At 48.4% G+C, this 71,877-nt stretch overlaps 1 protein-coding gene and 1 non-coding gene across 2 annotated transcripts; one reads left to right on the top strand and one right to left on the bottom strand.

The window, feature by feature from the left end:
• The first annotated feature begins 12,918 nt into the window (after positions 1-12,918).
• Positions 12,919-36,408, top strand: LOC144161209 (uncharacterized). Its single transcript, XM_077692096.1, has 7 exons — positions 12,919-13,009; positions 14,853-14,967; positions 18,385-18,527; positions 28,517-28,646; positions 28,784-28,932; positions 29,407-29,542; positions 36,267-36,408. Exons 1-7 carry the CDS (start codon positions 12,919-12,921, stop codon positions 36,406-36,408), a joined length of 906 nt encoding a protein of 301 aa, XP_077548222.1.
• Positions 36,409-67,312: 30,904 nt separating this feature from the next.
• Positions 67,313-67,385, bottom strand: Trnat-ggu (transfer RNA threonine (anticodon GGU)). The gene has a single exon. It is a non-coding gene; the product is annotated as a tRNA-Thr (tRNA).
• Positions 67,386-71,877: the final 4,492 nt, after the last annotated feature.

The following is a 71,877-nucleotide window of genomic DNA, read 5'->3' as shown; positions in this document are numbered from 1 at the left end:
TCATGACGGGGGAAACCAATCAAGGGCGTCAAAAGACGAAAAGCGCGCGTATTTCAAACGGGACCACGCGTTTTGCAAAATAAATGCTGGTTGGACTCATGTGCGATAAAATTCAATGTGATATTCGGATTCAGCGCGCAAGAAACTATATAAACGTGCCTCTAACTCAAGTTTTTTGGAAAGCGCTTCAGCTTCCCTTTAAGGACTCTGCAACCCTTCCGATAAACGCTTTCGCTCTTTCCTTCGCGTCTGGGAGCACTGCGAAAGCCTGTGTTATCGCCAGCACTGAGCGGCACTGCGGGATTTTTTCGCTGCAGCAGATACGCCTTCCGTTCCTGCTTTGCTTTTGCTCTGTGGATTTCTTTTTAAAGTGGCTGTTGAATGCGTTCATTGCTGCAACTGAAGGAAAGTCGTAAATAGCCGCTACACTGCTGTCATGACGTAATTTCAGCGGTCGAAGAGCGCCAAGACCAGGAAAGAGAGAGACATCGTTCGAGCAAGTTTCTGGTCTATCTAATGGGCATAGAGCAGTAGTTTTTGGCTGAGGTACCTTGCGACCCCCCGATTCAAGTAGTGGATGTGATGGTTGACTACGTTCTGCAAGCATTTAAGATTTCGAGAAAAACTGAACAAAGCGTTGCAAAGTCCAATTAAAACACCTTTCAGTTTGCATTATGTACACTATGTACACTTTCTCACAGCCCAAGGGAACTTCGTACACAGCCCCCATGCAGCGATCAGTGTAGCGAAGAACGCGCTTTTTGGCACAAGGTTCCGGTTTTTAACAGCGCAGCTGCCTGAGCTTGAGTTCCAGCCGTGCTGGGTGTCGCTCAAAAATAGGCGCAGCAAACTCGAGAGAAGAAAAATGCTGGTCAAGAAGTGGAGGGGAAGTGGGAAGGAGGCAAGGAGCCGACGAGCAGGTGCGGGCAGTGCGCGTCGCGGCGCAGATGTCGTGCTGGGCGCCGCTCAAAAATCGGCGCAGTAGAGTGGAGAGGAGGAAAAAATCCTGGGTCATTTCCACTAACGTGAAACCTGGGGAGGGGTGAAGCATGCAGTATACAAGTGTATTCTTGGCGCCTTGCGTTTTTGCCCACGGAGATGAAACCATTGGGAGGTAGAGGTATATAGCTTTGCTGAAAAAGCCTCGTGTCTTCGAAAACGAAGCGTTCCAGCGCGAGGCGTAAACGAGTGTCCCGGTGTTTTATTACCGTGACTACATGAGACGGCGGTTACGATGACGACAGCCTGAGCCCCTAAGCGGTTTGGCGCCTAATATTAGGCGAAGAAGTAGGAGGGTAAGTGGCGAGGAGGCAAGGATGCGAGCAGGTGTGGGGAGTGCGCGTCGCGGTGCAGGTGCTTGGGTGAGGAGAAGCGCGCCAGGGATTGGCTGCGTCTAGTGATGATGTAAGCTCTGCCTCACAGGTGTTCTCCTATTAAACAGCTATAGAAAAAGCCACGTTAAAACTAAAGAAGCGCCAAGTTAGTACTATAGAAAATCCAAGTTAAATCTATAAAAATCAAGTCAAGGCAATTGAAAAGCCAACCTAAAGCCACAGAAAACGCAAAGTTAAAGCTATAGAAAATCCAAGTTAAAGCTAGTGGAAACCACCAGCACTGCTGTTCCCTCAGTCTTGGCATTTCAATTGCGAAAGTGGCCGAATTTTTTTTTTGTCATCACAGGGCATAGTTTTGACAGCTTGGTTTGGGCAATAAAATCACGCTACATTTGCGCTACTTTCTTAAGGTTATTTTCCGTAGTTACCTTCAAGCATAATGCAACCAACTCGCCCATATCTATCTACTGTTGTTTTATTTCCTTCCTGATCATTTCCTCTCTTCAGTAGTTTAACCCCCCCCCCCCCCCCCCCAACCCCGCGCATCTCTGTATAAGTACATCGCCGTGAGGAGAGCACTTGCAACAACAACAAAAAGACTAGACAGGCACCAAAGTTTTCCCTTATGTTGTGGAAAAGCGTGAGCATCATTTTTCATTTACGTATTTTTTCAAGCCATTAGCCAATGCCTTGAGCGGGTATGGGAGATTTTTTGGTGGATATGTTGACGTTCCAGCCACATCGTAATTGGAGAGGAGGAACTCTTGTCTTAAGACAGAAGGCTCAGTGCCATCTCTGAGAGAAGGGCGACGAAGTAAAAGAACTCAGTTCTGTTGAATCTGTTCCAGAGGAAGTAGGCACCCGGATGAACGCCACACGTTTTCCTTCCTGCTTCAACCTAAGCCGGTGGCCGGAGTGGTTACCGGCGCGGAACATGGGCCGGACTGGCGGGCTGGATTCGCGTGGAGAGCATACTCGTAGCTCTAGGCTGCTCGGAAAGGCCGATACTGACGGGGAATAGTGCAACGAGTTTGAGGGCATGGGTGTCGACAGTACGGGTACTTATAGGGGTTTTGGGGTCATTTGTAGGAGATGTGAATGTCCGGTAACGTTTGTATTTGAAGCAGGAGCAGATAAAAGGGCTGGATTGAACTTTCTGGCATTCATGCACTAAGAGCACTAGGTATCGGCAGGTGGTGATTGATGAACCGACGGTGAGGTTCTCACGGTTGCCGTGATCGACCCGGGCCAATCCATCTGGGTGAGTGCGCTGTTATGCCTGTGTTGAGTCTTTAACATTTTATTTATTATTTGGCCAATCCCCGGTGGGTTATCTACTATTCATCATCATTTCAAATTTTAATCGTCATTATTTTAGCATCATCATCAAATAGGAGATCCCTTGACTTTTTTAGAGCGCTTATTTCGCCGTAGGGCATAGATAAGGGGCATGAGCCACGTGGGGGATTGGCCAGGAATAGGGCGTAAAAAGGACTAATGCGCCCGCCTAAAACAACTGAAAATTAGAAAACTAACCATTTATATCCAGAAAGAGCGCATGATTACAAGAGACAATTGGTTAAGAATTAAAAGTAGAGGTTCGAAGAGAAAAGTTACAGTTTTTTTTTTGTACCAGAAAAAGTATGCGAAAGAATCAAAGCTAACAGGGCAGGCGCCTGGTCTCAGACCCGTATGCATGGATGGCTGCAGCCACCCCTCGGTGACAATATCCCAGTGATGTGGCCCCAAACGAAAGTAGTACGGGCATGGAAATAGGAAGCCCAATTCTTCGTAATGGCGTGGCACGGTGACGTTGTCTCTAAAAGGGCTGTCATGTTCCTCTAAACCCCCCCCCCCTGGTGGCGGCTAGGTTTCAGTTTTGCCGACTAATGTCCTTGGTTGACGTTCATGCGGGCCGTGTGCAGAGGCTCGTGCCCCCCGTGTCGTGCTGGCGTTCGACGGGATCGGGTCGTTGTCCGCAGTCCGCGTAGTTCGTCATTCGCAGCAGGTCGAGTATTCGACAGGGACGCCACCCGCCCCACACGTCACCCTGCAGCGAAGACGACAGCGACTACCGCTGTGACAGCGACGACGACGACTACCGCAATTCCGCAGCGCAAGGGCGAGACCAGAAGCCAGGCCTCTTCCTCACGTCCGCCCTTCGTAAGTTACCTTCCCCACAGAAGCAACGACGCCAGCCAGCCTGCTCTGTGAAACGCACAGCTACCACACGATCTCTTGCAACTTAACGCTGGCCAAGCCGTTCCGTGGCGCACAAGGAGCCGGGAAGCCTACGTGCATCACGCTTTTCCCGTTGACGACGTTGGCGTTCGCAAGAGAGACCTCGTATGCCGTGCTGCAGCCCCGGAACCCTCGCAAGCGGTTGGCAAGGCAATGGATCCACCAAGGACGGGCAGCCCTAGGCCACGGGCGCGAGGAGACGCTGGGTGGGGCCTGGACTCCTCAGCGCCCCACTGGCCCTTCAAGCAGAATGATTTTCTCTCCGCCACGCCAACCGTGAACTCCTTCCAGGGAACGACGGCCCTGGGAGTGTCTCGGTTACCCTTTGTCCCGGAAGACAAGCTTTATTAAAAGCTGTTAGCATAATTCCATCTTGTGCGAGTTGTTTTTGTTCGGAAGCGCCGGATGTCACTGCGTGCCTCTTAACGAACTGTACAGCCAGAACACGCTTACGCCCGCCTAGTCACAACTAAATATCCTGGCTAATGAGAACAGTACGCCCTGTTTTCGTATATAATTGTTCCTAATTTTACTGAGTTTATCTTGTCTTGTAAATAGCAGGTATGCACGCAACGCGACGACACATACGCACGTTTATGTGCACCTTTGTGAAATGTTAGCTTCAACACTCCGCAAAATCAAAGGCATAAGCCTGAGCCGCGCGTTACTCATAAATCGGTGCCCCCATAAGGGAAATATCAGTCCTGGTACATCACTCATTGCAAGCGCGCTATTTCACATTGTAGTGTCCCAGACAGCCATTGCGTATGCCTATCATTACATTAGACTGCGGATAATTGGTCTTATGTAGCAAGCATCGCATAAATATTTCGCGGCTGAGATGTCCGCTCTCATGGCGATTGGTCATTGAGCAATGTCCCAGACGAAAAACAAAAATAAATATAAGTCAAAAGGATATTGTAGTTACACTTACGGCATACTCCAAACGTTTTTATTGGGGATCTTCCGTAGATTCTTCTTTAGCCTTGTTGAGCGAAGGCGTAGCAGGAACGAAGGAATGAAGTTCGCCGGGAGACCAGAAGAGGAAGATGATTTATTTGCATGTTGTTGTTTACTGACTTGCAAACAAGGGAGAAGGTAGGGCGCTCAACACCGGACTGAACGAGGGGCGAGCCCCGTGGTACGAGGAGCCAGGTCGGAAGCGCGAGATATGGGCAAAGCCTCTTCGTCGCAACTAGCTATCCTTCCCATCGTCTTTACGACCCGGTGAAACAGGATAATGGTTTTCAAGGCATCCTTGTATATTTTTTGTTATGCTTGATTCGTGTTGTCTTTACTGTCTTATCCCCCTCCTTTTTCTCCCTGGAAGCGGGGAAGCAAGAGCACCGACGTGTTCGGGGTCTTCAAAAGCGTCAGCAAATCTGCGAGAACGTATGAACGGTGTGCTATGACGCTATTATCCTTGAGATTGCAATTGAGTGACGTGTTTGCGCTCTTACCGAGTACCAAACACGACGCAATTCAGTAGTAGTAGTAGTAATAGTAGTAGTAGTAGTAGTAGTAGTAGTAGTAGTAGTAGTAGTAGTAAACTTTATTTTGTGAAAAGGGGGTAGGGAAAAAGGGAGAGATCAAGGGTGGGATCCAAGTTCCAGGACCCCAGAAGCTATTTGGCCATCCCTGCCCCTACTAAGCAGCGCAAGCTGCTGTGCAGGGTCCGAGCTGGACAGGGCTTCCTCCCTGGACTCTAATGAGGTTTGGTGGTTATTTTTGTCCCAAGTAATTGTGCAAATCCAGACTGTATGGAATAAATCGGCCTTCTGGTGACATTGCTTGCAGTCCTCTTATACTTTGCTGGGAACATAAGGGATAGTCTGGACTTATGTAAGTAGGTGTTCGTCTGTATTTTTCTAAGATTTCTCGCTTCTTCAGCAGTTAGGCTGGGGTGTGGCGTAGGCATTGATTTTCGGTGAAGCCTATAGGATGTTAATTTGTCTGTGCCTTGACAGTAAGCAGGGAGGGCGTACGAATGTTCCGGGTCTCTGCGGTGTATGGTACTCCTCGCAAGAGAATCGGCTGCCTCGTTACCCTCTAGCCCCTGATGGGCGGGAGTCCAGACAAGTGTGTGGTTCTGTTTTAGAATTTTTGGAAGAAGTCTTTCAGCATTCCTTGGGACGATGCCGCAGATGAAGTTTGTTATGGCCCTAGTCGGGTAAGTGATAATTATTGAGTCCTTATTCTCGAATTCAGCCCATCTGATTGCTAGTATGACGGCAGCAGTTTCTGCTTCTTGAATATTTAGTTGTTTGGTAATGATGAAATCCAGCATCTTCCCATGTTTGTTGTTTGCTACGGCTGATGCATTGCATTGCTTGTTTACGGCCGCATCGGTGTAGATTGCGTTTGGATTGTCATGATATGTTTTTCGAATGTAGCGAGTTCTTGCCAATCTTCTGCCCTTATTGTGAGTGGGGTCCATTTTCTTGGGAATTGGAGAGGTCTTGATACAGTGTTTTTGAGCGGGTGTTAAATAGACCATCCTATTAATGAAGGCTGCATGAACCTCCTCTCCAGATCTCCTGAGAATTTCTCTGCCCGTTCTGGTTTTGAGGAGGTGTTCTTTCTGGGCATCTAATAGCGTGTTCTTGATTTCTCTGAAGGTGTTGTGTACGCCGAGCTTCAGGAATTTTTCGTTGTATGTGTAAATTGGTAGGCCTCGATCGGTTTGTGAGCTGTTCTTATTATTGCGTCGGCCCTTTCCTCTTGTTGCTGATCCATCCGGTGGAAGGGGAGGCTATATGCAATGCGGCTCATTATGAGGGCTTGAACAAGGCGGAGGGTGTCCTCCTTTTTTATGCCCTTCCTAGCTCTTGTAATCCTTCTTACTGCTCTGGCCAGCTGTTGAGCCGTCTTGCCAAGCTTGCTGAGAGTATTTGTGGCTTTATTGTCTTCCTGAATGACCATGCCTAGTATTCTTATTGCGGGGCGGAAAGGGATGTTCTGTCCATCCAGCATAATGCTGCCTGGAGTGATGTTGTTTCTCGTCGATCTTAGCCTGATGAATTCAGACTTTTCAGGGGCGCATTTCAAGCCATTTTTTATGATCGGATCTTGGAGGTCGTTGATAACATCCTGTAGCAGATCTAATTTAGATTGTAAAGTTCCGCTTTTCGTCCAGATAGTAATGTCATCGGCATATATGACTTTTCCAATTTCGTCACGTTCTTCCAGTTTCTTAGCAATTTTGATCATTGTTAAGTTGAACAGAAGAGGCGATATAATTGATCCCTGGGGCGTGCCTCTCTTTGGTGCCTTAAAGGGGTCATGCGACCGAAGCTTTGATGACTCTCCAGCGCACTTCAGAGTGGACCATGTGAATGACCCTACGCGTGAGTGCACCACCCCCTGCCCGCGCCCCGCACCACCACCACCACCACCATCATCATCATCATTGCCGTCGTCGTCGTCGTCGTCGTCGGCTTGATGCCAATTTCCCCATCCATACGGCTAGCAAGCTAGACGTCTTTGCCAGCTTACCTTCGCCAGCTTCATTAAAAACCGTCCTCTCGCTCTCTCCTATTTCTCCATTAGGTGTATAGAAATCATCACAGTTACTCCGGTCCTTTAATAGACTGCTCCAATCACGGTCACCTTTCAATTCATTTTCCGCAAAATTCCAAACTGTTTTATCCTAGACTTCTATTTTTGTTTCCGTTCAATCTGATGCAAATATTTCTGCAGACGCATCGTAGAGCGACGAAAAATCTTGAATAGATACATTTCCCCCCCGTTTCGTTGGTCTTTCTCGGTTCGTGATTGATGATGTCCCCGTTGCTACGCTGAATTTGTGTCAATTGCTATGGACCGATGAAAAATGAAGGCTCCTTTTTGACCGTATTCGCAATTTTAGATTCGCCTTCTGTTAACTCTGCCCTCCCTGCCCCCAAAAGATATCCTCCCCAGCGGGCGTTAAGGTCCATTCCGATGGTGCATCTCAGTAAGCTTAATCTTGTTTGCGTTTGTGAGCAAAGATGCCTTCTCGCCAGCTAAGATGGCGCAGTCTGTGCCCGAAATAGAGGGTATTCATTAGAAACCTTTATTACAAATATGTAAAAAAATAACATTACTCGATACACTTGGGTATTCTTACGTGATTTGAAGGCGAAACCTAGAGAGAGAGAGAGAGAGAGAGAAAGACTTTATTTGAGGCCAGCAGGGAGTGGGAGGTCGGGATGCGCAGAGCCTCCACATCCACATCCCACCCACGTTCACGACGTCCTCGGGACTAGGCCCCGCCGGTGTCGGCGTGAGCGGTGCGCGAAAGGTACTCGGGAGTTCGTCCCTTTCCCCCCCGTCTGCGACTCGCTCCGCTTCTGCCTGGCGAGAGCAGCCTCGAGCTGCTGGACGGCTAGAGTTTGTGCGTTCAGGTCCGTCGAATAGACGGCACTCGTTATGGTGTCCGGCAGCCGGCCGTAGAGGTCGGCAGCTTCCACGGGGTGCACTGCACAGTCCCACAGGATGTGGGCCAGAGTTGCGCGATGTTGCCCGCACACACTACACACGTCACTGGCGTACACGTCCGGGCACACGTGACGCGCGAGCGCCGGCGTGATCACTGACTGTGTTTGTAGTTGGCGTAGTAGCACTGCCTGCTGTCGTGTTAGTTCCGGGTGGGGCGCCGGAGCAGTGCGCCGGCCGAGCCGGTACCACTCCAGCACCTCCCCGTACGTGAGGAGGGGCTCCGGGTCCCACTCCACGTCGTCGTTGTCGTCTTCGTCATCGTTGTCTTCGCGATGGCCTCCCTCTGTCGCGGAGCTCGGCAGGGGGGAAGAGACCGCCGCCGCGCGGTTGGTCAGTCCTCGCGCGGCTGCGTCCGCCGTCTCGTTGCGGTTGGGGAGAGCGTCGCCCACGTTGCCTCTGATGTTGGTGTGCGCCGGGAACCACCGAAGGTGGGTGGCCGGCACCGCTGCACTGATCACCGCACTGCACTTCACCGCGCGCACTGCACTTTCACATACGTTGTTCTTGGCGTAGTTCGCGATGGCCGTGCGCGAGTCACTGAGCACTGTGGTGCACTGCGGATCCGTCAGCGCCAGCGCGATCGCCGTCTCCTCCGCCTGGCTGGCGCACGGCACGCGGACGCTGCAGGCGCTGTATATTTCTCCCGTGGTGGCGCGGACCGCCACCGCTACGTAGGCGTCGGGTCGGTCGGTGTACCGGGCGGCGTCCACGTACAGGGCGCCCGTGTCGTTGGCGTGCGTTGCGGCGAGAGCGCGGGCCCTCGCCTCTCTGCGACCGCGGTTGCGGTCGGGGTGGACGTTGCGGGGCAGCGGGAGGATCCGGAGTCGCCCCATCACCTCCGGCTGGAGCTGCTGCCGCTGCTGTTGCTGCGCTGTCTCGTTCTGCTGCGACGACGTGCCCGCCAGCCCGAGGCGTTCCAGGATACGCCTGCCCGAGCTCGTGGTGGCGAGGCGCTTGAGTTGCGCCGTTCGTTGGGCCTCGCTGATCTCCTCGAGGGTGTTGTGCACCCCGAGCTCGAGCAGCCGGGCCGTGCTGGTGCTATTTAGCAAGCCCAGGGCCGTCCTGTGCGCCTTGCGGATGGCCGCGTTGATGCGGTCCCTCTCCTGGCGCAGCCAGAAGTGGAACGCCCCGACGTAGGCGACGTGGCTCATCGCGAAGGACTGGAGCAGGCGGAGGAGGCTGGCTTCCTTCATTCCGTTGTGCCGCGTCGACACCCTCCGGATGAGTCGGGCCGCCGCGCCGATCTTGGTGACGAGGCGGTCCACCGCGGTCTTGTTGCTTCTGCTGGCCTCGATGTGCATGCCGAGGACCCGGAGAGTGGCGACCCTGGGGATGACTGTGCCGTCCCTCGTTCGTATGTGGATGTTTGCCGACTCTTCTGCCACTTTCTTGCGGTACCTGCCCGGTGGTGGGACGATCAGCAGCTCCGACTTCTGGGGCGAGCACCGCAGTCCCGTGCCGATGAGCTGGTCTTCGATGGCGTTCACCGCTGTCTGCAACGCGTCCTCGATGTGTCCGTTGCTGCCACCGGGGACCCACAGCGTGATGTCATCCGCGTAGATGGTGTGGCGGACCTGCGGGATCTCCGAGAGCCTGCGCGCCACGCCGATCAGGACTAGGTTGAAGAGCAGCGGTGATATCACCGAGCCCTGGGGGGTTCCCGTGCTCCCTAGCTTCTTGGGCGGCAGCTGCAGGTCGCCCGCGTGTATTGTGATGGTTCGTTCTGAAAGAAAGTCCCGAATATATTCATAGGACCTTGTGCCCATGCCGAGGCTGCTGACCTGCGCGAGGATGGCGGAGTGCTTTACTTTGTCAAACGCACTCTGCAGGTCCAGCCCTAGCACGGCCCTGTTGTCGTTGGTGCGTACGGACGCGTCCAGAATGTCATGTTGTAACTGAATCATTGCGTCTTGTGTGCTCAGTCTCTCCCGGAAGCCGAGCATGGTGTCCGGGTAGAGTCTCTCCGATTCTAGGTATCGTTGCCACCTGTCGTTCAGTATGTGTTCTAGGATCTTCCCCACGCATGACGATAGGGAGATTGGGCGCAGGTTCTCTATGCTGGGCGTAATGCTTTCGCCTTTTCCTGGTGACAGTTACGAAAGACATACGTACTGCCCCATCATGTTTCCCTCATTTTCTTCGCTTTTGTATCGTCGTTTTTTTGGCGCGAATTACTTCGAGAGACACACTGGCGACACTTCACACCCAAACCTCCTCAGATTCAGAGTTCTCTGTGACTGGGGTGCGCATGTTCCACTCACATGCTCTCGCGTTCCCCTGTCAGGGGAAATGGCATAAGCGCCGCATGGGTAGGCTAACTCTTGTTACGCCGATGGAATCGTCCGTAGTGCTGTAGTAGCGCATTACAGGCTCCTACTTTGGAGACCAGGGTTACATTCCTGTGCTAACTCAAATTCGCATTTTATTTACTCATTACAGGGGCAGCCATTTTCTGTACGGAACAACATTGAATGAATGAATTTAATGTCAAGAAAAAGGAAAGGAAAGACCACCAGCAGGCGTAAATTGTCACACCTAGGGGTGGACACCGGAATACAACAACAATGCCATCGCCGGTTTTTCGCACAATGGAGCCCTTATGGCTTTCCACTTAATATGTTGCTCCTTCAAGGTCGGCAAGCAGCACTTCTGTTATCCTCTAGGTTAATATAATCGCCGGTCACTCCAGTGCATGGAAGTTAAATTGTTGCAAAGGGCTCGCTCAGGGCTATCAGCCTTGCGCAGTCAGTGACGACTCGCCGATCACTTCTTATTACCCTGTCGACAGTTTAACGTCTCAGGAATCAGCACTTCGTGGTGCCGCCCCCGAGAGTAATGATCTCAGTGCCGGCGCGTCTTTCCTTCAGGACTTCAGACACAGCCACCGGAATGTATTTTCTGCCTTCCTGAGCTTCATTGCAAAATCTAACCCCTCTCCGCAGTGATTGTTTTATTTTATTGCTCAAATTATTTTCCTTTTAAAGCAAAAGCCTTAAATCTCTGTTTCAAACACGAACGTTGTGAGGAACAGAAAATAAATGGTCCAAGAAACGTTGTAGAGCATGTTCGTGTGCGTGTGCGTGTGTGTGCGTGTGCGTGTGTGTGCGTGTGCGTGTGGTCTTGTGCATGTGTGGGTGTGTGCGCGCGTGCATGTGTGTGTGTGTGTGTGTGCTTTTGCGTGTGCATGCGCGTGCACGTGTGATTCTGCGTGTGTGTGTGTGCTTTTGCGTGTGCGTACGCGTGCGCGTGCGCGTGTGATTGTGTGTGTGTGTGTGTGTGTGTGTGTGTGTGTGTGTGTGTGCGTGCGTGTGCGTGTGTGTGTGCGTGTGCGTGTGCGTGTGCGTGTGTGTGCGTGTGCGTGTGCGTGTGCGTGTGCGTGTGCGTGTGCGTGCGCGTGCGCGCACGCGTTGCGGTGATGATGTCGGCGAACAAACTTGAAAAGGCTCACTTTATTGGCGACGGTTTATTACACTGAGCAAGGAAAGATACGTTTTGAGATCATAATTCAGAGGATTCCTTGTCCTAACTTATTGCCGAAAATGTTGCATTCTAAGGGTGCAAAGTATGAGAAGGGAGAATCGTGTTGCGTTTATGGCTAATGTTCGTAACAAATCAAACGTGCCAACAATTCTTGGTGTGAATGTGCGCCTGTGACTATCCCCAAGTCTTAAATACACGGCGGCGGAAAAAATGCTCGGGATCAGTGCCAGGGTAATCCCGCTAAATTTTATGTAAATCAAATAAAAACTTGAGGTTTAATACGGAAAGTTTGCGAAAAGGACTTTTTTTTTCTTTAGGGGGGGGGGGGTGCATGAGGGGAATAGTTGAGTTGTAACAATGATGAGGTCATAGCCCAGACATGGTGCGTATTCTGATTAGGGACAGTTGTTTTAAAGCAGTTTGATGGAGGACAGCGAATATTGGCTGAAAAGGAGTATTCTGTAAATAAGCGCAAAATGCAAAAACAACTGGCCGTGGTGGATCAGTGGCTGAGACATTGTAGCCAAAGGTCGCAGATTGGATCGCGGTCCCGGCGATCGTTTCTTTTTCTGTTTTTTTTTTATGTAAACTAAAAACGAAAACGCTTGTGTGTCGCAATTTCGGCGCAGATATAGTAACCCGCGGTAGTCAAAATTAATCCGAAGTTCTCTACTACGGTGCGTCTCGTAGCCTTCGGGGAGTGAAATTCTCAAATTTGAATACGCAAGCAACAAAGCATGTTGTTGTCGCTCTCTTAATACTTCTTACTCTCGATAAACACATTCACTGTTCGGGGATTTGCCAGCGGACACGCATGAGTAAATTTCCGACGATTGAATAATATTTCGGACCACATTACCTATTTGCCTTCTATGAACTCTTACAAGCGCGTTTAGAGCCCAAAATTGCGCATCTCCTAATTACGCTATGGCTTAATTTCACCCGAACCTTCCAACAGAGACTTCACAGGTGGTTTTTGTGGAAGTGCCCGCCAGGTGGGATTCATCTTCATTACGACATTGTGACCATTAGAGTTATAGGTTGAGAAATGGATAAAATAATTCCGCGGTGTTTCGGAGCTTCATCACGCGTATTCAATCCTCCATGAGCGCGTTTTAACCGGTACATTTTTGCTTTAGAATGTATCGCCTGGTGCGCGAAGAAAAAGAGGACAAGACCAAAAGCGGCGCTGTGGAAAGTTGTGTGATTAGAAGAGTCGGAATCCAGCGCAAGCCATAGAAGATCCAGGTAACATGTCTGTCGCCAAAGATGTCAGCCCCGGACGCTATCGTCAACGGGTCTCTGCCCATGTAGCCAAGTGAGAGCATCCGTGGGCGGCGTTCCGCTGAGTTTGCGCGTTCTGGATTGAGACGCAAAAGTAGGAATGTGGAAAAGGCTTGCTGCGTTCCTTGTTGTGTTCCTAGTAGCCTCAGTCAACGCGGAGAGTGAAACAGTCCGAAGACGACCCTTCGCTTGTGAGTCTCATTTGTCTACCTTAAATTCACTCGTTCACGTGGGATCTTTGATTGATTATTGTGTACAAGCTTCTCCATAAGGTTAGGGCCATTAACTCGCGAGGGGTGTGTTTGGTAAATGTGCGCAGTAACGCACAGAGGAGAAATGTGCCGTGAGGGGTTGTTTTAAGACGAATATGCGACGCACGGAATATTACTTTCAAAGTAAATATGGAGCGCACTTACAGTATTTTAAAGGATTCTTATGTAATATTTATGTTTTAGTCGCCTTTTGGTCGTTCAATAAAGGCAAAGTGGCAGCGTCCTGAGTAGATGGCGCCTCGGGGGACAATATTTCAAATGGTTTAAGTAACGAACCAATCAATGCGGACTGTAGCTCCAACTCATTGCGTTGTCCTCTGTGAAACGGGCAATAATCATCCAGCTCTTCTATGTACAGCGTGATTACGTTGTCCATGATTGGGTGGCCACCACATTTTATCCGGAAGCATAAGCTCTCTGAAGCAATGCGAAATGCGCGCTGTTACACAAGAAGCCATGACTTGCCGTTGCGTCAATGACGGCTGCGGAGCTTTCTGCTTGAAACTTAGCTTGAAGACTGAACCGCTTTTTATGCAGATTTTGAAAAACTTTGCACCCGTACGACTCTTTCATAACGCCAAATGTAAACATCTCGTCCTATTGCAGCATTGTAATTACCACGGGCCGCACGAGAGAAGCGCATTTGAAGTTTTCATAGGCCGCCCGCTTAAGCAAGTTGTCTTTCTTATGTTCTGTTTCTCGCGTAGATGCCGAGCATAAGGCGAGGTTATCTGGCTATCCTATACTAAGACCAGTAAAATGAAAACGACCAATACCTACAGAATCGCTACTATCTCAGCACATTCGAAAGGCGAGGAAGATACTAATGGTCTAAAAACGCAGCAGGACACGCCGCAGTGGCCCTGTGGCTAAGGCGTTGGGCTGCTGAGTCCATGGACATGGATACCAACCCTGTCGTAGCAACTGTTTGTCTAGTGAAGGCAGAAAGCTATTGCGTCGAGGCTAGGGCATACAACAAAGGTCCCCAGGTGGTCTAAATTAATCCCTAGAGAACCTCTACGGCATGCCTTACAGTTGAGCTGGGGCGTCAAACACCCAATATGTATGATAATGGCGCAAATAAAAATCAATTTATATGTACGTCACAATGAACTAGTTATAAGCAGCCATAGTATTATCAATGCCTGAATGGAACGTAAAACGGGGCCCTATCTGTCTTTCCTTGGTGCTGGAAGCATAGTGGAAACTCTAGCCTGCATCGTCATCACAGAATTGTACTCCGTGATTGCCTTAATGTAAACGGTGCATTCGGGGAGTTTTTCCTTGAAGCGGATATCAAGTATTTGAACTGGCGAAGTTACAGACCAGCTCATGAACAAAATAATTTCTCTGAAAACTCATTGAGCAGAATGGGGTACCTGGAACTCGAAGAACGCTAGAAAGAAAAAACAAACAAACAAGAACAACGTGTCGATCAAGTTTCCGTGTTCCCTGTGGTGCGTAGGAGCGTTAAACTTTGCTTAGATATTTGTGGTCACATAATGTAACGTGTGCACGAGGTCATTCTAGACATCTAAAAATAAGTTGAAACGCAAGAGTGGTGTTTTAAGACTACACAAACAAAATTAGTGAAGGGCGCTAAAAAAAATTAACCCTCTATATTCTAAATGAGAGAGAAAGTGAGTAAGAAACATGTCGTAGAAGGTGAACGTGCTTTCTTAGTAACGCCAGCAGTTTCTTTTGGTGTACTTGGTGGGCAAACTTCTAATCATGCGCACGACACGTTTCGGCGACCCTATAGTACCTGTGACAGGGTGCCTGGAAAATCGGCTACTTCGGCTACGGCTGGAATGCGAAGGTTCGCTCGACGACGTGGTGCGGCTCAGGGCGAGAAAGGATCAATCAGAATCATGCCGGTAAGTGCCCATCACAGAACACTGGCCATTCTTTGTTGTAGCTGCCGAAGAATGTTTCCATGTTGAAAAAGGCTACAAGAACGGCTTGCGAAGAATGAGGCAGATTTAGTAATATGCGCTACGATTTTTGGGGTGACTGAAGTCTGTCATTGATTATAGCCCCAAACAATCCTTCCAAAAAAAAAAAAAAAAAGACATCCCAAATGCGAGCCACAGCATCAAGAGCGCCCGCCACCATGTTCTGTGCACCACCACAGCAGCTGCTGTGCTGCTTTGGTGCTGCTTTGATGTCCACCAAAGCAGCACGTAAGCTATCACTGACGAGGTAGGAAAGGCTCGTGATTAATTTATACCACATTGGCTCTACAACCTCACCCTCACTTCGCTTAGCTTTCGACACCAGAGCTATGTAAATTCTCAGCAACCGGAAAAGCACGTGTTTCTCCGCTGAACCAAGCGTCATGTAGAACTTCATAAGCGGCAACTTGGAAACATATCCCGCGCAGGGGCAGATCCAGGTTGTTTCTGAGGAGGTAGTCATGATGATGATGATGATAAAAACTAGATGAGGATAGCAGTCTTTTTTATTCACTGAAATATTTCAATCCACAAATACAAGAAATAGAAAAAATATTCAACTAGACTTTTTCTACGACCTGTGGGGTCATCTTCTAGGGGGTACAAATTCCCAAATTGAGGGGGGGGGGTCAGTACATCCGGACCCCCCCTCTGGTTCCGCCAATGATCCCGCGTCAACGTAAATTAGCGCCGCTCAAGTACAATGCAGGACCAGGCTATCTCAAGTGAAACGTCCTGCAGCTCTTCTATATCATTGCGCCTCCCCCCCCCCCCCTGGGAAGACGAAAGTCCTCGCCGCATAGAAACTCGACACTGATTCGCTGGCGGATGGGAGAGCAGTCGCGAAGGGGAGGGTGAGGGAACCGGAGGGCGAACAGTTATTCCCGACTCTGATTGGTAAATATGTTTCGCGAGGGGAATGACGTCACAATTCGAACCTTAATGCTGTAAACCACTTTACTAAAGTGCTGGAGCATGACGTCATTGGCAGGTGAAGGGAGATGTGTATCGGGGTGTCACATCAGTCTAGTTCTCCTCAGGCGGAGGCCACGTGACGCATGTTAAGCAAAACGCAGATAACATGGGGTGGGCGTGAGCGCCGTGCTAGAATGGAGAGATAGGCTAGACAGCGAGCATCTAGGGGATAAGTAACTGTACTTGGTGAATTTCCATTTCTTCGAAATAATCAAAGGTGAATAAAATGACGTGACGTGTGCGTCTTTCTACAACCGCAAGTATGGTTAGAGGTAGTTCAAATATTACAAAACAAGGACATGACTCACCGCAATGCAGTCACTCTACTTTGATTACTCTCATTGAACATGCATTTAGCATCAGCCGTATCTGCAATTTCTAGCTTTTTTGTGTGTGCGTAAAACAACTCAGGTCTTTAAATCTGGTGATACTCTACGGGTATTCCGCCCCTCATATGGTTCTGTTTTGCCACACCCCATTCGGGTGAACAATCCATGCGATCAAAGGGGAAAATTCTGTCAATGACAAGGCTAAGAATACAATTTGCGCTTCAAACAAATTTGTTTGTTCTGTGACATTGCGCAGTGCAAGCATGGCCTTCTATGGGGTTGAGTGATAAATATTTAAAGGAGCAAGGTGAGGCTGGTGTGCCCCCTCCCCCCTCGCCCCTTGCAGCAGGCGTCCCTAGTCCATGATGTCTTGGGACTGTCTGGCTGCACTCGCTCTTTCCCCAAGTCTGTATAGGATACGCTGGTCCGAGAGGTCAGAACTGGTCAGCTGCTCACATGAAGGAACCTGGGTACGGGTGGAGTTTGTTGGCACTCCATACCAAATGGTATAGGGCTGCTGGAGAGAAATTACAAGTAGCGGGGTATTGTGTAGGATGCATAACATGCAGAAGAGTGCTGTGGGGATATCAATTGACTTTAAGGCGCCTAAGGTTGTTGCACCTCGCGAAATATATGAATGTGGTGACGTGAAGCGGCGGGGTTTCGTTTCTCTTCTGAGCTAGTATGTCTATGTACTATCGGCGTCAAATGAAACGCGAACACGAAATTGTGAATCAGAACGTGCAAACTTGAAAAATACTGTTCGTAGAGTTCACTTAACGGCACTCTATTGGTATATTTGGAAATCCACTCTTCCCAACTTTGTTTTTGTAACACGCGTACTTTTGGCTTGCATGGAAAGAAATCGCGCTAATTGTGCGTTCAGGTTCATATTTTCGTGTTCGCGTTTCATTTGACGCCGATAGTACGTTTGTAGAGGTGTGGCTTCGAAGAAAGCGGGCGTCAGTTGGTCATTGCACCTCTGTGAATGAGCACGATGTGAATGAGTACTAGCAGCGGCTGAGACCCCTCGTACCCTCTAGGGACTCGTGGCCTTATAGACCAGATGATGTGTAGGTCGGGTGCGTCTTTGTGGGAGTAGACGCAGAAAGCCTTAATACGTTCTTCCCTTGCGGTAGTTGCGGCAGGCGCAGCTTGATAGCCGTATTCTGATTCTATCCTGCAGTCCGTCTGTTTCCTCGACTCAGCTGAGTGGAGGATACCGCAATGCCTTTACATGCGCTTTCAATGATCTCCTCGACTGGAAGCTGGAGTGGAGGAGGGTTTCAGGATACGGGGCTGAGAGTCGGTAATTTAGGGCTACGGTTATTTCTTCGGCTGCATCAATATAGTTGATGTGAGTCGTAAGCATACGGTGAGCTCTGCGCCTTGAGTGTTGAGATCACCCGTTGCATGTGCTGGGATGCATAATTGTAAGGGATGGGTGTGAATCGGATGTGTTATGGAAGTTCGAGAGGTATCCTGACTTTTTTACCTTTAGGATATTGTATAGTGTACTGCATGCGACGGAGCGTGTCTCTTCCTGTGGACGTGAGTTTCAGGCTACCTTCCTGTATTTTCTTCTAGTTGCTGCGTATGGTTAATTACAGCAGCTACTTGATAGACGGGGTAAGAAAAATAGTCCACGGAAGAAAGCAGGGCGTATGCACGGCTACACTACTTTAAGGAAGGCGTGGATGTAGAGTACAACTCACTTAATTTTGGTTTAGCATGTATAATACATCAACTTACCAAGTGGGGAATAGAAGAAAATGAAACGAAAGGTATGTAGGATTTGAAGCCACATAATTACACCAGCCTGGTATTGTATACGCAGTTTTGCAGCAGTCTCCACACTTGCCTGCAACTTAAATGAAAACTTCAGTGGCAGACAGGAAGACAAGACATAATTCGGAGAGCTCGATAGGATTACACGATCAAAGTCAAGAATGCTGAATAAGCGCATGACGACGTCAGGCACTATGCGTGCAGTGAACTGCACGCATATTCTGACCATGCAACTCCTTCTTCGCAGAAAACTCCGCAAGTACATTACTTGCATCGATATGGCCTTGGCATCAACCAAGTGTCGCCGAGATCGCTACGTCTTCGGTCGCGAAGTTGAACGTCGCAAGCGTCAGGTGGAAACATACAACTGGGACTGCAACTTACAGATGCGTAAGAGTGCTTCCTTTTTCATTGGCGTTTTTATGTGTTTTTTTCCCAATCAGCCGTTTAACATCAAATTAGTACAATTTAAGGTTACACGAGCATCCCGTTACTGTATAAACTGGGATCAAATTAATGTACAGGGTTACCTCACCCTCGGATGAGGTTATATAATAGAGTCGAAATGCTGTCTTGTGCCCCAAGCTTTACACAAAACGCTGTAAGTTTGGTGGTGAATCGCTCAGAGTAAGAGATAGATAGATAGAAGCAACTTTGTTTAGTCGCCTGCAGAGCGACACCACCATTAAGTGTCGCCGCGACGCGGGCCCTTACGTCTTCTCAGCGGGTGGTCTTTACTCGACTACGGCGCGTGCTACTCCCGCGGTCGGTCGCCCTTGGGGGCAACGTCCCGGCGGTTTCGCTCGGCCTTTGTCTTTCAAGAGCCGCTGAGACCTGCTGGACGGCCCAGGTTTGGATTTCTTGGTCATAGCACTTCGCCGCAGCCGCGAGCCGCGGCGGAATCGTTGTACTTGTCGATGCTTCGTTGGGGAACTTGGTGCAGTCCCATAGGATGTGCGTTAGGGTGGCCCTCTCCCGCTGGCACACGCGGCACACATCACTCGCATACACTTGCGGGTACACATTTTTCATCAACACTGGGGTGGGTAAGGACCCAGTCTGCAGTTGTCTGAACAGCACCGCCTCAGCTCGGCTCAGCCCCGGGTGCGGGGGTGGGAGAGTCCTTCGAGCCAAGCGGTGGAACTGTGTAAGTTCGTTGAACGTCGTCATACGGTCCTTGCCGCTACACCACAGTGGACGGTCGGTTGCAGCGGCGCGGTTGGTTAGCGCTCGCGCCACTGCGTGTGCCGTCTCGTTGTGTTTGTCGTGCTTGGCTGACGCATCGTTGCCCGCGTGCGCCGGGAACCACTTTATTTTAACACACCTGTTCTCTCGTTGGAGGTCGGCCGAGCACAGAACGCGCACAGCCTCACCGCACACTTTGCCCTTGGCATAATTCCGCACTGCACTCCTGGAATCGCACAACACTGTCTGTCACCCGGGGTCGGCAATGGCCAGGGCAATGGCCACCTCCTCCGCCTGGCACACCTGTCGGACCCGAACGCTCGCCGCCGCCCTCGTCGCGCCGGACGACGCCTCGATGACGGTAGCCACGAATGCCTCGCTGTTTCCCTGGTATTCGGCCGCGTCCACGAACCTTGCGTGCTCGTCCTTGGCGTACAAGTCGATGAGGGCCTTGGCCCTCGCCGCTCTTCTCTCCTTGTCAAACTCCGGATTCATGTTCCTCGGGATGAGGTCTACCCGAATCCGGCACCGGGTCTCGTCCGGGACAGGAGCGTCGCTGCTCGCCTTCTTCGCCGCAGGCGTGAAGGCCAAGTCTTGCAGTATGCGCCTACCGGTCTCGGTCGTAGAGAGCCGCTCAAGCTGGGCGGATCGTTGCGCTTCAGCAATTTCCTCGAGGGTATTGTGTACCCCCAGGCTCAGGAGCTTGTCGGTGCTTGTGCACTCCAACAGCCCGAGCGCCGCCTTGCACGCTCGGTATATCAGGGCGTTGATCTTATTCTTTTCGCATGGCATCCAATTGTGGAAGGCTGCAACATATGCGACGTGGCTGATTACGAAGGAATGCACAAGCCGAATCAAGCTCTCCTCCTTCATCCCGGCCTTGCGGTTGGCGACCCGTGTGATGAGACGCACTGCGTTGGTGATCTTGGCTGTAAGGCGGGAAACGGTCTCGCCGTTGCCGCGACGCTTGTCTATAATCATGCTGAGAACCTGTATCTTGTCGACCTCGAGGATCACCTGGCCGCTCCTCGTCATGATCTTTATCGCCTCGTAATCCCTGGGCTCACTCTTGTTTCGCCTTACGTATTTCGGTCGTAACACCAGCAGCTCCGACTTGCTCGGCGAGCAGATCAAGCCGGATCCGTTTAGCTGGTCTTCGATAGTGTCGACGGCCTCTTGCAGCGTGCTCTCGATGTGACCATCGCTGCCTCCCGTAACCCACAGAGTGATGTCATCGGCGTAGATGGTGTGCCGGACCCCCTCGACTCGAGAGAGCCGCTCGGCAACCCCGATCATAACGAGGTTGAATAACAACGGCGAGATGACCGAGACCTGGGGGGTCCCGACACTGCCGAGCCTCTTCTCTTGGAGTCGCAGATCGCCGGCGCAGAGCTCTGTGGTCCGGCCTGTCAGAAAGTTCTTGATATAATTATAGGTTCTTGCGCCCATGTTCAGTCTGGACACCTGGGCTAGGATCTCAGAGTGCTTCACTTTGTCGAAGGCGCTCTGCAGGTCCAGCCCCAGGATGGCTTTGTTGTCTTTCGTTAGGTTGCCGTCAATGACCTCATTCTTCAACAGAATCATCGCGTCCTAGATTCCGAGGCAACGCCGAAACCCGATGATCGTGGCGGGGTACAGTCCTGACTCCTCCAGGTAGTCCTGCCACCTACACATGAGGACGTGCTCCAACACCTTGCCCACGCAGGACGTGAGCGAGATGGGCCGGAGGTTGTCCGTGTTCGGTGGCTTGCCCGGTTTGGGGATGTGGATGGTCTTGGCAGTCTTCCACTGCTGGGGAAGTGACCCCGCCCTCCAGCACTTGTAGTAACCGGTGAGGTTCTCGATGGCCGCATCGCTGAGGTTCTTGAGCGCTCTGTTCAAGATGTGATCCGGGCCGGCCGCCGACTTGCTGGTCAGGTCATGCAGGGCCGCTCGCACCTCCTCGACGCTGATGTCGCGGTCGAGCTTGTCGTTGGCTTGACCCGCGTACTCAGGATGCCTTTCCGTGGGTGTGACCGGGAGGTACTTGCTGTCGATGCGTCTGATTACTTCTGGTTTCCCGTGTTCCTTGACTGCTCTGTGAATGATCTTTGCGAGGCGGTCGCGTTGATGGGATTTTGTTTTAGTCTCGTCGAGCAGATGCCGCATCAAGTTCCAGGTCTTGCCGCAATGCATCTGCCCGTCCGCAGCGCTACAGATTTCATTCCACTGTTGCGTGCATAGCACGCGACAGTGGGCTTCGATGGCGCGATTCAGCTCCGCTACCTTCTTCCTCAGTCGCCGATTCAGCCGTTGTTTCTTCCACCTGTTTGGGATGGATTGTTTCGCTTCTATTAAGTGCGCCAGGCGGCTGTCTATCTTGTCGACCTGCGCGTCCGTTTCTATGGTCTTGGTCGCTTCCTTGATCTTCCCCGCGATGAGGGCCGACCATTCTTCTATGTTCTCGATGTCCTCCTCCTCCGTCGGTAACAGGCTACGGAAGGCATCCCAATCAGTAAATTTGTGCTTTCTGGTGTCCTCCGACGTGTTGACCTCCTCCGGTATCATGACCTCCACGATGTAGTGGTCACTCCCGAGCTCGGACCCCGTGTTGCGCCAGGTGATCTTGCCCTTCTCGTCGTTCTTCACGAATGTGAGGTCCGGCGTCATGTCCCTGGCCACGGAGTTTCCGATCCTCGTAGGATCCGTAGGGTCCGTGATGAGGGTGAAGCCCAGGTCTATTGTGTCTTGAAACAGATCTCTCCCCTTGGCCAATTGCTTGCTGTATCCCCATGCCGGGTGCGCCGCGTTGAAGTCCCCGCAGGCGACGAGCCTGTGGGTCCCCGCCGTTGTGCTGGCTCTGTGTAGGAGTGTCTTGAACTTTTGTTTCCGGTGCGAAGGGCTACTGTAGACGTTAAGCAGAAAGGTGCTGTTCTTGTGTTTCTTGCCCGAAACGACCTCGATGAGAGTGTATTCTATTTTACTCTTGTGCAACTCATGTTCGATGAAGGTGACTCCCTTGCGAACCAACGTACATACTCCTCTACCGCCGGTGACCTCCGGAGACTTCATGTAAGCCCTGTAACCGGAGAGCGATACCGCGTCGGTGCGAGTCTCTTGTAACATGATTATATCTGGCTTGCGTGCTACTTGTGTTATGTGTTGCTGTAAGACTGCCCTCTTGCTAGCGAAACCGTTACAGTTCCAGTGCCAGGTCAACAGACCCTTCACTGCTGCTGTTGTTGCTGGAGCGGCCATTATTGTTGCTGATTGTACTGCTGCGTTGTGATTTGCTGTATGGCGTTCGCTAGCTGCTGACATGTCAGCTCGATGTCGGCGAACTTGTCGAAAATCATCTTAGTGAAGGTTGTCTTAATATATTCCTCGAGCCCGTCAAGGTGTTTCTCGATTCGGTCGACCTTGTCTTCCAGGTTGTCCACCCTATCGTTAAGCTTGCGCTCCTTCAGGTTCTCGATCGCTCGTCTCTTGGGTGCCGGTTCCTTCGCTGCGGCCGGGTACAGCACTGCTGGTGCTGGGTGTGGGTTCACACGGCACCGCTTGAGGCATTTCGTTATTGGTGGAACGGGGCGTCAGAAGCTTTTTGATTTCCGCGATCTCTTTTCAGAGTAAGAGTGAAATTTCGGCGCTAACGTCTGCGCGTGCGCACGCGTTCGTCTTAATTCACTCAGGGGGCGGAACGAATCAGACAAGGGCACCTTGCATGGGGAGAAAATAGGAGGGTGCTGGAGAGCGTGGGGTTGGGCTGGTGCATAGAGCTTCATACTAATATATACTAGAGGGAAATCTGGCGCCACTGTCTAGGCGAGCCGCGCTGCAGCGAGCTTTCCGTCATGAAACGGGCAGGCACGTTCCACTTGTCCTTGGCATGGCTCATGAACAGGTTTAAAAGTTGGCTCTGACTGCAAAAAAGCAACAATATTACCGCAGAAGCTTCATCAAATTTGTTTTGTTAATGTAAAATTGAACCTCCAAAATCATTAATTTGTGTGTAATAATTTCGAAGCTTCATGCACGATGAACAAAAAAATGTTACCTTTTCTGGTTGATTTTGGCTTCGAGACAAAAAAGAAGCCATATGGCTAGCTAAACCAAGTAGGCGAGGAACGCCACTAGCGGCAATAGCGCAGCCCACGGCGGCCCGCGACAGCAGCGACAGATTTCCCTCTAGTATATATCAGTATGTAAATATGGGCTGGTGTGGGCGGTTATTATCACTGATCTCCACTTAGTTGCTGGATGGCGCTTCGCCGCTCTCGCGGCCGGGCGCGCGCACGGCCACCGGAAGTTCAACGGCTCGTCCCGGAAGTCGGGCGTCTGCTACGCTTTTCAACCGCTAATAAGCGTCCACATTGGCGCATTTTGGCATTTTTTTCTCACTTTTTATTGCATTTTGGCTATACACATCGCGTTCAGATCGCAACTTATGCTATACCGAAATATGCGACGTTAATATTTAATTGCGAAGGAGAACGAAAATGTCACTTGGGTCTTGGTTTGAGAGCAGACGACGCAGCTAGAACGGGATTTATGCTAGAAACTTACTCTAGGGATTTATCCTAGAAAAAAAACAACGTGGGCACGGCGTCAGGCTGTAGCTGAGTTCATGCGCCCGTTCTGTCCACACAGTTGTCAGTAAAGTGGTCACTGCAGAGCCTGCTGCCTGGGGATGGAGCCCATTTGTCCCTTCCTAATACCCTGGTTACACGGGTACAGTTAACCACGCTTAAGCGAACCGCGGTTAGACAAAACCGCAGTTTGCTGCGTTACACGACAGACGAAACTGCGGTTACGTCGCTAACCATGGTTAACGCAAACTGCAGCTTGGCCACCTCAGTTCGGTCACGCTAACCGCAGTTTCCGCCGCCGCAGTGCTCAAAATCACACAAGTCAGTTTGGACGAAGTGGCGGTGCATCAGCGGAGGCGAAAAAAAAAAATCACCTGGCGTTCGGAAGAGACGAAGGTTCTCAAATAGCGGGCGCCCCAAAGCTGTCCCCAAGACGCGCTTGCGTTCTTTGCATGGCTCTCGCAATCAGCGCGACTGCCCGTCAGCAGCGGCTCGGCTCGTTTCCCGATCCACCCGATCAAATACGACAAAAGCCGTGCTAAATTTGTAAATTCCGCGCGTCGTCCGCCAAAAATGGATATAGCAGGCAATCCTGAAGCGTTTTCAGCACTCGGAAACGATCGGCGCCGCGTCGGCCGTGCCTGCATACACGCCGGCGCGCCTGCCCGCACGGCACTGCTAGCGGCCCGAACCGGCCCAGACCACGGCAGCAACAGCTTATGGCATCGCCGCTCTTCAAAATCAATCTGATCGCGGAAAAGAACTTCCGCATGCGAGAAAATTGTTGTTAGTGCGGTGAAAACTTGTGCTGTGGATTGTAATTCGCAGTTGTAGAGATAGCGGCGGTCAAATATCTACCGCGATGCTAAGCCGGAAGTTCCCAGCACCGAACAAACCTAAGCAAACCAAGCCGGTTGCGAGCTGTTGGGGAAGCCCCTCTCTTCGCCGCGCGCGAGTGTGTTGCGTTTGGGTCAGAAGCGACTGCTTTAAGGATTTTTTTTTTTGTTGTCTACACTCCTTCTCTTTTGTTTTTTATCGTGAAGTTAAAAGTGTGGTAATTTATTTTAGTTACGCTCACAATCAAGTGACCGCGTTAACCAAACTTGCAATTTCGCGTGTATCAGCCAAAACCACAGTTTGCGATAACCGCGGTTCAAGTTTAGTAACCACGGTTAAACTTAACTGCGGTTACTTTCGCCGTGTAACTAGGGTATAAGTGTGCCACCGAACGCCGGTATAAATCCGGCTTAGAGCGAAGGAATCTGCGTAACAAGAGCCACAGCTTAACGACACTGATTTGACAGTTGCGTTTCGCTGCGTATCACGCACGTCGTACAGATTATTGTAATAGTACTTCCAAGTGGAACGCCTTCCCAGACGACATCTCTGGTCTGCTTGTGCAGTTGACGGAGCGACAATCAGGCATTTTTGGCGGAATGCGCGCGAAACCAGCCCATACGTAGCATGCGCTATGCTGGAACGGCGGCCGTTTGCCCGACTTCCGGGACGAGCGCTCGAACTTCCGGCGGCCGCGCGCCAGAGAGCTCGAAGCGCCATCCAGCAACTCTAGTGGAGATCAGTGGTTATTATGGATAAAGAGGGAAAGAAAAATCCTCGACAGCACAACGGTCTCTCCCATTGGTGGACACGTGAACTGCGCCGGGCGGGTAAAGGGGAAAGGAGGAGGTGTACAATATGGGGGACAGTGAAAAAACGGAGAACGACGGTTTTAAGAGACTAGCAAGTGCGTAGAGGCTAATAGGGTAGAGAGGAACAGGAAGGTGGAAACGAAAGTTTTTTAATGGAGTGGGAGGGGGGGGGGGGGGTCATTTGAACGGTAAATCGTGGAAAGAATCCCCGGGGAGTGGTAACAATGCTGACCTAAAAGCCAGGATGCACATTTTAGTTTGAGCACTTGGCGACTGCAGCCATTGCCATGCCGCGCGGTCTCGGGGTTCCTGTGGAAACACGTTGGTCTCAGCGAAGTCTGACGGCAGCCTGTTGAGCGTGTACGTGCTTATATAAGCTCTGTCGGAGCTGGATCGTGGGCGGACTAGCCTATGAGTACGTACGGTCTCCGCTGCATCGCGGATGCCGACCACGGCCAATCCTAGTGGAAGTCTGCGGACCGCTTGTTCAGTGTCATCCACGCGGGACCCGCAGTTTTTCCGCGCTCTGTGTGTGTTCGCCGGCGCGCACAACAGGCAACGCAGCGCGGTTGCTGGCTGCTGAAGGTGGTGCTGTGTGACGAGGCACCCTAAGGCAGGCTTAGTCCTTATGGCTGGCAGCTGTGAAACAGCGTAGAGAAGACCTTGTTGCTGCACGTTTAGTCCCAACCCTGTGTACAACCTTTGTTTCTTTTAATATAAGGCGTTTCCTGTCGCTGCGAGGTCCATTCTGTGTGGCCCGGAACCGGTTGCCGTAATTTTGTTTTCTCGAATGCCCTTTGGAATAAAAATGGCCGACGGAGGCACTGCGAAACGTCTTTGTGGCGTAAGTTTGAGAACCAGCGTGCTTGTCGTCTTGACTAATACAGCAGCCCGGGCAATAATTTAAGTATTTTGTATAAGCTAAAGACGCGGCGTATCCGATCTTAAAGCCACGTAAAAAGTGTGCAAATAATACTTCCGCTGCCGTGCAAACGAGCAATAATCATCAAGGGTGATTCAGCATGCCGCTGTCTGCGGCATGCTGAAAAGGTTCTGCAGACAAAACAAAGAGTTTTGCTTTACCTCATCGCGACAGTGTGATGAGAGAAAGCCAACAATAAGGGTGCCACAAATCTGCAAATTTGGACTTCCAGCCGTCAACATGTTGTGCAGAGCATAAATTCTAGCATTAACAAATCGATACCTTCTAAATCATTACTACCCGCAAAGGAAGGTTGTCTGAAGTATCAATAAAAACGAGAGACCAAGGGGGAAAATGTCCCAATAAAATGTCTCCTTATATTCAATTATTTAGCACCTCCTCCCCCCAAAGTATGTTTTATACCCTCTCACCGAAAATTAAAAGTTTTAAGTGTTTTGTTGCGAAGGCTGTTCCACCACGCCCGGGGATACGAGGTTGTTTTTTCTTTTAGGGGCGACGCCCCTTAGGGGCAGGGGCTGTTGGCGTCTCCTGTCATCGTCGTCGTCGTAATCGTCTTCTCATTCAGTCACGGTACTAAAACAGCGGGAAACTCGTCTACGCCTAGAGCTAGAATGTAAGGTGCACTAAAGAAAGACCGGGACACTTGTTTACGCCTCGCGCTAGAAAGCTTCGGCTTCAAAGACGAGAGGATTTTACAGAAAAGCTGTATACCTTTACCCCCAAACGATTTTCTCTCCGTTGGCGAAAACGCCAAGGCGTCACGAATACCCCTATGCACTGCATGCTTCGGCCCTCCCCAGGTTTCCCGTTGGTGGAGATGACCCGGGATTTTCTATTTTTTTTTTTATACCCGAGGTCACATTCAAAGCTCATAATGTATGCCATAAACACGATAAACTTATCTGAAAAATTAATGCACCACCGGTTCCTGGCGTAAAATCACTACTATGTGGGGCATGTAGCCTTACTCGGTTGCCCTTATCATACACTTATTTTACTTCCCGGGTGCTGCATTAAAGGAGAAAATGACTTGTCCGATTCCGTGCCACCACGTCATTCCGTGCGCGGGCGCCATTGAATATATGATTTTAAACTTGAAGTTGTATGCAGAAGTATTCGAATTAACATCGCATGAAAAGTTATAAATGAAACTAGGTGCTCCCCCATTAACGACCAAAACGTTTGAACTTCATTCTGATTACGATGCACGTCAGCTGCCATTTCGTTTCTTCTAAGCTCACAAGTTTTTCGTTGGTGCTTGTTCGTCCAAGACCCGCTGTATTGGTATCAAACTGGACTGGCTTGTATAAAGGCTGATTTGTCAGCCGTTTAACTAGAGTGCAAGTGACCAGGCCAACAATAAGCTACCTTACACATGGCTGCTTTATCGGAAGGGGAGAAAGACAATTTGGGTACAAGGTGAGGGATTTTGTTAGTTTTTAGTTTAGGCGGCTGTTGTCCCCCTTCGTACGCCGTCTCGATATCGCCTCTCCGTCTCCTCGTCCACCCAAGAAAAGAACCATAATTGATGTTTAACGCACCGAAGATGGCGCCTGGGTTCTTAGTGGGCCACCGTAGTGCGGGGCTACGGATGGCGTGGACCCCCTTGGGGTTCTGCAACATTCCTCGAAGTATTCCACACACACCCGTGTTTTTACCACAGCCGCCGTTAAAGAGAACGTATAGCACACCACATGATGCGGAGTAGCGCGACGGCTTAGTCATCACGGTAATGTGGCGGCTCAGTTTGTTAACATTGGGCCTCCTCGATTATTAGTCCTGGATCGTCCGCGGACTGCCGGAGACGCGATGCGGCGCTCGATTTTCCTTTGTGTTCCTATGAGAGTTCCGGTCCGAACGGAGTCCTCAGACCACCCGCGGACCGTCCAGTACTGTTAAATCGAGGATGCCCATTATTGTAGTGCCTGGTTTCCCCTTTTAATTCAAGAGAATGTTTTCAGGAAGCACGCGCGCTAAAATACTGTTTGTTAACATTAAAATTTTCTTGCTTTTACTTTAGAAAACGTTTAATTTCAGAAAACTACGACTACGTCATGTGCGACAGCAAGACGCTTCTCAATCGCCATCTTGCCTGCGGAACAACTTTCGACAGGTCGATCGTTAATCTGAACTTCGAGCTGGATGACGACAAGGAAAAACTTTGCAGGTAATGTGGGAACGCTTTTTTGACGCAGAATTCGCCATCAAAACTCAAGAAAGGCTGATTGCAGTGACAAACGGCATGTGTAACCCTTCGTAACCTCCACAAGTGCCCGTTGGCCCCTCGTTTTCTTTCAATAACAGCTCGCTTACAGACTACAAGCACTGCGTCACTCCGCTGATAAAGAACGACGCTTGCTCGAGCAACAAAAACCTCATTTCAAGACTGCTCCACTTCTCTAAAGCCGTCGTGGGAGAGTATCAGGCATCTTGCAAGACCATAGCCATGAAACGTGAGTCGCTTCTAAACAGCTCATCCTCGTTGCCCTACACAAATGGTGATACTCTGTACCATAACTTATTACCGGCAAAATAATGTAGGCGCGAAAATAGGGTTTTGTTAGTATGTAGTTCTTGGCCAACCTTTTGTAAACATATTAACAAAAACACGAAACGGAACGTAAACACCGAGTAAATTCTTACTCGGTTTCACCAATCATATTCGTAGTTCGACGTGCCAACGGGCCTCGCACCTCACGAAGCAGAGGGAAATTCCGTTCCTGGTGGAATTTATTTCAAAACACTCGTCTTTACATCATATCAAAGTTGGAATGGAAGTGGTTTAGTAATGACGCTGAAGTTGTTTCAGACGTTTGCATCCGAAATATGGGTACCCGCAAAATATGCCCAGCGTGTGAGCGGGAATATACGGGGACCTGTTCGCCCCGCAACACAATTTTGATAGCTTTGTCCCGTGCACCTTGCAGACTTGATGGAATCTAGACAAGAGGAACAAGCCGCGTGCCTCCCAGAGGAGCTGAGAGAGAAGGTTCTGACCTGCCAGCAGAGTGCATACCGGACCATACGCGCCCGCGACGTGCACAGCGAAACGGACATCTGCGAGTGAGTTTGCTTCACTCACGAAATCTCTTACCTGGACAATATCGAACAAAATAGAATTCAATCTTGTACTTCCTTCAATGCACCGAAGAAGAACATGACCTATGAGGCACACCCAACACTGAACTCGATCTAACTTAGACCGACTTGAGTACCCTGGAAGGCATAGAAATTTAGTACACACTGACGTTAAAGCTTTGCTTGCCACCCAGAACAACGGCTACCTCGGCTGCTATCGAAACCACAGCCTCATGTTGAGCAGCATTTAGTATATTTTAGTTACTCGCACGGTTACAGTTAAAATAGCAAAACGAAATGAACAACCGCTTATTTAAAGGCGTCAGAGAGCTGTTGACAAAATTTTCCATCCCATTGATTTTGCGATATATGGGTAAAAATAATGGAGCCAAATATTCCTCCCGCGCAAAGGGAAGTTGCGCAGTTGTGCTTCTTAAATTATCTGCTTTTTTATTCAGTGCGCTCCTGACTTACTCACCTTACCAGAAAATTTTATAGCGCATACAAACACGTATACAGGAGAGAAGGGACACCACCCTGCTCGACTTGCAACTACTTTTATTCCAAAGACGCCTGCACGTAATTATTACACCATTATCGCACCCTAACAGGCCTCTCACCCCGAATGCCCATTTGCTGAACCATACGAAGAAATGTCGGCTCTTTATCTGTCGCAATTAGGGATGGCACATTCATGCAAGACGACCCTTCTCTAATAATCAAGTCAGCCTCAATTGTATTTCTTTTATTTGGCTCTCTGTGTCTTGCTCCAACCACGCATGATTCAAACAATTTCACGCAGACTCAGTCGTGGCAGAGAACAAACAAATCATTATCCCGGTAGTTGCTAACATTCAGTGTGTGTCGTTTGATGTCGGCCCGTGTGGCCGATGCGTTGCTTCCAGCCCAAAAGCGGAACATTATGCACCACCGCGACTGCGCATTCTACAATAAGTTACCGATATCGTGTTGGACACGTACACCATCGGCTTTTTGCGGTAGGAGCTATCTTGCATACTTGTTGTAGTTTGTTAATCTTTTTTAGGCGGTGCGATGTGTTGCGCAAATATAAAAAAAATGATGGCTACTTTTTTTCTTATCACCATCCTCCGGACAACATTTCACATCTTTTATATTCCTCAAGGTATTTTCCGCTACCCCTTACAGAACGGCTTCAGGATACCTACCTGCAAGCTAGGGTTCGGATTTCTCCTTGCATAGAGTGGAGGCACGAGTTTCGAAGTGTATCTTGAAAGATGACGCTTTGTGGTGCCCCTTCTCTCCTCTGTACGTGTTTTTATGTGCTACAAATTGTTCACGATTGTCACGCCAACTTGCCTCGGAATCTGCACTCGTGTGCTCTCCTCACATGTGAAGCGTTACTCGGAAATTTCAAGATATGTTGCTTGCTATGAAGCAGTTGTACTAAAATATTCTGACAAGCAAAAAACTTTTCCAAATGTATTATCTCACGATAAAGAGTGAAGAAATAAGCAAGTAAGGAACACGCTAAACCACAGATCTGATTTTATTATGGTTAGACAGCTGAAAAGGCATACGGCGAATGCATGTCAGCTTCCGGTATATTGTTGTACTTGCAAGTTAATTACAAGTTAATAATTGCAAGTTAATTGCTAGACCCTAGTGAGCTTATTACAGGAGATGGACTTTCGTACACTCAAACACAACACCCATACCTCAAGGAGAAATCTCATTGTTGTACGATTGATAATGCCTCGTCCCGCTTTACTGCATAACTCGGCCGTATTCCGCAAGGCCCCCATCCTCCACCTTCTTCTTTTGGATTGACTTGCTTTCAAAATCTTCTGGCTATTACGAACGTTCATGAGACAGCCATTCCTCATCGCCTGCATTGTCGACCACAAGGCGGTTAGGTGTTTTACTACGGCACATAACTAAGTTATAAAGTTTAATACCGAGTTTCACTTTAGCGATATCATATGTCCCTCACCTAGTCTTGTTTTTGTATACTCGGCGTCATTTTGTGGTAGAGGAGCAAGGGGGGTTAATTTTTAGGTGCAGATTACCTTAGGACCGCCCACTGTCCGTCCGCGTCCGTGCGCATAGCATTTGCAATCGCAAAAAATCACACAGGCACCTGCAAAATTCGATCCTGTGTCTGGTAGACCAGACTGAGTTTGTGTCAGTCGTCTTACCCATTGGGCTACGATCGTTTTTTTTTTTTCTTTATTGATTGGGCTACGATCATGAGTTAGTACCCGAGAGTCAAACGGCTTACTCCCTCGCCTCTAACGGTGCAGAGTACCTTAGAACCTCCCAATGTTCATCCGCGTCCATCCGTGCGTGCACCATCATCAAGCGAAAATCAAGCGAAATTCCATTTGAGCCGTGAGTTGCAGTTTCCTTTAGGGAATAATCAAGGTGCAACTCGCGGCTCAAATCGAATGACGGTCGGGGCGCAAATAGGATGTCACTCGGGGCGCAACTTTGATGTCATTTCGAGTCCCCGTACTCCGCACCCTCGCCATCATCCACGGAGTGGAGATGCTGCCATTTTTTTATTTCGCGCTTCACTGAGTCCTGACTCTTTAGATACTGTATTTCATGTTAGTATTATGCAACTGCTTCAGCGTGCAATACATATCTTATTCAATCGCTTCGAGCACGTTCAAAATTTATTCCCCCTAATCTTTTTCCTAATGAATGGCAGCATTGATTGATTGATTGTAGGGTTTAACGCGCCGACGCAACGCAGGCGATGAGGCGCGCCGTAGTGGAGGGCTCCGGATTAATTTTGACCACCTGGGGATCTTTAACGTGCGCCGAAAATCTCGTACACACGGGCGTTTTTGCTTTTCGCCTCCATCAGAAAAGCGGCCGCCGCGGCCGGGAATCGAACCCGCGACCTCGTGCTCAGCAGCGCAACGCCTTAGCCACTGAGCCACCGCGGCGGGTGAATGGCAGCATACTATTGTCCCTGAAGAAGAAAGTGTATGACAGCTGCATCTTACCGGTACTCACCTACGGGGCAGAAACATGGAGGCTCACTAAGAGGGTTCAACTTAAATTGAGGACGACTCAGCGAGCAATGAAAAGGAAGATGATAGGTGTAACATTAAGGGACAAGAAGAGAGCGGAGTGGGTCAGGGAACAAACGCCTGTTAAGGACATATTAGAAGAAATTAAGAAGAAGAAATGGACGTGGGCAGGGCATGTAATGCGAAGGCAAGATAACCGTTGGTCATTAAGGGTAACAGAGTGGATCCCTAGAGAAGGCAAGCGTGGAAGGGGGCGGCAGAAAGTTAGATGGGCAGATGAGATCAAAAAGTTTGCGGGGATAAATTGGGCACAGTTAGCACAGGAGCGGTATAATTGGAGATTAATGGGAGAGGCCTTTGCCCTGCAGTGGGCGTAGATAGGCTGGATATGATGATGATGATGATGATGATGATGATGATGAATTTTTTTTCCACTGCCACCCGGAACACGATCGCTACGCTTGCAGCAACATTATCACGTCACCGCATTTGGACATATTACAAACAGGGCACCTAAAGGGTGACTTTTCTGTTCAAATACGTCTACTCCAAATAGCCGGTTCCTAAGACCCACTATACTTCACCGTCCAAAACATCACCAAGGTTATAACTTAGTGTACCACCATAGAAGGCGTAGCACTACTATTGGACGACAAAAGAAATATAAATAAGCAGATAAAAGTTTTACTAACAGACATTGCAAGCTTGCAAATCGTTAAAAAATTTAGAACGTTTATTTTAATAACTGACCACCCCTTAGGCAAGCGAGGAAGTTATCACGCAATAAAAAGTTGGTGCAATGGACGCTTACCTCCTCATTCCTTCCAAACCATTGCCTAGCCAAGCCTTATTTCGACCTTTAGCAGCCGAGACACCTTCTTGTTCCTCTGTTTCACATTTCGCTTCACCGACCATCCCTTCGGCGACAATCAATCCCGCTGGTAGTACCTGTCTCGATGGCGTAGGTGCTAAGGCTTTGAGCTACTGCTATTAACGGTTTCGATTCCCGATCGCAGAGACCGATTTCTGATGGCTGTGAGCTACCAAGTACTTCCGGCTCTACGAAATGTCGCATACATACCGCGCATACGACAGAAGTAAAGTATGCGTGGTACACATATCCTGTCGGTCTTAAAGGGACACTGAAGGCATTTAACACAATGGGATCAGACGAAAGTTAAACTGCCCCGAAACCCTATCAGTCTTGATTCGGCGCCGAAAGATGCTTTAATTGACGAGAAATACCAATTTAAAAACGCATTTCATTTCTCGCGCCATTTCATGACGTTTCGCTTGATGTAAACGGAGCCCGGAAGCGAGTGATACAGTGATGTGATGTAGCAGGAAAACTAAAACCTACCGAGTGAACCATCGCGGCCGCAGGAGCCATACGACAGAACAGCTTGCCCGCCCTACACCTCCGTTATCTGCCACGCTCTATGCGTCAATCTTGGTGCGCACGGGACGTGAGACGGTGGTTAAACAATGTGAATGTGCCGCGCGGTATTTCACTTTACCTGTGAAACCTCTAGCGGACAGCTCAAACGCAGCCAGAACGACGACAGGGGGCGCTCTTCTGATCTGCATTCTCGTTATGGATAGTTGGGTTTTAGTCGCTTTGATGCACTCAGCTCACGGTGGAAGAATATTCTTACACCGTGACTCAGCTTAACAACGTGGCGCCATCTGTTAGTTTAACTACTTGCAGCGTGCAGCACTAACTTTTTGAGGCCCGCTACGTCGGCACCGCGAAGTGAGTTTTAGTAGGAACTTTCGCACTTTTCCGTTGTGATATGGTAACGCTTATTGCGCCATCTGTTGAATGTTTTGTGAAGCGAGTTGCCTATCTCCCAAAAGTGCCACGCCTCTCTGCCAGAGAGACCACGCCTATCTGCCAAAGGTGCGCCAAGAGCTTTTACGAGTGCACACACCACTACTAACAAACGCCCTGTCGCCAGTATGTAATGAAAAGCGTGTATAACATGATACAAATATCATTTTACCTAAGTACGCACCGTAGTGAAAACATAGCAGCACACAACGCCCTGCATCAAAAGACCCGATTTGACGCACACATTTTATTAAAATTCAAGACAATCAAAAAATGGTTTCGAGCAAACACATCTTAATAGCATGCGCTTTATGGCCAAAGCGCGAAATTAACAGGAGATTGATTGCCTCCTGCCCATCGTAAGGGTAGCACTCGAGGCGAACAACTCGCTTCACTCCGGCGCAAGCACACAAGATTTAAAAATAAATCGCGCACACTCTTCATACCCGGTGCGGGGTTGAATAGTCCCTAGTGATCATTCCAACATAGTAAGTACGGTCCACCCGCAGGAGCACGCCGTCGCATTTCATCGCGAATCGAACGCGGCCACGACACACACACAGCTTCGGCCGCTGGCCTCGGTGTAAAACGTCGCGCGGGCAGACAGCGCTGCGTGAGGGAGCAAAAAACTTGTTCTATCAGACGCAAATTACTGTCCAGAGAATAGCGGAACTATAGAGCTAAGAGGAACCATGAAAACCCGACGCTCTACTTGCCGCCATGACGTACACGCGGAGTTAACAGGCATGTGACTACGTCGACCCTGCAATAACCGTCGCAACCGCCACCAGCGCCGCGGCTTGGAGGTTTGCGAATGACGGCAAATTTTTTATGACTTGTGAAAGTTAATGGCAAAGAAAGAGTTTATGTATTTCTTTGAGAGCTTGTGTGCGTGGTTCTTGTTCCGTTGTTCTTCACGTGACTCTTGGCACATCCGCCCAGTCGCTGTTTACGTCATCTCTGCTAGGCGGCTGCTACCTTCCTGTGTTGATTAGTTACGCAATTATTTCTAAGGTACTGCCCCAGAGTCTAGTATATTAGGTTTCTGGGGATCTCAATCTATCTATTTAGAGAAACTTCGGTTTTGTCTTCAGTGTTATTTCAAGTAAAGGCTACGGCAAGCTTCATTCCCTGCTGCAGCCTGGGCGCCTTGGCCTCATCCTGCTTCTAGACTTGTCCTGCACTAAAGCCGGTAGTGACCCTTGATTTGGGGAAATGTCTTCAGCCTATCGACCCCACCTCAATAACACTCCAAGTTTCAAGTTTGCCTGGCTAGTCGTGCCGTTTTCATCTACATAGCAGCGCGCTTCCAATGAAGAGGCACCACAGGGCCTTCCTTCTTATCTAATCGCTGTTGCATGACCACAGCACTTTCCCTTTTTTGTGTCGGTAAAGTGGCCGGCGTAGGCAGAAAAATCTCTAGTTTCATGATGTTTTGGGCTGGTGCTGGGTGTGACCTTCGAACATGGTGAGTAGAAAGGGGTGGCACGAACTGTTGGCTTCGCACGGCTGCTTTCTAGGGCGCCTGTGGGAGGAGATCGCCGCCAGCGCCCTATGCCCCTTGGATCGGAAACTGGTAGACGGCTCCCATATATAACTGTCAGTGTAGAGGGCGGGTAGTATTAGATTTAGTTCAAACGGCGACCTGCACCTTTGTTGCTAAAACAACGCGATCTGTTCACCTCCTATCCGCACACGGGTTTGACAACTTAAGCTTGCGTCCTGTCGCTTTAACTTAGAGGCTCTGTGCTTCACAGTGAGAAAAAATAGTAAAACTCGCCTGCGTGCAGCCCAGATGATTATTGTAGAGGTGGTGGAATGCTCGCTAAACATAGACATTGTTTTCTCCCGTTTCTAGGGAGCTTGATCTTATGAAGGAGTGCATCGACAGTGCTTTAAAAGAAACAAGCTGCTCGCGCGATGGACCTTCCAGGCGTGTGGCGAACGACACCACTGCGGAATCGTACGCGAGGTACAACGTCAAATGCAGGAGGTACTGACGACTCTCCTCTAGAAATCTAATAAAAGACTGGATCTTGAGGACACATTTCACGTGAGATGCCTGATCACTGACCTTGATGACGCCTGCGAGTTCTTGTATGCTTGTATGTGTGGCGGAAAGTGGTGTACGTCTCGCAATGGCGCAGGATGCATAACTGATTATTTCTTTTAATAGCATTCATTTACCGGGAATAATTCAATCTGATGTAATAATAAAGACTACGGTGATAACGGTGATTGTACTGTCTTAATCTGTGGAGAGTGCTGTCGCCACTTGCCAGTTTTATTCACGTGCACGCCTGCGTGGTTTTTAGCCCCAACCTTGTATAGTGGCTTATGCCGGGGTTAACTTCCTAGTCCGACTAGGACCACAAGATCCCATGGCTCTTCCCAAGTTGCCTGCTTCTTCCACCCACTTACTGCTACCAAAGCCCCAGTAGAATAAGCCGCTAATGTTTCAGTTAAAGAGATCGGAGCAGTCCGTGTTTGTACAGCACACATGCACGGGTAATTGTTCCTCCTTAGGCTTTCCAGGCCAACGAGACATCAGGTACACAGATGTGGCTCACAGCAGTTCAACCCATGTGCCACCTCAGCCGTCACGGATTCCACATGGACTACACCCACCTCGGCTACTTTACCTAACGTCACAACCGCAGCAGCAGAAGCAAGCGTCATAGCCTTGGCGGCTACCACCTCTACCGGTACGGGGCACCTCATCGTCCTGTCAGACCTGCCTGCAGGCCTGCCACTACTACGTTCTCGGCCGCGTGCCACAACAGGCTCTCAACATCCTCCGATCTCACAACACGCACAACCGTACAGATAGCCGGACACCTGCGCGCGCCTCCCTCCCAGGAAATGAGACGGCACATGCCGCTTCCCACGAACTCACATTCCAGACTCCACCATAGGCTTCACGTCCGAGGACAGATGACTCGGTATTCACACCACCCCTCCCTCAGATAAAACGACCTCCTTTCCCACTATCACCACAGTCGCTTATGCAAACTTTTCTCCCCATCCCTCGCTCGCTACTGCCGAGGCCCGGACGTGGGGCAGGTTACAGAACGGCACCTATTTGAACTTCACCATACTCTCGTACAAGTCCCCAACCCGTTCTCCACCTCTGCCACTTCTGCAATCTCCCCGCCACAATAGTCCATAGTGTGTGGTTGTGCGCAGTACACCCCGTTCATATCACGCCTCCATGCAGTGAGCGGTGGGAGTGCGCACAGCCAGCCTGCACCCTGAGGACCGGCAACGCCTGGTCACCGGGCTATGCGGGCTGCGGAAGCGCGCGGCTTCCTAATCTGAGGACGCCACCTACCTTTTTTTTTTTCAATAAAACGTTCGCCTCTTCCTCCTCAGAGGGGATTCCCGCAGTGGTATATGGTGCAGCAATAGCAGGTCCGATCATTCGCGCCGCCCGAACCTGTGCGGGGTTGCATGCGGCAATTTTTTCATGCGCTCTCATGCGTTTGGGTACATGACACCAGTTTAGGATCCAGTTTTCGGCAGAAATTTCGACTTGCCACATCGAAGCGCCATATATTCGACCCTACCGCGGTGGCTCAATGACTATGCATGGGTACGCGGGTTCGATGCCGGGCTCGGCGGCCGTTTTAAAGAGTGAGCGTTCTTTGGCGAGTACTCCAACGGGAACAGCGTAATGCCTTGTATCTGCACAAAAACGCGTATATGGCGGACGTAATACATTTAATTGTTATAATATAGTAAATAGACATCATTACAAGAAAAATGCAAAGATAAGGCGAAAACTACAGCCAGACGAATCAAAACTTCGCCCAACTAGGCCCTTGACGCCCAAATCTGGCAACTATCCTCCGTCGCAATATCGTGGTTAAGACAACATTTTCCGGTAAAATTGTTTGCTGCGTCTGTCATTAGGGCAATTTGCTCCACGCAGTGCAGGGACTGGGCATTCAGGGGCGGTGTTTTGAGGCAGAAGGACTTGCATTGAGTGCATTATCCCATAACACAAGTTCCCACAATTCCTAGCATTCCCGTGAGCAACCGCCACGAGCGTAAGTGCAATTATCTCTGTAGAGGCTTACCGCTACTGGTTGCGATATTTTTACAGGGCGTTTGATTCACAAAAACCGTGCAAGAATTTTAGTCATGAATGTTTACTCGCAAGCACGTGGACCCTTATCTGACTCCCATATTCACCGCGTTCAGGAAAATTCGAGGAGCTCGAAAAAGGCAACAAGAAGCGTTCGGGCATTTTCCTTCAAAACGGGGAAGAGGTGCTGACGTGTGAATGCTTCCACGACTGCGTAGCGGAGCGCTTTGCGGGACGTGCGAACTAGGTGGTTGAATACAGTTGATCAATGGCTGGAACCTCGCCTGATGTACAACCCTTTCAACGGTTCAGGCCGAACTATATTACCTAGCGGAACGCCGCTTTGCCTTCAGGCTTTCAGCGAGGTCCGCCAGGAATGGCGCAGCCACATGTTTTTTATGCGGGTCCGTGAGGAAGAAGGGAAGTCGCAGAACGCACCTAATTATGAAGCGGCGATCATATTATGCGTCTATTGGCTCGATCGGGCGTGAACGGAAATTAGCATCGACGAAAAGAGGCGCTTTATCGTGATGCACTGAGCCGAACCATGTCTTGCGGAAAAATGCGCGATGCGACCACACGCTCAAACATCTTACATTGCCCACCAATGCACAGTGTACCTTGAGATGCAGCTTTTGCACACATTCAGAAAACGCGACACAGAGGCAAGCCACTGCAGCCCAAATCCGCGGGCCCGGGCAAATACTGCTATTTGAAAACAGCAGCCACAGCTAATGCCGCATTGCGGTAGTTTCTGTCGGAGTGAGCGCTATCGAAACCTATGTCGTGACTTCTCTCTCCGGCCGCCATCAATAGCGGGTGCCATGAGCTCTGAAAAGCGCTCCCACGCCGGCCAGCTGGACCTGCTAACAAGATGGTTGCGGCACGATCACGGGGGCGGCTAGCATTGAACGACGGGCGAGTTGAAAGTCACGCGAACTGCCGTCAGACGCTCGCCGAAACGAGGCCCGCCGTAGCTCTCTCTCTCTCTCCCTCTCTCTCTCTTTTCCTTCTTTTTTGACGAAAAAGCGTGGAGGATCTCGTCTAGGTTATATCTTCCAGCGATGGGATCAACCCAGAGCGTGATCCTAGAGCGCCCCGTTGGCCGGAACGCCGCTGTGAAAGCGACCAGCGGAGCGTAACTGACGGACAGTTCCAGGTGACCATGCATTCTGTCTGCATGCTAGTTGGTAGGATATTTATTCGGGTAACGCGGATTTGATTGACGACTTTCGATTTTGAAATAACATTAATCTAGTTTGCGATTTCCTCTAAACTTCCACGAAGAGCTGTGGAAGGGACGTCGAATGGGTCTACAATTACGTACTTAGTGCTAGAGGTGACGTGTGACCTGCTTCACCTCTCAGCCTAACCAGTAGACATGGATAATCTTTAAGCCTGAGAAAAAGGAAACCGAGAATCTTCGCAGCTACTTCTGCTAATATCTTGGTAAGAATTAATGAACTAGTTAGTAGGGTTTGTACTCCTTTGTGTTTATCGTGAGAAAGATTAGCCCGTCTTTATTTGTGTTTAATGTCCAAATATCGGTGTCTGCTGGTGATTTGTCGACGGGAAACAGAGACGAAAAATCCACATGAGTTTAAGAGTGTTGAACTGCAAAAAATGCTGGTGCAGTTTGGGCTCGAGTTCAGGCTAAAAATGTTTCGTTCGAGTTCTGTCCCGACTTGATTTAACCGAAAAACATGCCGGCTCACAAACCGGTTAGTACAGTTTTCATGCTTTCGCTCGCTAGCATTTTACAGTCATTCTCAGACATGGAACCAATGGGGATACCTGTATAAGATAAGTGTAACTATTTGCGTTCATATCACATCAAGAACTGATATTTGTATCTACTAAAGAGCACTTGTATAGTATCCGACCAAAGCGACTAAAATTCATGGTGAGGAATCGGATACTAGGAGCGTGCAATAATGTCTGCGTGACTGGCGGGCTTTCCTCAACTGGAGTTTTTATCCATGCTACTTTCTGAGTTTTTCTAGTCAACTCTGATTTTGGTAGCCAGTGCTTCCACAGTTCTACTACATTGAGACGCATAGAAAATATGGGCCACTAGTGGCAGTAACCGCGATACCTTGGTGGGTTAAACGAGTCAATATAATGGCAAACCACTAAACTTTACTATGAGCCAGGATTATTAGTATCATGATTGCATGCATTGTTAGGAAAAACAAAACCAGTACATCAAAGGGTCTACCGCGTACTCAGGAATCCGTGAAACGATAGGAGACACCCTAATAGGAATGTACTCCCAAAACTTCACGTCTCTTTGTCCACCTTTCTGCTGGGCGCTGATGAATCCGCCAATCAGTCAGTCGGACACTTCTATTGCAACGCATAAATTGCATCGCCCACGCCGTCGCCCTTTCAAACAGGTTATCTGGTTGTTTTAACACAGGAGCTTTTCAAGCTTCCCTCTGGCTGCGCGGGTCGTTAACAGGAAATTATCATCAGGCCACAAAGTGCGAAGGAAATTGGCGAAAAGGCAAGCCGCCCAGGTGTTGGGAGCGCCAGCCTCACCAAGAAAATGGGGTTAAGGAGGCCCCAGGAATCGAACCCAGGACCTTTAAGCCGTTAAACGGCAACCTTACCACTGGGTCACCCGAAAGGCTCAAGGAGCGGCGGGGAGCAATGACATGGGCAGCCAATTGGAAAGAAAATAATGTTTCATAAAGGAACACTGTAAACATCACTAATGCATTGATGTTTTGGCTCAGACGTGCGCAATGTAATGTTTTTTTGCTCAACAATGTTGAGAAGTATGAACACTGCCACTAGATCTAGGTGTTTAGCAATGGTTGTGGGTATATAAACGTCTTATTCTTGAATTGAGGGACAGACAAATGGACATACAGACGCACCAAAATTTCCGCGTTAAAGTAGCCCAAGAAAGACTATCGTCTTTAAAAAACGTTTCCCGTGATCGGAATCGAACATTGGTCCCTAGCGTTATGAAACCGGCGTCTATCATCGCATTCTGGACGCACAAGCACTTCCTTCCGTTTCGTAGCGCGGGCGTTGGCTTTAGACTTTTGCTGAGTTGAGGCTAACTTTGGCAGTTTGGATTTTGGAATTTGGATGATGAAGTGTGGACTTTCATTTAACTCAGATTGCATGGAGAAAGCTTCGCTTTTACACCGAGCTTCTCTTTAAAAAGGGTAGACCTAAGAAAAGCCAAGTTAAAGTAATGAAGACCACAGGCTCCACTGCTTCCTCAGTCTTCGTATCTCATTTCAGAAGGTGGCCGAATTTTTCTTCTTGTGGTGTTTTTTTTAATCAGTTAAGTGACCACTTAGGGGTCAACGGCCGCGTGTTTAGCTTGACGTTGTTTACATTGTCACCCATAACGACGAGTGTGACGCTGAGCATCGATAGCGATCCAAGTACTTGACCCGCCCATTCTCTGAAACTGTTGCGAGACAATAAATCCGATGCAGGTATACGCTGCAAAGACCCGAGGCGGTGACGCCACGGACACCGGAACTCGGCTGTAGGTACGCTAACCTCGTCTCTGCGCTGTCGTCCTCTGTGCATCCTGCGCAGCTACCCGCATCAGCATCAAAAAGGTCAACTGTGCCACGCGGCTGCCAGTTCGATGCCCCAAAAGCGATGCCTAGCAATGCTCTTTCTTGCTCGCACGGCATCCTTTCGCTCCGAGACATTGAACGACGTGCATCACCCTCCTGCAGACCTAAAAACGTGATTTGACCAAGTGGAGCACCCAGCGCTCACGCACTGAAAATCCGGCCACACGTCCTGCACAGGCGTGTTAAATAATGTAGCACCGGTCCATCGTCAATCCTCATGTGTTCAAGAGAGACGTAAAAGGAGAAAGAACCACAAGTTCACATTCGGATATGCCTGATATATTTGTTTCGTTTCGTGTAGTAAAACTCACCGTTCATGGCTAATCCCTGAGAGTGGTTGTCACGTTTCATTTTGATTGATTATGGGGTTTAACGCGCCGACGCAACGCAGGCGATGAGGCGCGCCGTAGTGGAGGGCTCCGGATTAATTTTGACCACCTGGGGATCTTTAACGTGCGCCGAAATCTCGTACACACGGGCGTTTTTGCTTTTCACCTCCATCAGAAAAGCGGCCGCCGCGGCCGGGAATCGAACCCGCGACCTCGTGCTCAGCAGCGCAACACCCTAGCCACTGAGCCACCGCGGCGGGTTCACGTTTCATTTTACTGCAAAGCAGTATATGTCTAAGCCCCCCAGTTTTCATTTCGGTGTCATCGATTTACTCGGCGCCGCGTCGGGGCTCCTCCTCACCACCGCTGACACGTCTTTTACAACTATTTTCCCCCTCGCCTCCACCGATGCCCGTTTGGCAAGTTGCGCAGTCGGCAGCTAACGGCGGTATGCGGTTATCAGATGATTCTGAAAATAAACAGAAGCACAGATGGGCATAAAAAATGCACTGACGATTAATACACTCCCTGATATGAAATTTGTGCGCAACGAGAGCTGCAGTCTTACCGGTCACGGCGCATTTCTGCTGCGTCTGTAGAAGTGTTCGCGTGATCAGAAAGCGTACGGCGGCGTGAGCTACTCTGCTGCTATCTCGCAGTGCACCGCCGCCGCCGGCCAGCATGTTGCAAATCGTGTTTGAACCTCCCACGCAAATGTCACGTGGTTCGGATTAGCCCCACACAAGGGAGCAGCGAGTATGTCGTAGCATATCGTGTTTCAACGTCCCGCGCAGACGTTACGTGGTTTGGGTTAGCGGAGAATTGAACAGCGACTGGAGAAAGTGTCAGGGGGAGGGCGCTCCTTGGTGGCGACAAACATGCGTAAGGGAAAAGCAGTGAGAGGACACCTTTGCCGCTTGTGTCATACTCCACTTCACCCTTCCCTATACCCTCCTCTCCATTTTCTTTCTTTTGTTGCTGCTGCATTCGCTCACCCGGTTACGCGGACATAAACACGCCGCTCCCACGAAGCCCAGGTAACGGCTGCCAAAGGGCTACCCCCTAAAGCGACCGAAATCCACCGTCGCCGTTTCCACTCAAATTAGCTCCGCCAAGTACCTGCAAATCCCTCCCGGTCGAAGAGAAACTTCCCCAGTTGGAACGCCGGCTTGAGCCCATATTTCTTTTCCAGCTTGGAAGGCCTTCCGAGCGACATTTTTGCCGGTGTCTTTCACGCCTAAGTATGCGCCATGACCGGTTACCGGTTTATGAGTGCACAGTTTGCGGGTGGAAAAAGGGGGGCGTGCACGCACAGCTACGCTTCATGCCGCTACCGATGAAATGCCGGTTGTGCTGGTTGGAGATTTAGATGTCAAAATTACATGGCTCAATGCGGTTAGTCGGCTGTCCTCCCCAATCGAGTGGTTCGGGTGTGGGTTAATGTGTTACACGACATCTTACACACACACAGTAAGATGCATACGAGCGGGAAGGAAAACGGGCAGCCGCATGTCTGTACGCGAGAATAAAGCTCAAGTGCTTCCAGGTTTTAAATCGTTATGGGATGGATGCATGCCGTTAGTTTGGAGGACGAGCAAGAATCGAAGCGTTGGCCCGAACACAAGCGCGAATGGGTGAAAAAAAAACGGAAGCTGCTGGCACCACCGTTACCGCCTCAAGTTCAGCTCGTGAAGTAGCGGTGAAGCCCTCCCAAATGAACAGCAAATTGCCCGATTGGAACGCCGGCGTGAACCAATATCACTTCTTCAGAGGGCTTTCAGAGGATATTTTCCACGGCGTCTGTCACTTCCTAACCACGTGCAGATGACCGGCTTACGGTTTATGCGTGCTCAAGTTTGTAATGGAGAATAGTGGCAGGGAGGAGGGGAGGCGTGCACACGCAGCTATAGGTTTCATGCCCGTACTGATGGATGGCATGTCCGTTGTGCTGGTGCGAGATTTAAACGCGGACGTTAAACAGCCCAATGGGACCTGTCCGCAGTCCTTAGTGGTATAGCGGGTTGGGTTTGTATGTGTTAGGCTATGTTCAGATTACCGACGCAAAGCCCGTATCGTGATCTATGGACGTAAAAAAATGCCATGTCACGCAGTTCGGTTGGCTTAGACGTGAAATGACGTCATTTTTTAAAGTTATTACGACAGTTGCGGCAACAGTCTGAACCAGGCCTTACAGAAACAGTTAGATGCTTACGACGCGGGAGGGACACAGGCAGTTCCATGTTTACCTGCAAGAACAAAGCTTGGATCCCTCAGAGGTTAATTCATCTAATTGGCTAAGAAATATGCTCCATCGCAAATTACAAAAAAACGTGTTTTGTTTCGTGCACTCCGTGGACTGCGTCCAGCTTTGTAGGTCATCCTTCTTCACAGAGTGGAAGGGCGCTAATTTTTTTTGTATTGGTTTTGACTGACAGGCTTCACACTCCGGCAGAAGGACAGATGCACTTTTACACGCTGGGCCGCTTGTTTGGCAAATTTCTACGCCTAGACGCATCTTAAGTGTCTTAGCCAACAGCGCCATCTCCTCGTTAACTCGAAAGGATCTCATTCAGCAACCATCGCTAATACAGCTACGCTGTCGCTGTACGGGTACAGTTGCGGGTTTTTATAGCCCTAACAGGCCGCGTTCGAACTCCAGCAATTCAAATATTTTTTCCCAAGAAGAGAAAGCTTTTTTTTTCCTGTCAGGGGCTCTCCGAGGTGATTTCTACGCGGTACTTTGGAAAATAAGGATGGTTTGATATCTTTTAGGTCGTGTTTAGGTGCGAGGCGCAGCCTATGAACACCTACGTTTACTTCTGCGATTCCAGTGCGACGAAATAAATGAAGTCTCTCTATCTCTCCCTCTCTCTCTCAACCAGTTCGATTCTGTTGATGGGAGCGAGCTTAACTATAGGCGGAAAGTTTTCATTTCCCGGGGGGTGCTGGGCACCCCTGACCTTTCCCCCCTCTCTCGTATATATAACTTCCCTTGCATCCCATGAAGATGGTAATATGATGATGATGATAATGATTATGATGAGGATGATGAGATGTATTAATTATTATCATCATCATCGTGTTTATATAGTATGGTATGTTGAGATTTCGGAGCACGTTAACGATCCCCATATGGTCAAAATTACTTCAGAGCCCTCCACTACAGCGCGTCTCAAGCCTGAGTGCAGAATTCGGTGTGTGCACCATAATCTGAGTCTGATTCTGATTTTGAGTGTATCCGATTTGACCTCATTTTTAATACTGAATGAATTATATATATTTGTGACTTCTGCCTGAAAGTGGAAATGTCTTCGTCCCTAAGAACAGTAAATTGTGAGAAGAGCTTCTTTTCCCATGAGTTGGCAGGATTGCCTACTAAAAAGAGTAGCAATACTGAGACACAGAACACTCGTGTGCAATGGACAAGCCGCTGATAAAAAATTGGCGAAGGGGTCACTGAAGACTGCAGCCTTTTTTTCATGCTCAAAAAAGCACGGAAAGCAATTTAACACAACGTGAACATACATCAACATATTCATTCTCTGAACATAGGGTATCCCTAACATTAGACAATGATGGTTAGTAGGCTCCACCCTTCTATTTAAAAATAAAAATTATTCCTGTGTACATATTTAAATGTATTTTGTGTGTACATGGCGTTCACAGTCAAAAGTAAAAAAAAATGAAACAAAAATACGGATGACGCGACTGCCGCTGGTGCTTCTATAGCGCTTGTGGTACTATGATAATAATTTGAAGAAATGAATAGAAAGTATGAAAGTAAGCCGTGCACGTCTCCGCCAACTTTGATGCAGTAAGATTTTAGCCACAACAGGATTTGATGTGAAAAGGTACAGATAACACAAAAGAAACCTCAGCTGGTGATGTTATTGGCAATGGAACATCTGGGAGTAGGGGGGGGGGGGGGGCGGTAAGCATCGCCGGGGGGGGGGGGGGGGGGGGCGGTAAGCATCGCCGGGGGGGGGGGGGGGGGGCTGAGCCTGACGCCCCATAGCCGGCGCCTATGTGTTAGACTGGAGTTACTCTGAACTAAAATAGAGTTTGGGAGTCGCAACTACCACTGTAACAGATTTACGTTTTGACGACATTACATCGACGTATCAACGTGTGTGACACATGTTGAGGAATCTATAAAAATTCGAAATTTGGCTCCAACGCTATATCGGTCCAATTAGTTGATGCTTGAGACAAACCACGAAATTGCTTTGTAGGCATTCGTAAACGAACGGCATAGCTCTCCATAATAATTCGTTCATAAAATAAACGCCGTTCATGCACAAGTCGAGTGTCTGATAGGTAGGAAAGTGAGCAAAACGCGTATTAGAGAAGAAGAAAATAACACGAAAAAAACTGGCCGACCCCAGCGTAAATGGGAATCGACATAAAGCGAAGCTTTTATTTTGGCATAACTTGTGAAACGAACGTGCGTGTGGCATTTTTTTTTTTTTTTTTGAAGTGGTATTGTGCCAGTGCGCAGTTAATGGGTTTTCAGAAAGGTGAGCAGTGGCGAGTGAGTAAAGCGATATGAGAGACGTAACGAAAAACGCTCAACGCCTTCATTCCCCTGGCGAACACGTGGTCAATCGCGTGTCCATTCTTGGCGTGGACAGGGATGAGTCGGCAGGGCGACAGTTAAGGAGACGCATGCCAGAGACGTTTTCAAATGACGGCCTATAACCACGGGTAGACCGATTTTCGAAGTTCGACGTTAAAACCAGCGGTGTCGTTTCGCCGTGTCTGTTGTCGGAAGTATAAATCACAGCGCCTGGTGTGACCTGAACGAGGGGCAGGGGGAGGAAGTCTGTTTTGCGTTTGCTTTGCCGCCGGCTGATGCAAAGGGTGGCCAAAGCTGTGCCCACGTCCCCACAACTGACTCGCGCAATGCAAGGTTCGCGCACACCGTCAGCGAGAATGAGCTGTTTGCTGGCAGCAACGCGGCCGACTGGGAGATGCGCCGTCGGCCGACGTTGCCGGCCGTGGCGGCCAAGAGCTGCCATGCGTGTAGGCAGCTCCATCTGGTGGGGTAAGAAACCCAGCAGCTCGTGGCACGGCCGGGCTAGACGAAATTCATTAGACGCAGGAAAGAGCGCGCCTCGCTCTCGCCTGGCCGCGAGCGTGGGAGCAAGAACGCAGCAGCAGCAGCGCCCGCAAACTCCGGAGAAGAGGCAAAGAAAGCTTCGAATTTAAAAACATGGAAGAACATTAAATTAATTTCATACCCCTACTTATAACGTTATTAGTCAGAGGAACCAAAGGAGTGGCATGAAGCTCGGACTATCGGCATGGTCTGCCTGAAGCATTTCGTCGTCAACTGGTAACCTATATTCTTGTAGGGTTGAGCCACGTTTCAGGTTCTTCTTCGTTGAAAAATGTCTGCTGAGTGTTGTTGCGTTTAGTTCCAACCAAAAATTAAATCTGGGGTGCGTTTTTCATTTCTAGTTTAGTTCAGGCTCGGCACCCTAGTTTATTCCTCTTTCGAAGAAAGATAAATTCTAGGACTTTGAACACATGCACTGCATCTGCATGTACCTGGTTTGCGTGCGCACAGAGTGCATAGACAGACGGAGAGACGAAGGGATTCAGGAGTTTTGCTGAGCCCAAGGACGCGGGTTGGATTCCCGGCCGCGGCGGCCGCTTTTGTGATGGAGGCGAAACGCGAAAACGCCTGTGTGTTAGAGATTTCGGCGCACGTTAAAGATCCCCACGTGGTCCAAATTAATCCCGAGCCTTCCACTACCGCGCGCCTCATCGCCTGTGTAGCGTTGGCGCGTTAAACCTCATAATCAATCACTTCGGGAGTTTTGGCGGAGGAATCTTGCGATGTACATTGGTGCGGATAGATATTTTTGCTGTTGCCAGGCATACATTCAACTGCGCGACAAAAGCGATTATATGGAGTCATTAATTCAAAACGTCGCTTCCGTTTTCTTTAAAAAAAAAAAAACAGACGCCCATCCCGCGAACATATAAAGAATAACAAGTACATATATAGTTAAAAAAAAAACCTTCCTTAACACTGGTTGCTTTTCTCTGGTCTAAAAAGCTGTAATTTTGAGAACGTGCGGAAAGCAAAACGCTTGCTGGTTTCATTTCAGGCTACGCAGCGGTGTTTCTTCTGGTACGCTGGCTCCGCGATGCTCACCGCCTGTTTGTTTATTCATTCTTGAGGTGTACTTAATGTGCGGGTGCATGTCGTGCGACTAAGTAGCACGCGCTGAGTGCGGAGCCAGTGCTGGTGGACCGAACATTAGCCTTGCCACGAACAAGAGCAGCAACCATGATTTCAGTTTAAAAAAAAAAAAAGTTTGAGGCAACCGCTCTAACCGAGTGGTTGCTGTGGAGCTGGGAGTAAAATTGAGTAATTGTGTTATTCTGTGTCATCGAAGCACGCAACTTAACGCGCCGAACCAGCAACGCACAAAAACAGAGGAGAGAAAGTTTAACTTTCGCCCCGAAGCACAGTGATATTAGAAGCTCCGTGGCGGAGAGCTACACAGTAATATAGGCTCGGTGAGATACCTTTAAGGTGCACCAAAATCTCGAAATCTCGAAATCGTAAGTGGAGGTTTTAATGTGGAATACTCAGCGGCGTCGGCGGCGGCCAAAGCCGCCTACGAAATCCACATGTCTGGTAGGCGTTATAGAGCGCGTGATTCGCATTAGTAAAACAGGAGACAAGAAAAAAAATACGCTATACAACGCCTGGGCAGCTCAAAACCACGTGGAATCAACAGAGGCGCGCATGGGGTATAAACGACCGATAGCTGCTGCCGAGCGTACAGCCGCCGCCGTTGCCGCTTCAAATTCCACATCACCGAGTACCTCGAATCCCGCCCAGTTGAAGAGCAACTTCGCCGGTTGGAACGCGAGCGTAAGCCCGTAATTTTTCTCTGGTTCAAAGGCTTCCTGAGCGACATTTTCACCGTTGAATATAATGCCTAACTATGCGCCCATTACCGATTACCGGTATATACCGTAAAAACCCGCGTATAATACGAGGTTTTTTTCCAAATTTTACTATGTAAAATTTTTGCCTCGTATTATATGTGGATCCCAAAGTTTTCAGCCGAAAATTTGCACTTTCGGTTTCGGTTTCAGCGGAGGGTGGCCCTTCTTGCGGTGGCGTTAGCTGGCTGCTGCTTCTGTCAGCCGGCGCCATTTTGATTGTTTTGACCGCGCGAAGGATCGGCACGTTCCCCGCAACTCTATCAAGATGTCGGGTGCACGAAGGCAGTATTCAACGGCAATAAAAAGAAAAGTTATTTTATGTGCCGAGACCATCAGTAATTGCGCCGCAGGACGGCAGTTCGGCGTCACCGAAGGCAGCATTCGCGGGTGGAGAAAGCAACTGGTGCTTGACTGGATAAAGTCTGTGTGGTGTCGGCGGCCTGGAGCACTGTTGGGGGTTCCCGTCAGCGCTCATGTTGGACGCCTTTCGCTGCCACCTGGACGATGCCGGGAATAAGTTGTTGCGCGAACCCCGCATCGAGCTCATTGTCATTCCAGGAGGAATGACATCCCAGCTGCAACCGCTAGACGTTTGCATCAACAAGCCTTTCAAAGACTGCATCAGGTCCTGCTACCAAGAGTGGATGAGGTCTGGAGACCCGTAAGTGACAGCTACCGGATGGCTGACGCGGGCTTCTCCAGCAGTGCTTTGTGTCTGCATCGCGGATGCGTGGGCCAGCATCCCAGAGGAGCTCGTCAGTCGCTCTTTTAAGAAATGCGGCATCTCGAACGCCCTTGATGGCACTGAGGACCACTTTCTGTGGGAAGACATTTCCAACAAGGCGACTTCAGAAGACAGCGGCAGTGAACCTGACGATGACTGAACGGACGTCGGGAGACAGTGCCAGTGAAAACTGACAATGACTGAAGGATAACTGCAGTGCAAATAAATGTTTTCTGTGCTCTTTACCTCGTATTATATGCGGATGAAAACTTTTTTTTCTGATTTTGATGTCCCCGAATTACACCTCGTATTATACGTGGGTTCGTATTATACGCGGGTTTTTACGGTATGTGCACAGGTTGGGAGCAGGAGGAGGGCGGCGCGCGGGCACAGCTAGGATTCATTCCGCTACCGACATTCCCTTTGTGCTGGTGGGAGATTTAAACACGGAAGCGTATACATACACTAATATTCCTACATTAGAGGAAAAAAATGGAGAGCGACATGTTTATCGGCTAGAATAAAGCTCGAGGCCTTCCATCTTTTAATTCGCTATGCGCCGGACGCATGTCGTTCGCTTGTAGGAGTGAAGCACTAGACACATGCACGACTAGAGCATGCGATTGGCATGCGACTGATCGTTACGACTGTCGCCACTACTTGTAGCACTTGTAGTACGCGTGAATTTGGGACACATGCTCCGATGCGTGCGTGTGATCCGTCGTCGGCGTTGCTCCGCCCACTGCTTTCGCTCCATGGTTGCCTCCCTGTTTAGGCGCACCCCAGCTGATTTAGATATGTGCAAGAGAAATCCGAGCAGGATTTCTCTTGCACATGTTTTGCTTCGCAGTGAAAAAACTAGCCCATACGAAATCAATCGCAAAACTTGAAAGAAATAGCCCGCCACAAAACTCAGAAACAATGTACTCGCAGCGAAAAATTTGAAATATCACGCAGTGGCGGCCAGCTGAAAAATAATGCTTTCACATTCACGGCTCGCAAGAAGTTACGTGTTCTCATATTTTTTTTCTTTCTTTCATCAACGCGGCCTACCGGAATAGGATGTCCGCCCACAGCTCCTAACTCTTTTTCTCCCCTACCCCGTCCCTGCTTTTCAATAAACGTTTTCTCTCTCTCTCTCTCTTTCATCACATAGAGGCCTCGCCCCAGATAATCATACCGGCTTCTTCGCGAGCAGCTGCAAAAAGGCCTTAGTCGCTTTAGTAAATGCCCTCACCGACAAGGGTGCGGGTTGTAATGCGTAGCCGTCTTTGCTTCATTTCAAGAATCTGTGTGCTTTCGTGACTGCCTATCTGTCACCGTTCGTTGACTCGAACCGAAACCCTGTACGCACATCTTTTGAGTTCCGGTGGGGTACGCATTACTGTCCCTTCACTGGGGTAGGTTACTTCTTTAAATGCGGCACATGTGGCGAACGATTGAGCCAAAACAGCTTTATTTGTGCGCAAGTGCTTTTAAAGTATACCTCTACCGCATATTAAAACACCCAGACGAATCAAGCTCACATGGCTATTGGCGTTCCCACTTTATTAAGATTTTGCTATGCCAGCAAATTCTGAAAGTGGTCTTAAGGATCCTTCCTCTTTTTCGCTTTTTTTCCAGTAAGGCCACTGGGACCAGAAAATGAAGCGGTACTTGCTAGTGATGGTAACCATGGCAACATCTCTCGCCTTCGGTAAATCACCTCCATCGTCGTGTTGTACGCCTTGTCTGCCTCCACCACCAACCCTCCCCACTTTTTATTTATTTCTTACCTCCGTTTTTCAAGTCATTTTGCTTGCTTGCTAGCGAGGTATCAATTCCTGCACTCTGTAAGACAGGCCTCTTCAGTTTTCATCAAAGCTTTCTTCGTGTTTGTGTCACTGCAGGCTGCAGAACCTCGATCAATGGGGGAATATTTTTATGACCTTATGGACGTAAATGAGTGGCTCCGAAGATAGCATGACAATTAGTTGCAGAACCTCGATCAATGGGGGAATATTTTTATGACCTTATGGGCGTAAATGAGTGGCTCCGAAGATAGCATGACAATTAGTACAAGGCAGCATTTCTTAAAACGCAATAGTAAAATATCAAATTTAAATTTATTCAACACCCCGATTTCGGTGGTACCGACAAAAAGGCTGGTAGGGACAAAAAAAAATCCCACGGATCAACGGGGCTTTCCGGAGTGCGTAGAGTTCTTGTTAATGTTGTTTGCCGAGGCAAACTAAATAGCTTTATGTAGTAGCATTGGCAGAGTCCAGAAGAGTCCAGGTCTTTATTGGTGTGTCATACAAGTACTCGTAGTTTCAGCAAGTCTTGTGTTCGTTCGTGCGAGTGTGGGGGAAAGGGAAGGGGAGTACGGGCAGCTGACAGGAATGTAGGTGGAACTTTATAGTAGGAGGCACAAAACAAAAAAACCGTTCCCAGTACATCTGAGATTTTTTTGTGTGTCAGTGTACATCTTCATGGCCGGTATAAAACAAAATGTAGTGTTTCTCCGTATTGAGGATCGAGCGCTAACGTTTCCGAAGCGGGAGTCGAATCACTGGGTTACGCTTCTTTTCTGTTTAGAGGTGTGACTGCACGGTTTGTAAATTCAAGCTTAATGCTCGTTAAAAACACCGAGAAAGCGAAATAGTGACGTCGTGACCGGAACTTCTTTGTGTGATTCACTGCCGCCAACCAAAGCTACTGCCAGGAACTCGACTGTGCGGTGGGAGTCGTGCATCTGGTTCCGTGTGATCGTATTGCTTGAATGCTAACGTGTAGTTCGCACACTGATAACTATGTTTTAGTATTATTGCTATTACTGTCACTGCCGGTGTGGTGTAGCGCAAAATTGTAAATATTTTTCTATATCATGTATCTTCTTTCGTTTCAAGATGTCATTCGAGGCTGGACTAGAGGGAGTTACGAAAAACTTTTTTTACAAATTAAAAAAGATTGGTTCTTTTCTACGTTTAGCCTTTTTAAAGTATACTTTTATTTTGAAGACGCTTATGATTTTTTCTTGAATCCCCCACGCGCTGTTATCCTTTATTTTCGCCACGACACCCATGACATTAATCATCACAGCAGTTTTCTTCTCGTTCTTTGATCCAAGCAGCGACGCATTTTTTTTTTGTAACTAATAATGGCTCAGCATAATTTGCCCTATACAGACATCCCTCGCGCAGATGAAGAAGGCACTCGAGCAGAACTGGCTACAGCTTTCCCATCCTTAGTGACAACGTAGGAGCCGTTCAGGACGGCAAATAAAAAGTCCGTCCATCCGTCCGTCTGTCTGTCTGTCTGTATCTCCGTCCGTCCGTCTATCTATCTATCTATCTATCTATCTATCTATCTATCTATCTATCTATCTATCTATCTATCTATCTATCTATCTATCTATCTATCTATCTATCTATCTATCTATCTATCTATCTATCTATCTATCTATCTATCTATCTATCTATCTATCTATCTATCTATCTATCTATCTATCTATCTATCTATCTATCTATCTATCTATCTATCTATCTAATCTGTCAGGGTGTCATTTAGAACGACGTGTGGCTAAGACACACACACACACACACACACACACACACACACACACACACACACAACAACAACAACAACAACAACAACAACAACAACAACAAAGGAGGTGCCTACACATAAGTTTTCTCATCTGGTTGCTAGTGGGCTATTAGCTGTAGCACAGTGATTGCAGGCCTGATATTTGCTCCACACAGATGTCATTCATATAGCCCAAATGTCCTCTCCCCATAGGTCAGAAAATTGTGATCGGGCCTCCTGTTCCCGACCCAAGCGGCCAAGAAAGCCAGTCCCAACAGTATCAACAACAACAGCAGCAGCAGCAGCAGCAGCAGCAGCAGCAGCAGCAGCAGCAGCAGCAGCAAAGTCAGCAAAGGCAGCATCAGAAGATGCAGCCACAACAACGAGCGACAGTGCAGAAAAATTCCCCTCAATCAGGCACGTGACCCTTTTTTGGATAGAAAAAACATGGTAGCGGCTTAGCTCCGCTAACTTTGGATATGCAAAGCAAAGCTTGGTTTAGCCTAGCCAACTCTTGATTTCACTTGGTTAACCTTTGATATAGCCGTAATTATTATACTGAGGTATTCTAAGCCAGGTATGACGGCTGTGCCTAGGTCGGTGACTAGAGATTAGTGTGATCAGGCTTGAGTAGACATACATCGGCTCAAAAGCCTGCCGCTCCCGCGCAACGCTCAGAGAAGACGGCCCGGCCTCGCTCTCATCCGGGACCAAGCTCGCACTGACTAGGCGAGCGCGGTGCTCCTCTTAGCCAGGCACACGACGAGTCACGTGGTTAGGTGGCGACCCAGCTGTGGAGAGCGCTGGCTCCAAGCCGGCGGCGTCTAGCGCACGCGGGGACGGCGGAGCTCGGCGCGGCGACTCACGTGATGCGTTGCCAAGGCTACGGCTCAGCTGTGACCAAACGAAAGTCAAATTCTTGGATAAAACCAGCGCGAACTCAGACGAAGACGAAGGAAGTGCAACACAAAGACGGCCGCGGGTCTTCCTTCGTCTTCGTCGGAGTTCGCGCTGGTTTTATCCAAGAACGTCTTTCCAACTAACTCAGCTTGCAACCCTCCGAAAGTCAAATAGCTGGCAGCGGTCAGACTCGGCTTGACTAGGTTAGTAAAGCTTTGTTTTAAAAGCAGCGCGGGCGGGAGTCGGTGAGCACGCTGGGAGAGTGGCAACAACTAGTCTAAAATTGTGGTCCAAATGCGAAGGCTTTATTCGCGTTGTGCTGAACCCAAGGACGCCGGTTCGATCCCAGGCCGCGGCGGTAGCTTTTCTGATGGAGGCGAAGAGCGAGAAAGCCCGGCGTTTGATATTTCACCGCATGTAAAAGGCCCCCAGGAGGTCAAAATTAATCAGGAGTCCTCCAATACGGCGCGCCTCATCGCCTGTGTACCGTCAGAGCGTTAAACCTCATTATCAATCAATCAATCAATCAATAAATCAACGAAGGCTTGAATCCTGTAGTTTCATTTAGAGAAACTTGTTCGGTTAATCCTTTATGAAGGTGTTCCTTTTTTTGTATGTCTCAAGCGGACGAGGCCACGGGGACGATTGTCGGCTGTAATGGCGGTATTTCTCGTTAAGGCGAAACCCGATAACGCGTGTGTATGTGAATATCGGCGCATATTAAGAACTGAATGACCTAAATTAACCCTCCACTCATATATATATATATATATATATACAACTTATTGTATATGCAACATATAGATTTGCCGAAAGGCCGAAAGGCATCACCTTAAACTGATAAAGGCCGTCACGGGACACAAAAGCGGTCTTTTCTCCCTACCTTTCGTCGACAGCAATTTGCCAGTACCCCAATCGGAGGTATATTGATGAAAAATTCTTGGCACCATGCAGGCAGTCAAGGGCATCGTCAATCCGTTGCAGAGGGTATATATCTCTGTTGGTTACCTTGTTCAGGTGCCGATAATCGGCGCAGAACCTCCAGATGCCATATTTCATTTTATCAGGATGACGGGAGATGCCCACGGGCTAGACGAGGGCTCTGTGATGTCACTGTTTAGCATCTGGTCTACTTTTTTAGAGAGGTTAGCGAGTCAAGAAAGCCAAGGAAAGCAAAGGGGAGATGTTAAGTTCGGGGGTTGCATCGCCTAATTGCGAAGACTGGCTTGCACTGTTTTTTTTTTTTTTTTTTCCTCATTTTCGTAGAGGCTCGGACTGAGTGTCAACTAGCCGGCCTAGAGGGGCTAAGGGGCGCGACGCGCCGCAGATGGAAGCACTTTCTGCGAGTGCATTTTGTTGTCTTCCTTTGGGGCGGCGCAAACCGCTTAGCGCTTCGGCGGCAACTGGGAATCGGTTGGACCTAATTCTCGGACGCATGCGAGGGGCGGGGGCCATGTGGTCTCGCACCGGGCGCGTTGAGTGTTCGGCGCGGGACCGGTGGCGGCAGCGCAGCGGCCGGGTCATAAATCGCTGGGTGGACTCGTCACGAAGACGCGGAATGTCAAAGCGCCGGCAGCGGCGGCGACGGCTTTCTTTGAAACTGTAAGACGCTGTGTTTTGTTTTGCATTGGGCAACTCGGGGATGACCGGAAACGGAGCGCCAACTGGACATTGATTCTCAGAGCCGTTGGCCGCGGAAGCAGGCATGGTGCGGCAGCGGACGACCCAAGCGGCGACGCGCCGCAAGCGTTTGTTGGCATGTGGGGTTCGGGGAATGTAGGCCTTGTCGGGCTCTTTGAAGCCACTCCCGAATAGGCGTAACAGGGCGGCAGACTTGGTTAGTTTGCTTGCTTTTCATCTCATGGCTTCTGGTGCGAATCGTTTCTGAGTATTGACGTCTAGTTCGCGTGGGAATGGGAAAGGAGTTTGGGACAAGAGGTGGGCCAATTGCTTAATTATTAGCTCCGCCTGTGTGACCTATGAATGGCCAGAAATTTTCATTATGTGCCCTTCTCTGTCTCTTTGGTTTCGTCTTCCTTGGAGGCGTGTTTTTTTAAATAAAACCAAGGTGTTTGTGGGGTAGGGGAGGAGAGAGCTCCGCTTTATGTGGGCTCGTCTCGAGGTCTCCTCGAGCAATGGTACTGCGATGTCTGTTGTAACCTAGCTGTAAATATTGTAATGAAGTGTAGAGTTTATGGAGTAGACCGTCGTCAGCTATGTGCCTTCGATCAGAGAGCCATCTTCAACATCATCATGATAGATCGACCATCTCATCTAACCCCGCAATTTCAACTGGAGATAACTGTACGTCATTTATTGTTCCCGAAACAGATGTAGATTTTTGAAAGAAAAAAGGAAAGTGGAGAAAAACATGCCCTCCAGGTGGGCTACCACCCCCAAGCACAGGAAATAATTACCTCAACATAAATACCCGAGAAAGGAGAGGGGAGCAAAGCCCCACCGGTAGCGTAGTGGTTCGTGGTCATCGCACCAGACCCATATTGTGGAGGTCGTGGGTTCGGATCCCACCCAGCGGGCATGTTTTTCATCACTATCTTGCTTTCAAAAATCAGTATCTGTTGCAGGGATAAGGACAGACCATATTCTCCCCTTTGCTTTTCTTGGCTTTCGTGACTGCTACCCTTATAACTGTAAAACTGTAATTATTTAAGGAGCCCCTCATTTTCCGCTCTGATATATATATATATATATATATATATATATATATATATATATATATATATATATATATATATATATATATATATATATATATATATATATATATATATATATATATATATATATATATATATATATATCTGGCATGCTGGCGATGGGGCCGAAGGCGTGGTGAACACAAAGTAAGAAACCTCGGTAACAGCAACAGCGGAGGGTTTATTTCGACGTTTCGACTTCGAGACAAGTCTTCTACAGGAATGATGGCTTCGGTCGTTTCGGAAGAGAGCATATATGTCGAAAGTGGAAAGCGGGTTTACGAATGGCCAACGATACCACACACAAACATACGTGAACAACACAAACACGAAGCGGGAATCTTCCTTATTGGAAGAATGAACAAAAAATGAACAACGAAGAGAGAGACACGCCAAGAAATGAACAACGAAGAGAGAGACGCCAAGATCTTGGCGTCAAAGCGCCGCCAATCTTGGCGTCTCTCTCTTCGTTGTTCATTTTTTGTTCATTCTTCCAATAAGGAAGATTCCCGCTTCGTGTTTGTGTTGTTCACGTATGTTTGTGTGTGGTATCGTTGGCCATTCGTAAACCCGCTTTCCACTTTCGACATATATGCTCTCTTCCGAAACGACCGAAGCCATCATTCCTGTAGAAGACTTGTCTCGAAGTCGAAACGTCGAAATAAAACCTCCGCTGTTGCTGTTACCGAGGTTTCTTACTTTATATATATATATATCAGGGTGTCGAACCGAAAAAAATACCGGTTCGGTTACGGTTCGGGTTCGGGTGAAATAATTTCGTTCCGGTTCAGTTCCGGTTCGACAAAATCACGCACCGAACCGGTTCACGAACCGGTTCGGGAGCTTGAACCGGTTCGCGAACCGGTTCGACGAGTTGAATTATCACTGAAATTAGAAAAAAACATTTACTAGTTTAAAACGACCGTCAAGTCAAAACACAAACAAAAAATTCAAAATTCTGCTGTTCCCCAAGGGCAGTGGCGCGATTGCAAAGCAAACTTTAAACAATCACGAGATATTAGAAAAGCGACGATTTACCACCTTCTTTCTCGCTCAGACATTATGTTGTCCCAGCGACTATTCATAAAGCCACCGCCAAGACATATGACGGTGGGATATGTTTTCTGTCCTTTCCTTTTTTGTTGAAATCGCAATCGTCGCTATGCAATCACCCATCACGCTAACCTTGAAGCCTTAAATTTATTCCTGCGTACTGGCGCGTTCAAATACCAGCGCTTAATACCAATGGCGCACATTTTTTATATTTGTAACAAAACAGAAAAATCCTACAACAGGCACATAAATACTACCCCTGAATAATTTGTTAGCTGTCACCTTATCGAATGTGTTAGCCACACTTTTGTTAAAAGTAAGCTTTAGTTAACGCTCAGTCACTGCATTATTGCTCTGACCACTGCAATTCCTTTTGCGATACCGAAAGTGTGCATTACAATCAGTATGTCATCGTACCGCCTGAACCCCTACCATCGTTCCGTGTGCTACATTGCGGAATCTTATAACAGATAATGCGGTTACAAAATGAAAGGGAAATTTGTCACGCGGAGCATGAGATGGGACTTTTTGGGTAGACGCTCTTTAATTCGTCCACAGAAGTACTCCCCTCCGGAACGAGTCGCAGTAGAAGCAATGTAGCGAGTTGGGCAAACGGCTTAGCAAACGGCTTAGCCACTGAGCAGCTCCTGCGGTCACACTTGTCAAGTATTAATAATTTGCAGGTGTCGGACCTTTTAAACAAATTATGAAATGCAAAAAGTTTGCACACATCGAGTGTGAGCTTTCGCTGTTGCGCAGTGGAGCACTCCTGCAGCCTGATTGCTCCAATGAAGTCGCAACTAGGGAAGGGCAAAGTCATTTTATATCCCCTGCAAGCTGCCGAGAATGACATTTCGTTTGGTCAGCTTGCACTATGCTTGCGCTTCCAGCAGCAACAGACCATTGCTACAATGGTGCTAATTCATTTCCCCAGTTGTTACATAGAGCGTGATAGTGTTCAATTGTCTGGAGGGGGAAGTGAGCGAGCAGGTACGAAGTTGATGGTACGTGAAAGAAAAAAAAGCCTGAATTGCATTGACTGTGCCATGTCAACAACAGAGGGTCGAACCGTTTCGGCATGAACCGGTAACCGTTATTTCTTTTTTCGGTTCAGTTCCGGTTCGGGTTCAGCGTGCTCAAAAAATAACGGTTCGGGTTCGGGTTCAGTTCCGGCAAAAATACCGGTTCAGTTCCGGTTTTCGGTTCGGTTCGGTTCCGGTTCGACACCCTGATATATATATATATATATATATATATATATATATATATATAGCCCATCAGAATGGGAAATGTGGGGCTCGTTGAATTAAGACAGAAATAAGGGTTGGCAGTCACGAAAACCTCGGAAAGCAAAGGGGAGGATGTGGTTGGTCATTGAAACAGATAAGGAATTTCGAAAGAAAGAAAGTGGAGAAAAAATGCCCGCCGGGTGGGATCCGAACCCACGACCGAACCCACGATCCCACCCGGCGGGCATTTTTTCTCCACTTTCTTTCTTTCTTTCTTTATAAATTCCTTATCTGTTTCAGTGACCCACCGCATCCCCCCCCCCCCCCCCTTGCTTTCCTTGGCATTCTTGATTGCCAATCCTTATTTCTGTCTTAATTCAACGAGCCCCACATTTCCCCACTCGGTGTGAAGGGGCCCTTCGGTCCCTTCACTCCGAGTAGCCCGAGTGGCGCCGGCTACCACCCCCAAGCGCAGGAAACAAAAACACCTGAACATAAATACCCCAGAAAGTGGAGGCTGAAGTAGCCCCGCCGGCAGCGTAGTGGTTATCGCACCAGACCGGTATTCTGGAGGTCGTGGGTTCGGATCCCACCTGGCGGGCATTTTTTCTCCACTTTCTTATTTTCCAAATTCTTTATATTGACCAACTACATCCTCCCCTTTGCCTTCCGAGGTCTTCTTGACTGCCAATTCTTATTTCTGTCTTATTTTCAACGAGCCCCTCATTTCCTATTCTGATTCGCTATATATATATATATATATATATATATATATATATATATATATATATATATATATATATATATATATATATATATATATATATATCTTAGTGTGCCGAACCACACAAAAATACAGGTTCGGGTACGGTTCTGGTTTAGGCGAAATCATTTCGTTCCGGTGCAGTTCCGGTTCGACAAAATCACGTACCGAACCCGTTCGATGAGTTCAATTATTCCTGAAATTAGAAAAAAAAACATTTCTGGTTTAAAATGACAGTCAAATCAAAATACAAATAAAGATTCGAAATGCTGCTGTTCCCCAAGGGCAGCGGCGCAATTTCAAAGCGAACTTTAAACAATTACGAGATAGAAAAATATATGAATTGGCGACGATTTACCACCTACTTTCTCGCCCAGACTTTATGTTGTCCTAGCGGCTATTCATAAAGCCACCGCCAAGAGATATGACGGGGTTATATATTTTCCGCCCTTTCCTTTTTTGTTGAAATCACAATCGTCGCTATAGAATCGCATATCACGCTAACCTTGAAGCCTTAAATTTCAGTTCAGTTCAGTTCCGGTTAGGGTTCAGCGTGCTCAAAAAATAACGGTTCTGGTTCGGGTTCAGTTCCGGCAAAAATACCGGCTCAGTTCCGGTTTTCGGTTCGGTTCGGTTCCTGTTCGACACCCTGATATATATATGAGAACTTTTCTCTTACCACCTATTCCATTTATAGGGTTCCAAAATGTCTTGCTCGAGGTCAGGTGTCATGACTATAAACGCCTTCTTTTGTCATTCAGGTGTGTTGTGGTAAGGAGATGGCGAAGTTTTTTATGATAATGTGCAGGTACCCCGTACTACATTCTGAAGAATAGCTGTCGGTTTCTTCATCGTGACGGACCTATGCAACCTATCGTTGTGGCCAAAGGGGCACAGAAGATCGTTGCCGGCCCCAGCATACACTGTGACTGAATGCAAGTTTTTTATTACGTGACGTCACAGCGCAGACAACCCTTTTTAGTCAAATAGTATGTCAGACCTCAATATTCGCCAGATTGCTCATTTGAACGCAGCGACGTCACCCAGGGCCATCGTGGAGAACCAGACCGAAAAAAGGTTTTTAGAGTGTACCCACTACACGCGTTAAAAATGCGCAAGCATTCTTCTTAACAGCAGTTTCAAGACCCGAGACACTCGACTTTAAAGGAGCCATGAAGACAAAATACAAGTTTGTGTTATTCGAAAGATTTCGTGTTTTATAGTGCCCCCAGCGCTTGTCCGAATGCGAACGACGCTTTTTTCACTGAGAAATTAATCAATTTAAGTTAGAAGTTTGATTTTCCCGCTAAATCGTGTGTTTTTGTGGCCCGCAATGACATCACAGACCGCCCTGCAGCCTAGGATCCCTTGATTCACGCGTCCGCCGTACAGGGTGGAGACACGTATACGCTGGCGCCGCCATTTTGGGTCGCTCACTCGCCGCCGAAACAAGTCATTGTATCAAAACCGCGCTACAATTATCGCCGCAATGCGGTTAACTGGCGAAGTTTGAATCATCTTATCTGTTTTGCGTTGCTGGGTCGCGTGGGAAACGAAAAGAACGACTCGTTGAGTACGTTGACCAATTGCAGCGGCACGGGACCGTTCAAAGGGTGTCTTCACCCTGTACGGCAGCGGTGGCATCGAGGTGCTCACGCGTTTGTTTACGTTAAACCTAGATGGCGCCACCATACCGTGGCATGCCATTTTGTGCCTTTGGTTTGCTTTTGACCTTCTTTAACATGACTTGTTTTTGTTCTGGGAGAAAATAGTTTCCTGAAACATTGTGCTCGCTCGAAAAATATGGTCACGTAAAACACCGTAGCGTCAATCAATCGACCAGTATCGTCTGAGACGACCCCAAAGCTCCGCAGTTCTGCGCAGCTAAACAAGCATAGTGCGCGCAGTACCAACATCGGTACTTGTTGACATGTGCTTTCGTAACTTACACTGTTTGTCCCACCATTCTTACGGCTTTAAAAAGAATGTGTCCTAAATTTAAGCCCAAATAGCGCGTTCAGCAAGCTTATAAACTCTGCCTAATTTGCGTTTGCTTTTGCCGCCCTCCGCTAATCGCAGAGCTGCCTCATGTGACATCATAGGTTCTGTTGCGGGAAATGAGCTAGTGGGTCGCATGGCCATTCCCTTTTTTCCTAATTATGTAGCTTATTAGCGAAGTTTACGTTAAAAGTGGTGTCAGTATGATTCTAACGAGGCAATCTTTTTAATGAACCGAACTTGTGTTTTCTCTTCATGGCTCCTTTAAAATTGTTCCCGGAATGTGGGCATTTGAGTCGATTTACCTGATGCTTTACATATATCAGTGTGGAAAATAAGAAGCTCACCCGAAAATATGAACCAAAGCACACAGAATCCCCTATTATTGTTCACAACTTTCGAATAACTGCGCGGTTCAGGTATACTTACGAAGCTCTTTTCTCCACTAGATTGCTGTAACTACATGCGATAATTTCACTTAGGAAGAAATCCTGTTATTAGCGTGTTCAAGCAATTTTTGTCGTGTTCACGACTGTATACCCGTTTTGAAGTGTAAAACACCATTAAACTTTCTAGCTGGCAATGCAGCCATCCATACACATAAATGATATAAATAAAAAAAATGGTAACAAGTCATATTTTTAGGGCTTAAAAAATGTCTAATGTGACTAATTCGGGCATTTGCTAGTCCGGTATATAGGTTTCTATTCAAATTGTAAGGCTGGCTTCTCAATGCTCCTTCCTCATTGCTTTGGATGCGTTTCAGGTACTTTTAATGTGCCGGCCGTACGGAAGTTAATCTTTCGACGTTTGGCGTCAAGTAGCGGAAATATGGAGGATTTCACCTGATTCGTGACAGCAATGCAATTGCGAGATAAAACGCATGCTATGTTGCCGCGGTGAAATGAACGTATACATGGAGCGAAAACTATCTTCACATATAAAATCAGTGAAGTGCCGCCGCTCCGCGATGGTTTACTGTATCTTGTCTCTGTTACAGCGTTCCAGAGGGGAGGTGGTCAGGATGAGAGGTGTCCGGACGGTAATGACATCCACAATTTATTTCTACGTGCACTCATCAAAACGGCCCTATGCGCACTTTTGCGGCATCTCGGAGACTCAACTTTCCCTTTCACCTTGGCGCAGAAAGTGTAAATTTAAACCGAATTACGAGCGATTTGGTTCCACCGCGTGTTAATACGGTTGATTTAGGACACGACTTCTGGGTCTACAACAAACAATAAGCTTACCTTATGCTGATATTGAGTTTGGTAAGATGCTTTAGTGTGTCATTCTTTTTCCCTGTCTCTTTCACACACGATCTCCCTTTCTCTCTGATTTCCTTTAGGTTCCAACAGAAAAGTGTTGCAGCTGAGTATGAGAGCGTCCGCACATAAAGAAAATATTCAATATCTAAAAATTATTTAAAAATTTATAAAAAGACCAATTTAAATATCTAAAAAGACACGTTATTTGATTCTTCGGATTTTTTATGAATAATGCAAGTGTTTATTTAGGCACCAGAGAGAGAGACAGAGGGAGACCTTTAATAGAAACCGAAAATGTCAGCCCCCCCCCCCCCCCCCCCCCCCTTCCCCTATCGGTAGAGCTTGTTACTTCAGATGTGGCTTAATACAGTGAACTGAAAGACCGACAGAAAAAAAAGGGGATGGGGGGAGGCGAACAGGAGTAAAACATTGTGATATTGGAGACGCCACTAGATGCCACAGAATGTGCTGGCAGGCTTCTCTGGAGGAGAGGGTGCACAAGCACTGCATGAAATGGTGTCCAAGCCATTAATGCAATGCGTAACCTGCAGGTCGCTGCCAGAGCATCACTTGTACCGCAAAGCACCTTGTGCGCTCTTTGCGGAGACGTTGCATAATAACACGAAGAGGAACCACTGAGAAGTGCTTGTAAGTGGTTCAACGGATTTGAGCCTTTATTTACCTTACGCAGATTTCCCCTAATTGCGTAATATGCACTAATCACTTCTCCTCCACGCCGCCATTTTCACGATCCCCCATTCCACGGGCTTTGGTTACCTCCGATGGCTCTTGGCTTGGTTCTCTCTTTCAGGCGAACCTGCTCTTACAAAAAAATTAATCCAAATAATCGAAAGCCCGGGCGAGTCACTGCGACAACAAAGTGGAGATCTTTTAGCAGAAACAGCGACCTAATACTTGACAAAGAATGAAATACGTGGGGAACATAATTGTACAGTTACTCCTGCGTCACTGAAATATCCATTGTTCAATGATACAAGCGCTTCAAACCCTCCTGTACACAACCTTTTGCTCCCGTGGAGGAAGGACCGTATTCACGATGGAGGAGCCAGCTTGGTATTGCGGCAAGGTTGCGGCAAGGCATCTTTCTGGGGCTATGCTTAAACAAACTGCAAGCGTGAAAGAGACCAAAGGGAAAATAGAGGAACTAATACTTTCGAAACCTGGCGTGTGCTTTTTAGCGGAGTTTGCATTTTTGACTATTTCATTGCATACCGCTTTACGGTTCAAGCATACCTCTCCCAGGATTCCCTACGGTTCAAACATTTAGGGCACATTTACTTCTTTTAAACAATCAGGGTTAATTCCGCTTTTAAACGTAATAATTTCTATTGTGATCATAGCTGAAGGGTGCGTTGATTGCACCTCATCACTACCTCCTATAAAACAACCATGCTCCTAAATTGGTGTAATTCTACTCAATTGTCGGTCCCAACAAGCGGGGTTTCAATCCTGCTCCTCATTCTACTTTGAACTGTCGTGAAAAGTAGAATGAACATTTGCTGTGAGCTATGCGAAAAGGATTGCGATCGTACTCGCGAACCGTTCCTCACGTGCGTGAGGATGATGACGATGGCAATGCGCGTGGACGTACGTGCGGAGCAAGGCATAAGTTGCATTCTACGATAAAACCTTATTTTAAGGGACCCATGTTTGCGTTGTGGATATATGAGTGCCCTGGTGGTCCGGGAAAGAAACCAGAAGGATGGGACGAAGGCAAGACGCCCATATTAGGACAAGGTGAGGCCATGTGTCGGGCTGAAGAGCTGCCTCGTCCCGGCCGAGCTGTACCGCACGAAGGACCTATGGAGTACGCAGTTGATGAGGAGGTCGTTCGATCCGGTATCAAGGCCAGTGAGAACGTTTGGTGTCAGGACAGAAGACGGAATACACTTGACAGTGGGGTTTCCCACGTCTCTTCATTATGCGGTATGTGATGACATTACATTGCAGGGAAAGTGTTTGGGACTGACGAATGTATGAGCAGCCTTTCTAGAAAGTTCCTGAATCAAGCCAAAAGTTTCTGGGTCGTAAAAACACTGAGAGAGGACGCTTAGCTCTCGAGAGGAGACGAAACATACATGCAGTACCACTGAAAATGCTTCGGCGAGTATCTCGCGTAAATTATTCCGGCTTCACTGGCAATCATGCTTCTGCTTTGGAGTCCATGTTTCTCATAAATTTTCGGAAATGCCTATGAACCTTTCACGAAGGCTTCACCTTCGCGTTGGGGTGAATTCAGGCGTCAGAGGGAGGTACTTTGTTGCAATTCCAGTTCGCGGAACTTGTTTCGGCTGGAGCTAAATAGTTTGGTTTAGTTTCACTCACGGGGTGGTTTCACCCACGTGGCATCTGAGGTCACACTGTTCGTTCTGAGTGAAATATGGAAAAAAAAATGAGGTGGTAGTTTATGTGCTAGCCCACCAGCTCTTTGATTGAATGGCATATAACTCTGCCTTTTGGCGCTGCCGCTTCTCGCAATATGCGCATAATTATAAGTATCCACGTGCGTAACCTTTTTTTTACTGACTTCTGTGATATGCTGCTATTATGTAACGAGCCGTGTGACACACCCTACCTTTAAAAAATGCTTGCGCGCCCTCTCCACTTCCCGTGTTCGTACTCTCTCAAAACATGCTCATAGCAGACCAAGAACCCTCCCCAGTACGGCACTCCGAACTGCGCACGCGCTCAATGACTAAATGAAACTAATTGCCCTAGAGCGCACATGCAGGGATGACGACTGTGCAGGGGCACCTCGCCGGGACCGGTTTCCCGGTCTGTTATAGTCATTTTGTGGCCGCGTTTCTTGTGCTTAAACCTCTCACAAAATTCTACAAATTACGAAAATGCGAGTGCATCTCCGAAGCACGACGTTTCTGCAAATAAAAGCCCTTTCGGTGTGCAAAGCACTCCCGATATAACGAAAAATTTTGAGTCGAAATTTAGCTTTGCAGTAATTAGAGGGGAGCGTTTTGTCTCGCCCGGGTCTTTCCGGTATGCTTTGATACCACGTTGTTAAAATTGTCCTTGGTACATCCTATTTTAAGGAGGGATTAATGCTCTATCTACTACGGAGTTTTTGTCATTTCCCAAGTGTTTTCCACTTTCCAAATGGCTCCAATTACAGCTGGCATGCGATAGCAGTAGCGTCATCAAGTGCAGTAGCAGGGTCAGTGTTCGAGATCATGCCACGTAGTTAGGAACATTATTTGCTTTATTTATATAATCCCCTTCTGTGTTACTCCAGCTGTACACTGCCCCTGTTTTCCAGACATTGCCAAGAATAACCATGAACACCACTCGCTTGAACTATAGATTCCCCTAACTATTCCCCTACGCGTCCCTTGGCGTTGCAGACGGCCGGCCTTGCTTTCTGTGTGTATGTATTTATATATATATATATATATATATATATATATATATATATATATATATATATATATATATATATATATATATATATATATATATATATATATATATATATATATATATATATATATATATATACGTACATAGCGAATCAGAAATGGGAAATGAGGGGCTCAGTGAATTAAGACAGAATAAGGGTTGGCAGCCAAGAAAACCTCGGAAAGCAAAGCGGGGAATGCGTTAGGTTATAGAAAGAGATGAAGATTTTTTTGAGTCAGAAAGAAAGTGGTGAAAAAATGCCCGCCGGGTGGGATCCGAACCCACGACCTCCAGAATACCAGTCTGGTGCGATAACCACTACGCTACCGGCGGGACTGTTTCCCCACCACTTTTTCGGGTATTTATGTTAAGGTATTTTTTGTTTCCTGCACTTGGGGGTGGTAGCCAGCGCCACTCGGACTACTTGGGGTGAAGGGGACCTTCTTTTTAACCCGCGGGCCGTGACTCGAGTATCTACGACATGTCGAGAGTGGTCGACCAGCGTTGAACCCTCTTAAGCCACCTTTGGCACCAAGACTGCCAGAACAGAGGCGCTCGCTATGCATGTAGCGAATCAGAAATGGGAAACGAGGGGCTCAGTGAATTAAGACAGAACAAGGGTTGGCAGCCAAGAAAACCTCGGAAAGCAAAGGGGGGAATGCGTTAGGTTATAGAAAGAGATGAAGATTTTTTTTTTTTGAGTCAGGAAGAAAGTGGTGAAAAAATGCCCGCCGGGTGGGATCCGAACCCACAACTTCCAGAATACCGGTCTCGTGCGATAACCACTACGCTACCGGCGGGGCTGTTTCCCCACCACTTTTCGGGTATTTATGTTAAGGTATTTTTTGTTTCCTGCACACAGTCTTAATTCACTGAGCCCCTCATTTCCCATTTCTGATTCGCTACATGCATAGCGAGGGTCTCTGTTCTGGCAGTCTTGGTGCCAAAGGTAGCTTAAGAGGGTTCAACGCTGGTCGACCACTCTCGACATGTCGTAGACACTCGAGTCATGGCCCGCGGGTTAAAAAGAAGGTCCGCTTCACCCCGAGTAGTCCAAGTGGCGCTGGCTACCACCCCCAAGTGCAGGAAACAAAAAATACCTTAACATAAATACCCGAAAAAGTGGTGGGGAAACAGCCCCGCCGGTAGCGTAGTGGTTATCGCACCAGACCGGTATTCTGGAGGTCGTGGGTTCGGATCTCACCCGGCGGGCATTTTTTCACCACTTTCTTTCTGACTCAAAAAAAATCTTCATCTCTTTCTATAACCTAACGCATTCCCCCCTTTGCTTTCCGAGGTTTTCTTGGCTGCCAACCCTTATTCTATACGTACATACATACATTGAAATGTTTCTGGATGGCGGGAAACGCCAACGAATTCACTAAAAACCTCATTTATTTTAGATGCAGTCGGGATGAAAAAATGAAGGTGATACATAATCTATATTGCATAATTTTGAATCGAATAACTTGTTGTCGTAACTCTGCGCAGGGACAACAAATGTGTTCGTTACATCCTTGATAAGAAAGGATGCAGTTATGAGGACTTGCCAACGTGGATTTTCAACTCTAAAACGAGGTCTTTGAAGAACTTCCCATCGGTTTGTTCTGAAGGTGAGTAGGACCGCAAGCAAAAAATGCAACCAGCCCCACTTCTGGTCACAGTCCTGCTGCTTTATTTTAATTGGAAGCGGAATTGACACCAAGAACTCAGAGTTGGTAATTTACACACCTATGAGACCTCGCTTCCTACATGCAGAAAATAGGAAGAAAGCAGCATAAAAATCGAAACGAGATAAAAACACTTTTCATGCAGCCATCATAGTGGAAATCTCTTACTAGAAAGCATCATTGCGGACAACACAAAAAATTACCAATTGTTACATCATGCAATGCAAAACTTCATATTTGCATGCCCTTATTTCATGGCGGAGCCCCCATCACCAGAGCCAAACATTTAGAAAGGCCTCGTCAATGAACTCCGTTTCCAAATTTGTCACAATTATTGGGGATGTAGGGGTATTTTCGTAAAGCAAACCCACGTGTATTTTTAATGGGGCAATAAAGAGAGCGTGGTGCAGTTGCGTTTGTGTCTTCCCTTAGTAGACAACATCGTATTGATCAGTTCTGCACCTAGTTCCTTTCTGGTGTTTAAAATACTTTTGAAACTGCAAAAGAAACATGGTTACTGTAAGGTTTCGCTCTAGGCAGAGTTTTGTATTGATAAGCTACTTCTGCGTTTCTGTCTAAAACCAAAGAAAATGTGCCTTTAAAGCGTGCTGCACCACAAAAACCGTTATACTGAGGAGAAGCCAAACAAGGTTAGGAGAAATCTGTTTGTTTGACGAATTTACATCGCTAGGTATCCCAGTTATGATTAGACTGAGAAGAAAATAACACCTCAGCAAGCCCCCAACCCCTTCCCCTTTGAACTCATCCAGCAGCACGAATCCCAAATCTCTGCTCCATCGTCGCCAGGACTGGTTGTTTGTTGAAGCGAGCGAAGATGCTCGCTGCTAGGCGGCGTTCCGAACTACTATCGCTGGGCTCTAAAGAAAGCCACCTGTGAGGTCTGCCACTCTTTGTGAAGCAACAGGCCAGCAATGGTTGATCGATTACCTGTGGGTAGCCTGTCGTCCTGGTTAGCGGGCCAATTGGGGCCCAGGGGGAGCATGATGACAGTTTGGCTAATAGCGGAAGGCTTGAGTTATTAGCTTTAGCTTCATGCCTTACGCTTATTCGCGAAAAGAAATGTCCGTTTGTCGCCGGATAGACCATGGGAAGCTTTGTAAGGCCATAGCGGGAGGCTGATATTGTGTCACTCAGATGTAATGCACAGGTTTTGACCCCATGAAGTACACGTTTCAAATACGAATCCTGTTTCGCGATTCATTGTGATACGAGCCACGGCGGTGCATCCTACGAACCAAGAAACCTAGGGTTATGTGAAATTCCTTTATGCTACTGGTCTACAATTTCATGAAGCTCTAGCCCTAAAATCACCAGCCTAATCCCTCGACGCTCATTGGTTGGCTCTGAGGAAAGGAAGTTTCTTGGGGAAGAAAGTGAAGCAATCAAAGGGTGAGAAGCAATGCTCGATGCTGATTGGTCAGTGGATTTGGCGAGGGGCGTGCGTCAATACTCGTAGCTCAACGATGATTGCTTACCGAGCAGCTGGTGTGTTGTAACGTCACTGACAGGTGGTTGGAGATGACGTCTACAGAGGTTTTGGGTTATTCTAGTGCTGGTTCGCGAAGGTGACATAGCACGTGCAAAGCAAACAGGGAAGGAACGGCGTGAGCGTCAACGCCTAGCCCAAGGGATAGATGGTCTAAAATGTGGGCATCCAGGGGTATACTTGTCTACACTTTGCGAATTTTCACTTCTAATGAATAAAGAGCAACCCCAGTGGAATAAAATAAAAGGAGGAGTGATTGCTGTAACCTACGCAAGGAGGCCGTTTCAGGCGCGTTTCGGTTTCGGTTTTCGTCCGGTTCCGCGCACAAGAGTGTTGAGTTCATTTTCCTGAAAACAAGCAGATTTGGTCTCATGTATTCTACCCTAAACATGTCAAAGTTAACGGAGATTGTTTAACGTTAGCGAAACACCTTTGTCGAAGCGACGGCATACGTCCTGGTAGGAACCTGTCTTTGCAAGCTGTTGCAATTTCCGTGCTCGGTATTTCCTGCAGCGCAATGAAGGTGGTGCCATCTGATGAATTAGTTTCCAACAAAGCGCAACGAGGCGTTGTTGCCCAAAGTAAGCGTGCGGACGTAAACGAAGGTTGACGTATCGTTTGTCTTCGATGCTTTCGTTCACTCGATGCACTTGCAATTTCGTCTCGCTCTTCGGTACGGGTAGCTCAGTTGGTCCTTCATCCAAGTCACCCTTCGCCTGCCTAGTATAGCCAACAATGCGCTATAGGTTGTGTCATCGAATAGGCTGAAGGGCGACTGAAGGGTAGGCGCCCCTTTTGAAGCGTCGGAAAGTCGCCAAAAATTCTGAGAGGGGGTTAACAGCCCTCGAGTTCAGTTAAAGCTGTCAATTATCACTCGGTTAATAATAGAAGCGAAGCCCCTTAGGGGATTGGGCTGTCGGCGTCTCCTGTCGTCGTGTCCTGTAGTCACAGTACTAAGACACCGAGACACTCGTTTTCCAACGCCTCGCGCTAGAACTTAACGCGTAGTAAAAGAAAAGTGTATAATGGATAAAACCAGTTCGAGATAAACTAACATGATTTAAAGATTTGTGAAACGCTCCCTGTCCACTTTAGCAATCGCCAAGCACAACCAGAAGCTGTTTGTAGACGGGTTATAATTTGTGTAACACTAAGGTACCCACCGGCTCTCCACGCTAGGCCTAATCGGGTCGGGCGCGTGTGCGTGTGTTCGTGTGTGCGTGTGTATGAGGGGGTTATGCGTGGGTGTTTCCCTGTACGCGTGTAGGGGGTGCGTGCGTGTGTATGCGTGCTTGTCTGCGTGCATGCAATTTTTTGTGCATGCGTGAGCCCGTGTCTTCGTGTATACCCGTGTGCGCACGTGTGTGCGTGTTCGTGTGTGCTTGTGCACCTGTGTGCCTTCGTGTACGGTGTACGTGTGTGTGCGTGAGTGAGTCTATGCGTGTAGTTGTGTGTACGTGTGTGCGAAGTGCCACTCTACGGGCAGCAAGATTTGATCGTTAACTTCATAAAGAAGATTGTTTTTGTCCAGGGGTTTGTTACTTTATTCGTACTTAAGGTAAAAAGCATGCTGCATGCTAGATATCACCTCCATGAAACGGTTCCATTGGATTACTGAAGGGAGGTTGCAATGTTCAAATTGCCGAGT

The sequence above is a fragment of the Haemaphysalis longicornis genome, unplaced genomic scaffold (assembly GCF_048455015.1).
Source record: "Haemaphysalis longicornis isolate Haplotype H1 unplaced genomic scaffold, Haemaphysalis longicornis Haplotype H1 scaffold_1, whole genome shotgun sequence".
NCBI lineage: Eukaryota > Metazoa > Arthropoda > Arachnida > Ixodida > Ixodidae > Haemaphysalis > Haemaphysalis longicornis.
This window is presented reverse-complemented; position numbering and strand designations above follow the sequence as displayed.

Excerpts from the sequence above, each read along its gene's own strand:
- LOC144161209 (XM_077692096.1), top strand. The coding sequence starts at position 12,919 with ATGTGGAAAAGGCTTGCTGCGTTCCTTGTTGTGTTCCTAGTAGCCTCA. Across the intron at positions 18,528-28,516 it reads GGACTGCAACTTACAGATGC|AAAACTACGACTACGTCATG; the intron begins GTAAGAGTGCTT and ends GTTTAATTTCAG. Across the intron at positions 28,647-28,783 it reads GACAAGGAAAAACTTTGCAG|CTCGCTTACAGACTACAAGC; the intron begins GTAATGTGGGAA and ends TTTCAATAACAG.